At 37.6% G+C, this 72,089-nt stretch overlaps 5 protein-coding genes, 2 long non-coding RNA genes and 1 pseudogene across 7 annotated transcripts; 5 read left to right on the top strand and 3 right to left on the bottom strand.

Annotated features, from left to right (window-relative positions):
• The first annotated feature begins 31,548 nt into the window (after positions 1–31,548).
• Positions 31,549–34,412, top strand: LOC142556471 (uncharacterized). Its single transcript, XR_012822628.1, has 4 exons — positions 31,549–31,767; positions 32,620–32,682; positions 32,861–32,931; positions 33,920–34,412. It is a non-coding gene; the product is annotated as an uncharacterized LOC142556471 (long non-coding RNA).
• Positions 34,413–34,826: 414 nt separating this feature from the next.
• LOC142504588 (protein NETWORKED 3A-like) lies at positions 34,827–37,277 on the top strand (annotated as a pseudogene).
• A 3,041-nt stretch (positions 37,278–40,318) lies between these two features.
• On the bottom strand, positions 40,319–41,575 carry LOC142556412 (U1 small nuclear ribonucleoprotein C-like). Its single transcript, XM_075667872.1, has 3 exons — positions 41,563–41,575; positions 41,271–41,495; positions 40,319–40,987 (listed from the first exon to the last, which is right to left on the bottom strand). The coding sequence occupies exons 1-3, from the start codon at positions 41,573–41,575 to the stop codon at positions 40,737–40,739; spliced, it is 489 nt and encodes a 162-aa protein (XP_075523987.1). The 3' UTR covers positions 40,319–40,736.
• Positions 41,576–47,186: 5,611 nt separating this feature from the next.
• On the top strand, positions 47,187–49,210 carry LOC142556574 (FCS-Like Zinc finger 8-like). Its single transcript, XM_075668037.1, has 3 exons — positions 47,187–47,645; positions 47,753–48,567; positions 48,939–49,210. The coding sequence occupies exon 2, from the start codon at positions 47,798–47,800 to the stop codon at positions 48,557–48,559; it is 762 nt and encodes a 253-aa protein (XP_075524152.1). The 5' UTR covers positions 47,187–47,645; positions 47,753–47,797; the 3' UTR covers positions 48,560–48,567; positions 48,939–49,210.
• A 173-nt stretch (positions 49,211–49,383) lies between these two features.
• On the bottom strand, positions 49,384–51,823 carry LOC142556575 (uncharacterized). The gene is made up of 3 exons (XR_012822653.1): positions 51,665–51,823; positions 49,698–51,558; positions 49,384–49,613 (listed from the first exon to the last, which is right to left on the bottom strand). It is a non-coding gene; the product is annotated as an uncharacterized LOC142556575 (long non-coding RNA).
• Positions 51,824–53,638: 1,815 nt separating this feature from the next.
• Positions 53,639–54,247, top strand: LOC142556411 (uncharacterized). Its single transcript, XM_075667871.1, has one exon. The coding sequence runs from the start codon at positions 53,639–53,641 to the stop codon at positions 54,245–54,247; it is 609 nt and encodes a 202-aa protein (XP_075523986.1).
• A 4,140-nt stretch (positions 54,248–58,387) lies between these two features.
• On the top strand, positions 58,388–59,279 carry LOC142556463 (uncharacterized). The gene has a single exon (XM_075667927.1). The coding sequence runs from the start codon at positions 58,616–58,618 to the stop codon at positions 59,105–59,107; it is 492 nt and encodes a 163-aa protein (XP_075524042.1). The 5' UTR covers positions 58,388–58,615; the 3' UTR covers positions 59,108–59,279.
• A 4,737-nt stretch (positions 59,280–64,016) lies between these two features.
• On the bottom strand, positions 64,017–65,712 carry LOC142504584 (small ribosomal subunit protein uS13z/uS13y/uS13x). Its single transcript, XM_075617448.1, has 4 exons — positions 65,581–65,712; positions 65,323–65,483; positions 64,439–64,627; positions 64,017–64,354 (listed from the first exon to the last, which is right to left on the bottom strand). Exons 1-4 carry the CDS (start codon positions 65,581–65,583, stop codon positions 64,249–64,251), a joined length of 459 nt encoding a protein of 152 aa, XP_075473563.1. The 5' UTR covers positions 65,584–65,712; the 3' UTR covers positions 64,017–64,248.
• Positions 65,713–72,089: the final 6,377 nt, after the last annotated feature.

Genomic DNA, 72,089 nt, shown 5'->3' with positions numbered 1-72,089 from the left:
AAATCGAATTTTAATTTATTAATTTATTATCTTATTATAGAATTTATTTGTGTGCTTAAATTATATTATATATTATTGTACCTAGATTATAGTGTGTGTAAAAAATTGGTTGTTATAATTGAATTTCGTATTCGAGATCTAATGTAAAATTTAAAATATTAATGTTAGATCAATCATTCGAGAGAGAGTTTTAAGATATAATAATCTGATACAAATGCAATACAAACATAAGAAAAAGCGTTAAGTCGAGGTTAGATATTATAATAAAATTTTATTATTATTTAATCCTATACTCCATCGAAGAAGGAAATTTGATTTCAATATCGATTTTTCTCAAGTATCAATCTTTGTATCAATTTAAAAAAAATATAGGAAAAGTTTCGAATTTATTTTATAAAATAAAAATACAAAAATATCATTAAAAAAAACAAGTGTAAAACACAGCTTGACCTGTATTGGCTTATTTTCATCTAACAAATAAGTATTTTTTTTCTTAATCATATATCTTATTTAATCTGAATGAAACAAACATAAATTAATATATTGTAACAATACAAATATTAGAAAAAATTTTGTGTTGTTTCAATTAATTAGAATTTAAAGAAGTCATTGTCACGTCTCGAGACCAGAGTTAGTCGACACCGACGTTGTTTAGCAATCACACAATCGAAAAAAACAAGCATCGTAGTACAGTGTAAACCAAAACCAGTTTATATCATAATTTCCAACGAAAAATCAATGTCTTTACAACGTAATAACCGAAAAAAACGAAAGAATTAATGCGGAAGCGTTACGACTTAAATTAAATTGAAACTTAAAATGAAAATCTCGAAAATCACCAGCCCCAAAACTGGTCTAACTCTTCTTCTTCGAGCTATTCCTCAGGCGTATTTGGGAAGAGATAGTAAAAAATTAGTGATATGGTCGTCACACAGCAAGTGGGGGCCGTTCGAGCACAACATAACAACATGCATAAATTTTGAAACACATATCATGCATAATATGACTCATATCACATGCATAACATTGACCAGGCACTGAGATTCCTCTATTTTCCATGATTTACTGATATCAGTCCCTAATTTTTACTCATCTAAGGGTACGAGGCCATATAACGGTTACAATCTCACCATGTAAGGGCCATAAACATATCATATTGGGATTATCACTCATATCTAATCGAATCCTCACAGTTCCAACACACAACCATACGATAATCCTATCAAGAATTGAATAGAAGAAGAATTTGCACTCAACAGAATTTTCGAAAATGAAAATATGCATAACCGAAAATTAAACTTTAAAACAAGTCCACTTACCTCAGTTTTTGAATGCTAAAAACGTGGTGCCCTGCTTCTTGGCTAGGATCATTTCTTACTCCTTGATCGAGTGGCACTTCGGCTCACTTTCTTGCTTAACTTTTGGACGATTTTTATGCAAAATTTTGCCTAGAGTATGATGCTGGAATTTCGAAATTTGCAGCTTATTTCGAATTGTAAGGTGTGAGGAAGACTAGGAATGATGGACTATTTATAGGCTAAAGGATGAGGCTAAATTGGGTGTCTAAATCATGTCCAAATAGGCCTCAAATCCCACGTTTTTGACTTCCTGAAATCCCATTCCATGATTGATTTATTTAGCTACCAAATTGTGGGGTTTATTCCCTAATCCCTTCCTTTTGATTGGTTCGAAAATATGGTGGCTAGGTCTAAGGATTTTTTTGTGCAAACTTTTGATGATTTGTTTCCATTCTTTAAACTTGATCCCATTATACATAATTATTTAGCTACTACTTAAATTTTATGAATATCCATGTATTAATTTATCTTAATTCCCATTCACCTTGTATGATAATCCAATCTTGCAAATCTTCTCCCCAAATTTTCGAAAATATGCAAGCTTATGCATATACTAATACCACTTTAATTCAGTATTGTATTTCCAAAGGTATTCCAACATATTTCCATCTAAAATATGTATACCAAAATAATAAGCATCCTAAGTTAGAGTTGCATAAGGGTTTTTTCACATTCATCCCTCCTTATTGGAAGTTTCGTCCTCGAAACTTGAGTCGGCTTGGTCTCCAAATAGGTAGGAATATTCCTTTCGCATCTTCTCTTCAACCTCCCAAGTTGCTTCTCGCTCTATGTTTCGAGGCGGCTTGGTCTCCAAATAGGTAGGGATATTCTTTTCGCATCTTCTCTTCAACCTCCCAAGTCGCTTCTCGCTCTGTGTGGTTGGACCACTGCATTTTGACGTAGGGAGTGGTACGTCTTCTCAGCACTTGGTCTTTGGTATCTACAACCATGATATGGATCTCTTCATATCTCAATTCTTCTCACAGGTACCCTCGATCATCAGGGGCTCTACTTCCAATACATGGCTTGGGTCAGGAATATAACTCCTTAGTTGGGACACGTGAAATACGTTGTAGATCCATGACATTGATGACAATGCTAGTCTGTAAGCCAGCGTGCCGACTCTTTCCAGAATCTCTAAGGGTCCTATGTACTGTGGATTTATTTTTTCGGCTCTTCTAAATCAGACGACTCCTTTCATCGACGAGACCCTTAAATAATCCTTCTCACCCACTGTGAATTCCACCGGTCTTCTTTTAAGTCGGCCCGGCTCTTTTCCGGTCTTGTGCAGCCTTGAGCCTTTCTCTGATGATGACCACTTTGTCTACTGTTGCTTGGACTAGTTCGGGTCCAGTTATAGTTTTCTCCCCGACTTCGTCCCAGTATAGTGGTGATCGACATTTCCTTCCATACAGAGCTTCATATGGAGCCATTCCAATGCTACTGTGATAGCTGTTATTATTAGCAAACTCTACCAGGGGTAAGTGTTCACTCCATTTGCTACTGAAGTCTAGGGCACAGGCCCTCGGCATATCTTTTAGGGTTTGGATTGTTCTCTCTGTTTGACCATAATTTTGAGGATGGTAAGTCATACTGAGAGATTTTCGTTCCATGGCTCCTTGGAAGCTCCTCCAGAAACGTGCTACGAATCTCGGGTCTCTGTCGGACAAAATGTTGGTTAGAACTCAGTGTAGTCGTACAATGTTGTCCATTTATAGGGTAGTCAGCTTGTCCAGGTTATAACTCATGCAGACGGGTAGGAAGTGTGTAGATTTCGTGAGTGTATCTACGATCACCCATATTCCGCCATGACCTTATCTTGTCTTTGGTAATCCTACCACAAAGTCCATGGATATATGCTCTCATTTCCACTCTGGGATTTCTAAAGGTTGCAGTAATCCTCCAGGTTGCTGGTGCTCAGCCTTGACCTGCTGACATATTTGACATTTGAGACAAATTTAGCTAGATACATTTTCATTCCATTCCACCGAAAATTATTCTTGAGATCTATGTACATTTTCGTAATGCCTGGATGAACTGAGAATCTTGACTTGTGCGCTTCTGTCATTACTTTCTGGTGAAGGTTATCGCTGTCGGGTACTCATAGTCGTCCTTTCATCCAAAGGATTCCTTTGTCGTCGATCTGGAGATCTTGAGACTTCCTTTCAATGAGTTGATCTTTAAGTTTGGTCAGCACTGGGTCTCGATCTTGATTTAACTTGACAGTATCCTTTAGACATGGCTGGACCGAGAGGGAAGTTAGGGTCACCATACTCGTGCCCTTCCGACTTAACGCGTCAATCACTTTGTTTGCTTTACCCGGATGATAGCATATGGTCAAGTCATAATCTTTCAGAATTTCGATCCATCGCCTTTGCCTCATATTAAGTTCCCTTTGGGTGAACAAATACTTGAGGCTCTGATGGTCTGTGAAGATTTCACACTTGGCGCCATAGAGGTAGTGCCTCCAAATTTTTAAACCGAAGACAACCGCTGCTAACTCCAGATCATGAGTAGGGTAGTTCTGCTCGTGCAGTTTCAACTGTCTTGATGCATAGGCGATCACCCTCCCTTCTTGCATGAGTACGCATCCAGACCTTCCTTAGATGTATCACTGTAGATGGTGAAATCCTTATTCTTCGCGGGTAAGATCAACACTGGCATTGATGCGAACTTCTCATTCAATGTCTAGAATCTCTTCGCACAACTTTCACTCCAATTGAACTTGGAATTTTTCTGTGTGAGCATATTGTCAGTGGTATGGCTATCGAGGATAACCCCTCGACAAAATTTTGATAGTAACTTTCAATCCTGAAAAACTTCTGATGTCTGTGGCGTTCTTAGGTCTCGGCCAATCTGTAATTGCTTCCAATTTCCTTGGATCCACTGACACTCCTGCTTTTGAGATCACATGTCCTAAAAAGGACACACTCTTCAGCCAAAATTCATACTTGCTGAACTTAGCTTAGAGCTCATTCTCTCTTAAGGTTTGTAGAGCAAGGTGGAGGTGTTATTCTTGACTTTCCTTGTTGGGGGAATAAACGAGGATGTCGTCGATGAATACTTCTATGAATTGATCTAGGAATAGCTTGAACACTATTTCATGAGGTCAATGAATGTTGCCAGCGCGTTCGTCAGGCCAGAAGGCATCACTGTGAATTCATAATGCTCATACATTGTTCGAAAGGCTATTTTGGGGATATCTTCAGCCCTGACCTTCAACTAGTGGTATCATGTCCTCATATCCAGTTTAGAAAAGACAGCGGCTCCCTTAAGCTGATCAAACAGGTCGTCTATCCGTGGTAGAGGGTACTTGTTCTTGATTGTGATTTTGTTCAGTTCTCTATAGTAGATTCACATTCTCATACTTCCATCTTTCTTCTCCATGAAAAGTACTGGAGCTCCCCATGGAGACACACTCGGTCGAATTTGTCTTTTATCTAACAACTCTTGGAGTTGTTTTTTTAGCTCCTTGAGTTTGGCTGGTGTCATTCTGTAAGGTGCCTTAGAAATTGGTGCTGCACCGGGAACCAAATTGATTTTGAACTCAACTTCGCGGTCCATGATTGTCCCAGAGAATTCTTCTGGAAAAACATCTGGGAACTCTCGCACTATCGGGATGTCTTCCCGCTTCAGTTCGACTTCCCCCTTCACTTCGCTGACCATTGCTAGATAGATATCTTCTCTGGATTTCATGGTTTTCCATGCTTGGGAAGCAGAAAGTATTGACTTTCGCTCCTTGGATTTACCAAAATACACGACCTCCTCCCAATTTGGGGTTCGGAGTTTAACTTTATTTCCCTTATAGTCTACTATAGCATTTGAAGGACCGTTTGCTGGGCACCTTGAGGTGATTCAAACAAAATATTTTCCAAGAGCTGCAATAGTTCGTGTTCTAAGAAAATATACACCGATGAATTAGATCGAGTTTGGTATTAAACCAAGCGAAAAAACACTCGAAATAATCTTTCGTTAAGAAACACTGATATATTTTGTATCTTTTGTAACTGAATGACTGGAAATAACTAGGGATCGGTTCTGGCTTATATTAGTTCAGTTATGGACAGAACTGAACTGATATCAGCTGAACTGATCAAATCAGTTAAGAACAAAAACAAGCAGTTAAACAGAAATAACACAAGATATGTTTATGGATGTTTGGAGACTTCAACTGCTCATACGTCACCCCTTCTACCACCTCGGGTAGGATCGACTAGAAAACTTTGATTTATACAACTACTTGTACAAACCCACCCAGCTTAGGACTTACCCACTGCCTAACTGAACTCCTAGACTAGACTGAAGGCGGCACCTTCCAGTCAACACTTGTTTAACATCTGTGTGTCAAAGACTACATACACAAGTTTATTGTCTTTGTGCAAGACTGTATTTGAGTGATGGTGTATGTGCGTGTGATCATTGATCACTGAAAACTACCAGAAATTGTTCTCACACACTGAGAGAAATATGGTTTTAATCTAAGCTGATAACACGATAAAGTGTTTCCTCTGGGCTGATTGCTTCTTGTAAAGCTGATATGCAACATGTGTGTCCTTTTTGAGTATCTTCACACACTTGTTGTTTTTCTCATTCTACTGATGATGGTCTTGAGCTTTGTATATATAGAAGCATTGAGACCGTACTCCAATACTCGTCACATGTGATCGTTGCAGCTTGAATGCGTTCATTGGTGCATGTGTCTTGACTTTTCTGACATGCCTTCAGGAATCTCTCGGTTTTAATCTTTGCTGCAACGTCCATTATTGTATCTTTAATTGTATAGATGCTTTTGTATCTTTGTGCGTAGCTGGAATCCACTTAGATAAGCTTGTATTGATCTGCAACTGATTGATTTCTAACTGATGTTCCTAACTGGTCATCTGAACTGATCTTCAGTTGGGCTGGTGAAATCAGTTGACTCGTCAGTTGAACTGATTTCACTCTTTCAGTTGAATTGATCAGTTGTGTTCTTCATCAGTTGAACTCTTCATCAGCTGGCCGGGCTTTTGAAGGTCTTCTGATGAACCACCTATCAGCTGGACAATCAGTTGAACCTCACTACAAGAAAAATGATTTTCCGCAGCACGTCATCAACAGCGTGCATTAAAAGCACGCTACGAATATTACTTTTAACGGCGTGCACCCATATGTGCGCTGTTAATATTGTTGCACTTGAAAGAAAAAACGGCGTGTATTAAAGGCACGTTGCAGATAGTAATATATCCGCAGCATGCATTTATGTGTGTTGTTAATAAATTATATAAATGACAGCGTGCAGTTATATATGAGTTGTTAATAACCTATGCACTTTTCGCAGCGCAAAATAAAGGCACGACGTTAATAGTATTATTAACAGCGTGCATGTTTATGTGCGCTGTTAAAAGTAAATTATTTAAAAAAAATCATGTCTAGACATTAACGGCGTACATTAATCGCACGCCATCAATATTATTATTCAAGGCATGCATATTAGCACGCTGTGGTTTTAAATTAGCGACGATTTTTGTTAAACTGTCGCTGATTTAAAAGTTGTGACGGTTTAAAACGTCGCTAAATTTGCGATGGTTTAAAACAAACCGTCGCTAATTTTAAATCGACGATGGTTTAATAATAGCAACGGTTCTAAATCAACCGTCGCTAATAGCCGTATTAACAATTGTCGCTAATTTTAAATCAGCGACGGTTTTTATTAACTATGTAATGTCTGAAGTAAATATCACAAGTTATGGATTTAGTAGTGTGAGATTACTAAATAATTAATGATTTTTAACGATAGAAATATGCGATATCTTGGTCATATGAAGTCCAAATGATTTGAAATTTGGATATAACGTAGAACACTAAAAGATATAGAAGTACCATGTTTTGAGTTTTGAAAAATTTGGTCGTTTGACTGGTTCAAAGGGATGTACCGATGTTAAAATGTTAAATATTATATATTATATTATATTATATTAATAAAATATAATATAATATTTAAAAATATATATAAAAAGTTGGTAACAGAGACGTGAGGTAGGGGAGAAAGAAAGAAAAATACAGTTTTTAATTTTCTTTTCGATCGTGCGATTTATCGGTTTATCCAATCGACGAACTGACTTCAGTTCTGGGATCGTTGAGACGAGGTCTTCGATTTGAGATATAAATTTTATAGTTTTGGTGAAATTTGAAATTCGTCGATTTCTGGAATAAATATGTTAAATTGTTAAATCATACTGAAATTGAAGATTGTTGAATAGTGTATGATTTTAACGAAGTAGAGAAGATTATAGTGGTGTTATTTTGAATTATTCCTAATTTATTATAATTAGGGATTTTTAATCGTTGGATTGAAATTAAAGAATTGTTTGTCAGTTGTTATTAATTCTGATTATATATTCGGAGTCTACGAAGTATGGGCTACACGTTGATATAAAGTTTTCGTAATTTGACGGATGTTGTAAAATAGCCTATTATTTTAAGTTAATTAATTAAGGTGTATTTGATGGTAGTATTGTGAATTAAAAACACCAGATTATTAAATTCTTGAACAATACGAATTTATAATCGAGTTTTATATTTTGTTGAATTAATTGTTGTTGGGCTATTTGATGTTATATGTTGAGGCTTTTATTATTGTGTTGATACGGTGACAATGATTTGATATTGTTGTTGAATTATTTAGATACATCACAAGCCTCGGGATCAAAGAAATAGCCAGATTTTATATATACTCGATTATCAGGTACGTGTTGACGTACGAGCATATGTTGTTATTGTTTAGTATTGATGAATACTATTGTGTTGAACGATGGTAAATCACTGGATATGAGTGATTTGATATTATATTTGTTGTTGTTTATTATTGTTGATGTTGTTGGCTGTCGTTGTTGGGAGACGTCACGTTGATGTTGTTCGTTCAATGATATTGCTGTCGCCGGAGTTGGGGTGCGACGTATCGTTGATGTTATTCATTCGACGATATTGCTCTTGCCGGTGTTGGGGTGCGACGTATCGTTGATGTTGTTGTTCGTTCAACGATATTGCTGTCGCCGAAGTTGGGATGCGACGTATCGTCGATGTTATTGTTGCATTGTGATGTTGTTGAGGTTGTTGATGGCTTGATTGTCCAGAGACAGCAAAGGGGGTATTTCTGTTATTATTCCAGTTATATTTTATATTGTTGATAATATAACTGTTATGTATTTTGATAATGATTGTTGTGTATGCTCACCCTTTGAGAGCTGTTTCTGTTGGGCAGGTTATAGGACTATGCGTGAGACAGGATAGTGGTGAAGGACTAGGTGTGTCTAGTCAAACAGTCATGTAGTTAATAGTAAATAGAGAGTATGGTTCATTGTCTTATTTGAGTTGTATGTGTGTATGTATTATACTGTTTCTGCTACACTGACGTAGATAGTGTAGTGATTGCACTATTTTGTCGTATATGCATTATATTATTACGTCGAAAAGAAAATTTTTATGCATATGACGTCACATGTTGTATGATTACGTGGCGATGTTTGTGGCGCCACATTGGTGGTATCAGAGCTTATGTTAGATGTCTGGGATGATTAGGAATTGGGTTTGTGATGAGGGAGTTGGATGACGATATTATCTGCATGTGTCTATGCATTTGACTTGTTATTGATGATTTCTCGATATGATTGATTGTTCTTTAGTTGCGTGTGTGTTCGTGCGAGAGGTGTGATGATGATTACTGGATTGTAATTGTTAAATGTTATGATTAACAATTTGATTTTCAGTGATGGCAGCTAGAGAACAGGTACATCCACACGAGGAAACAGAAGAGGTTGACAATGGGTTTGGACAGATGAATCCATTGCCACCTCCTCCTATGGGACAGGCACCTACAGATCAGCCTTTATTGCCTGGTGAGTTGACTTTGGCACAGTTCAGCAGTTATCTTCTGCCGAGATTTGATAGTTCTGAAACTGGTGAGCGAGACGAGGAGTGGATTGAGAGGATAGAGCAGATATTTGTGACCACTCCGTGTGCTAGGTCTGTTTGGTTACGATTGGATACATTTCAACTTTCGAGGAATGTATTATTATGGTGGCAGACGACTGAGGCCGGATTGAGAGCTCAGGGCCGTACTGTTGATTGGGATGTGTTTCGGTCTCGTTTTCTTGATAAATATTTTTCTATAGCAGCCAGACAAAAGAAAGAGAAAGAATTTGAGGATTTGAGACAGGGTAGTATGTCTGTTGCTGAGTATGAGCCTCGATATTCTGCATTGCTGAAATATGTGCCATATATTGCTACGAATGTTCATGTTAAGATGAGGCATTTCTTGAAAGGGTTGAAGTTAGAGTTATTTGATCGTGTGCAATCGAACAACCCGGTATCATTTGAGGATGCAGTGACGAGGGCTGAGATGGCTGAGTTGGTTATGCAGGAGTATGGAGCTCAGGGAAGATTATCAGAGCCGACTAGAGAGTCATTACGACCACAGGGATAGTCTTTTACATATCAGAAGGGTTCATCTTCTTCTTCGGCATCATCTGGGAAGCGTCGATTTGATTCACGACGTGTTGAGAGTCGTGGGGGCAGTTCTCAGTCTGTTCAGGGGCAGAGAGGAGAGTCCAGAGCAGTGAGATGTTTTCGTTGTGGGGGACCTCATCTGATCAGACAGTGTGCACAGACCGAGATCACCTGTTTTGAGTGTGGCGGTGTGGGCCATATAGCGAGGCAGTGTCCTAGTCGTGAGGGACAACGAGAGCCCAGGAGTGATAGAGATAGATCCTCAGGGAGAGGAGGACGACAGCCTCAGCAGTTTACACCGCGACCTTCTAGAGGACAGCCACGTATGCAGGGAGCTGGTCCGCCTTAGGCACAGGTGTATGCTTTGACCCAAGAGCAGGCAGAGGAGGCACGAGAGGAGATGATAGCGGGTAAGTGTTATTTATGTTCTTATCCTGCTTATATTCTTATTGATACTGGTGCCTCGCATACATTTATATCGAAGAGGTTTGTGGTTGAGCATCATATGCGCTCGTCTCCATTGTCTATGCCTCTTTCTGTTTCGACACCTTCTGGAGTTGATATATCAGTTGTATCTATGATATCAGATGGTATTATTTTTTATGAGGGCTATGAGCTGAGATCTGATATGATTATTCTAGAGATGACTGATTTTGATTGTATTATGGGAATTAATGTGCTGAGGAGATATTGTGCGACTGTTGATTGTTATCAGCGAGTAGTATATTTTTATACAAATGAGAAAGAGCGTTGGACATTTTATGGGAAGGGTTCTCGTCCCCGTGTTTCATTGGTATCTGCTATCCGGATGTCTCGGTTATTGGAGCATGGACATGAGGGTTATCTTATTTATGCGGTAGATGTCACAGAGAAGAAGAAGAAGGTGAGAATAGAGGAGATACCTGTAGTTGCTGAGTTTGTCGATGTATTTCCTGATGAAATTCCAGGCTTCCCACCAGTTTGTGAGGTGGAGTTTGGGATTGAGTTGATGCCAGGTACTTCCCCTATTTCTCGTACTCCTTACAGAATGGCACCAGCAGAGTTGAGAAAGTTGAAAGCCCAGTTGCAGGACTTGTTGGACAAGGGATACATTCGCCCTAGTGTATCGCCTTGGGGTGCACCAGTCTTATTTGTGAGAAATAAAGATGGAACGATGCGGCTTTGTATTGACTATCGACAGCTGAATAAGGTAATGATTAAGAATAAATATCCCCTCCCTCGTATTGATGATTTGTTTGATCAGTTGCAGGGAACCTCAGTATATTCGAAGATTGATTTGAGGTCAGAATATCATCAGATACGAGTTAGAGAGGAGGATATTCAGAAGACAGCATTCATGACCAGATATAGGCATTATGAGTTTTTGGTTATGCCGTTTGGGTTGACAAATGCTCCAGCTGTGTTTATGAGTTTGGTGAATAGGGTATTTCAGCCTTATCTCGATTAGTTTGTTATTGTGTTTATTGATGATACATTGATATATTCCAGGAGTGAGGCTGAGCATGCAGGTCATTCGCGTTCAGTGTTACAGGTGTTGCGAGATAGACAGTTGTATTCCAAACTCAGTAAGTGTGAGTTTTGGTTGGATCGAGTGGTCTTCTTGGGTCATGTTATATCGAGAGATGGGGTTTCAGTTGATCCAACGAAGGTCGAAGCTGTGTTACAGTGGTCTGCACCTACATCTGTACCAGAGATCCGTAGTTTCTTGGGTTTAGCAGGTTATTATCGTCGATTTATCGAGGGATTTTCAAAGATTGCTTGCTAGGCCTTTGACACAGTTGACTCAGAAAGGTGTGCGATTTCAGTGGTCTGAAGCATGTGAGAGGAGTTTTCAGGAGTTGAAGCACCGACTGACGACTGCACCGGTGTTATCAATCCCTACAGAAAATGAGAGGTTTGTTGTTTATACTGATGCATCATTACATGGTTTGGGATGTGTTTTGATGCAGGATCGACATGTTGTGGCATATGCCTCGAGACAGCTGAAACCACATGAAACAAGGTACCCTGTGCATGATTTGGAGTTGGCAGCCATTATATTTGCCTTGAAGATATGGCGACACTATTTATATGGTACCTCGTTTACGATTTATACGGATCATAAGAGTTTGAGATTTTTGTTTACCCAGACAGAGTTGAATATGAGACAGAGACGATGGTTAGATTTGTTGAAAGATTATGATTGTGAAATTGAGTATCATCCTTGTCGAGCCAATCTTACAGCTGATGCACTGAGTCGTAAAGTGAGTTGTACGACAGAGGATGTGGGTCGCTTATCAGCTATGATGATGTCTGGTTGTTCCTTGGGATATGATTTTGATATCTCGACGACTCCTATCCAAGTATATACCTTATTAGCTGAACCTGATATATATGGTTGTATTCGTGCTGCACAAATGACAGATGAGAGAGTTCAGCGGTGGAAGGAGTTGGTTTCTCGGAAATAAGATACTTGTTTTAGAGTGGCTGATGATGGCAGTTTGAGGATGAAGGATAGATGGGTAGTTCCTGATGCATCTGAATTGCGCCAGGGTCTGTTGCGGCGTGCACATTGTAGTCGATATTCTATCCACCCTGGTGGCAAGAAGATGTATAAGGATCTACGTTCTCAGTTTTGGTGGAAGGGAATGAAACGTGATGTGATTGATTTTGTACGTCGATATCTTAATTGTCAACAGATCAAAGCTGAGAGGAGAAGGTCGGGAGGTGAATTGAGGAGTTTAGAAGTACCGACTTGGAAATGGGAGACATATCGATGGATTTTGTGACTCATTTGCCAAGAAGCACTGGAACTATTGATGCTATTTGGGTGATTGTTGATCGATTAACGAAAGTTGCACATTTTATACCCTATAGCATGAGTAGTACGTACTTGACAATGGCACAGTTGTATATACGAGAGATTGTACGGTTGCATGGGATTCCAGTGTCTATTATATCTGATAAAGATCCTCGATTTACTTCTCATTTTTGGGAAGGATTGCAGACTGCGATGGAGACAGAGTTGAGATTGAGTACAGCTTATCATCTTCAGACAGATGGTCAGACTGAGCGTACTATTCAGACGCTGGTGGATATGTTGCGTGCTTATGTTATGGATTATAAATCTGTTTGGCAGTCATCTGTTCCATTGGTGGAGTTTGCGTATAACAATAGTTATCAGAGTACTATTCAGATGGCTCCATTTGAGGCATTGTATGGGAGACGTTGTAGATCTCCGTTATACTGGGATGATGTTGATCGAGCTGCAGTTACCGGTCCTGATATCATTCATGAGATGGAACAGAAAGTAAAGTTGATACAGCAACGATTGAAAGCAGCTCAAGATAGACAGGCCGCATATGCCAATAAAAGACGAAGACCCTTAGAATTTCAGCAGGGCGATCGAGTATTTTTGAAAGTTTCTCCTTTTCGTGGCACAGTGCGATTTGTTATGAAAGGAAAGTTGGCACCGAGGGTCCGTATGAGATATTGCAGCGGATAGGCACTTTGGCTTACCGATTGGCTCTACCTCCATCTTTATCTGGTATTCATGATGTGTTTCTTGTGTCGATGTTGCGGAAGTATGAGCCGGATCCTTCACATGTGTTGGAAATTTCTGAGGTTCAGTTAGATCATGATGTCTCTTATGTTGAGAGACCAGTTTGTATTTTGGATCGATCTGAACGGAAGCTTCGTAGTAAGCTTATACCGATGGTGAAGGTTCAGTGGGAGCACAGAGGTGTCGAAGAGGCCACTTGGGAGACAGAGCGGCATATGAGAGAGCTATATCCCTACTTATTCTGATGATATGATGTATCTGTTATTTATGCATTTTATTACTATTGTTGATTAATTTCGGGGTCGAAATTCATTTAAGGGGGATAGAAATGTAATGCTGAAGCAAATATCACAAGTTATGGATTTAGTAATGTGAGATTACTAAATAATTAATGATTTTTAACGATAGAAATATGCGATATCTTGGTCATATGAGGTCCAAATGATTTGAAATTTGGATATAACGTAGAACACTGAAAGATATAGAAGTTCCACGTTTTGAGTTTTGAAAAATTTGGTCGTTTGACTGGTCCAAAGGGATGTACCGATGTTAAAATGTTAAATATTATATATATATATTATATTATATTAATAAAATATAATATAATATTTAAAAAAAAATTGAAGCGGTGGAATTGAAATTCAATTCCACTGCACGAATATAAAAAGTGGGTAACAGAGACGTGAGGTAGGGGAGAAAGAAAGAAAAATACAGTTTTTAATTTTCTTTTCGATCGTGCGATTTATCGGTTTATCCAATCGACGAACTAACTTCAATTCTGGGATCGTTGACACGAGGTCTTCGATTTGAGATATAAATTTTATAGTTTTGGTGATATTTGAAATTTGTCGATTTCTGGAATAAATCTGTTAAATTGTTAAATCATACTGAAATTGAAGATTTTTGAATAGTGTATGATTTTAACGAAGTAGAGAAGATTATAGTGGTGTTATTTTGAATTATTCGTAATTTATTATAATTATGGATTTTTAATTGTTGGATTGAGATTGGAGAGTTGTTTGTCAGTTGTTATTAATTTTGATTATATATTCGGAGTCTATGAAATATAGGCTACACGTTGATATTAAGTTTTCGTAATTTGACGAATGTTGTAAAATAGCCTATTATTTGAAATTAATTAATTAGGGTGTATTTGATGGTAGTATTGTGAATTAAAAACACCAGAATATTAAATTATTGAACAATACGAATTTATAATCGAGTTTTATATTTTGTTGAATTAATTGTTGTTGGGCTATTTGATGTTATATGTTGAGGCTGTTATTATTGTGTTGATACGGTGACAATGATCTGATATTGTCGTTGAATTATTTAGATACATCACAAGCCTCGGGATCAAAGAAATAGCCAGATTTTATATATACTCGATTATCAGGTACGTGTTGACGTACGAGCATATGTTGTTATTGTTTAGTATTGATGAATACTATTGTGTTGAACGATGGTAAATCGCTGGATATGGGTGATTGGATATTATATTTATTGTTGCTTATTATTGTTGATGTTGTTGGTTGTCGTTGTTGGGAGACGTCACGTTGATGTTGTTCGTTCAATGATATTGTTGTTGCCGGAGTTGGGGTGCGACGTATCGTTGATGTTATTCGTTCGACGATATTGCCGTCGCCGGTGTTGGGGTGCGACGTATCGTCGATGTTGTTGTTCGTTCGACGATCTTGCTGTCGCCGGAGTTGGGGTGCGACGTATCGTCGATGTTATTGTTGCATTGTGATGTTGTTGGGGTTGTTGATGGCTTGATTGTCCAGAGACAGCAAAGGGGGTATTTTTGTTATCATTCCAGTTATATTTTATATTGTTGAAAATATAACTGTTATGTATTTTGATAATGATTGTGGTGTATGCTCACCCTTTGAGGGCTGTTTCTGTTGGGCAGGTTACAGGACTATGCGTGAGACAGGATAGTGGTGAAGGACTAGGTGTGTCTAGTCAAACAGTCATGTAGTTAATAGTAAATAGAGAGTATGGTTCATTGTTTTATTTGAGTTGTATGTGTGTATTTATTATACTGTTTCTGCTACACTGACGTAGATAGTGTGGTGATTGCACTATTTTGTCGTATATGCATTATATTATACGTCGTCGAAAAGAAAATTTTTATGCATATGACGTCACATATTGTATAATTACGTGGCGAGGTTTGGGGTGCCACAAACTAATAGCGACAGTTTTTGACAACCGTCGCTAATAACGACGGTTGTACCAAAAACTGTCGTAAATTGTCTATAAATAGCCGTATTTTTTATTCATTTTTCTGCACACCACTTCACAACATTTAAAATTTTTCCCTCTTAGACGATTTTAGTTTCGATTTAGGGTACGGTTTTTCGTTTCAATTTTTTTAATTTTTAATTGTTAGTTAAGATAATGAGTATTGTTATTATAGTCATATTATAAGTTTTTTTAAAAAAATTATTAAATTATAAAAGTAACTTTTTATTTATTTTAACTAAAAAATTAGCGACGGTTTTTAAACTGTCGCTAATTAGCGACGGCTTTGTCAAAAACCTTCGCTACTTTTATATGTTTTAAGAATATTAATGGCGTACATTGCACGATGTGAATAATTATATTAACGGCGTGCATATGCACGCCGCGGATAATTGTATTAACGGCGTGCACATGTACGCTGCGGATAATCTTTAACTTTCAACAGCTTACAGTTGTGCAGCGTGCAATGTGCACCGCGGAAAGAGAATTGCGATTTTTGTTGTAGTGTTTAAGATATCGGTTGAGCTTATTCAGTTTGGTCGATCAGTTGATGTTTTCAGTTGCATCTTGATAGCTTCAGTTTTGCATCGTTTAACTTATCAGTTCGAAGCCTTATCAGTTCCAGCTTCCTGCGCACTTAGGTAAATTATTAGAAACAAAATAACAAGTTTTTTTAACAACAAAATCAAGATTGCGAACATGAAATGTTCCAATAGCATTGTTTCTCACTAACCAATCCATCCCTAGAATGATGTCGAAATCGACCATGACCAATTGTATCAAGTTGGCACTCTGATTACCGATACTGATTTTACAATCTATGTGAATTTCATGAGTTCTGTTGGCCCTATTTGTAGGTGTGGCAATTTGTTAGGTGCAATAATTGTTCAAGCTTGGTAGAACGATCGAATTGTGGTGCTTGAGCTGCTGTACGGTTTAAAAAATTTGAGTGTACCTTATCACCAACTATAGCTTTATGTAAAGCGGTAACCATTTGATCCTACAATTGGTATTAGAGCGGGTTTCAATCTTGTTTATGAATACTTTTAACCATACGTCTGTTCACTATGTCGTCTTTCAATAAAATCCCCATGTTCTCAAGAGAAGAGTTCGACGACTGGAAAATCAGAATGCAGATTCACTTAGCTGCACAAAATGATAATATGCGGTACGTCATAACTGAGGGACCAATGAGAATATTAAAAGCAAATGCAGCTGTTGCAATAACTGGTGGAGCATTGAAAAGCCTAGAGAAGAATGGACAGCTGAAAATAAGAGGAAAGCAAACTTGGACAACATAGGAAAGGACGTTCTGTACAAAATGTTGGACAAGATTACCTTCAGTAAGATCAAGATGTGCAAAACAACAAAAGAAATTTTGGAAAATTGATTCAACTATGCGAAGGAAATGAGCAAACAAAAGAGAACAAATTCTCGGTATGTAAATTACCGTACTTTTAAATGATTTTAAAATTTGCAGAAAAATAAAGATTTTCTTAGCTATGAAATAAACATTCAAGTTTCGATTAAAATAAACTGTTCATCCAAAATATTTGCAATAAAAATATCAAAATAAAGTTTGCTAAAAATACTTGTTCAAACAACGTGAAGAAATCTCGTAAAAGTCAGAGTATTAAAATCGTCATGCATAAAATCTTAAAAACATTGGCGGTCCTCGGGTTTAGCCTTCTGCGTAGTCCAAGCCGGCTCATTGGTCCTCACCCCTCGTCTCCTCATACTCGTCCTCACCTGCATCGATCAAGTCTAGTGAGTCTAAAGACTCAACATGTATAAACTGGAGATAACAAGTAATACATAATAAAACCAGATGCAACTTAAAAGTAGAACGTACATACATAAACTTGAACGTAATAACATAAACATAGACATGCCATCATATCGTAAAATTTTTCATAAACATACTTGAATCATACATACTTGAACATGCATAACTTCATCATTTTGCGTAGAGATATCTTTCAAAGTAAGTGACTCATACATAAATGTGCCTGATCAGACTAAACCACAGTACTGAGTTGGCAGGAAAAGTCCACTACCACATACAAGAGATCCCTGGTCATGCTTTATCGGGTGGATTGGTCCCTAGTCATGCTTTACCGCTTTCCAATCCCGATCTAAATCCGGTCATGCTTTACCGGGGTGGAGAGGTCCTCGGCTACGTTCACCGACTCCCAAACCCGTTCATAATTGGTCACAAGACATTTAGCATACCTCAAAAATAAAAAATTTTCCCTTGCACGTCGAACATACTTACTTGGCGTTGAGGGATTCGTTGGACCTCACTTGGGGTCACTGCTGCACATACTAACATGAGTTCAAGCACTTATCTTTCATAACTTAGACGTATTAATCATGCTCACACCCAAAAATGACAAATTTCTTATGACGTTCTAAATCTCTCGAGACTCGACCTCGTTTAATCATCGTACTAAACCATGACATCGAACCCTCAAACAATCCCTATATTTTCCCGAACATGGAAGACACGGACCCCGTGTACACATCCGGTTCTGGGTCCGTGTGGCCTCGGCAAACTCAACCTACGGAATTAACAAAGGCACGGACCCCGTGTCAGGGTCCGGCTCCGGGTCCGTGTAGACTATGAAATTTCACACTTCGAAAGAAACAAGAGCACAGACCTCGTGCCAGGGTCCGGCTCCGGGTCCGTGTAGGCTCTAAAAATGGTAAACCAATGAAAATCACTACACTTGTGGCTTAATCCTCCTAACTCAATCATACGGACCGTGAAAAAACACATCGAAACTCATCCTAGGACGCTATGGCACTGACTCGACTCCATAAAAACATCCCAAACGTCCCCACAGACACGACGCACCACACGCCACCCAATAAAACTCATAAAATCAAATTTTTGGCACCAAATGCTTCTTAAGACTTCTAGTGCACCCAAGGACTATCAGCACAAAACGAAGCATCAAAACTCATCCCAACATCATATTCCATATACCTAGACGCAGCAGTGATCACCCTACGGTTCCCAACGAAGCCTGCAACAAATGAACTTCAAAAACACGTCAAGAACACATTTGCATAAAAATGCACTTTAAGCAGTCCCACGAAAACAATCATAACTCACTTGTTTCTTGTCCAAAAATTTTGAATTTACTGTCAAATCAAAGGTATCAAAAAGTACTACATTTTATATGTTGAAAGTTTTCCCAAAAAGTCGACCGAATTTTCGCAGAAATTGAAATGACAGCAGAATTCTGGTTTCCAGATCTAAAATCGTTTCAAAATCGATCCAACCAATTTTTGCTCAAACTTTGCACAACATACATGAATTTTTACACATAATAAACATAAGAACATGTACCATAACGAGATCGATGCATAAACAAAAGAATATACATGCTTTTGATATTTAAAGTTACCGAAACGACGATATCGAAGCGGGGATGATGCGAGAGTTGATCCGGGACGAACATGGTACAATTTTCTTGAAGAAAGTGGTCGAAAATTTTTGGATATATTGGAGAGGATAGGGGTGGCTGCTCTTGGTTCTTAGAACCCTGTGTTTTTCTCAACAAAATCTGAAATGAGTGTAGAGAAATGTGTGTGTGTGTCGTGTGTGAGGTGTGTGTAAATGTGTGTGTGCGTGAGTTTAGAGATTAGGGATAAGATTTTGCTTAATTAATAATTAACAACTAATTAAAATACTAATCTCTTCTAACTTTAAATAAAATCCCCTAAATTAAAATAAAATGTACAAGTGACAAATACTTAAAAGTTTAAAATCTTAAATCACTTAATAAAAATGCCTCAAAACTAACTTCAAATAAAATACCACATTTTAAAATCGAAGAAAAATCGTCGACGGTCTCTCTTCCTCGATCTCGCATCGAATAATCGCCTGAAACATGAAACTCGAGAAAACGTTTTAACGTGCATCACATAAACATAAATAATTTAAAATAGTGCATTTGAATAAATCATGCATCGCTAAAAATCAATTTAACTTAAATAAACAATTTAAATAAATGTATGAGTTTTACGTGTACTGAATTTGGACTCTACACGGTCGTCGTGCAAAAATTTGACAACATCAAGATGAAGACAGAAGAGTCAATGACTGAATATGATGAACGAGTCAGCGACATCATAAATGAATTGAATGCACTTGGGAAAGTGTATTCAAACAAAGAAATTGCGCTGAAAGTTGTTCGAGGTCTTCCGAAATAATGGGATGTTAAGACGATGGCTATGAGGGAATTGAAAGACCTAAACAAGGTATAACTGCACGACTTGTTTGCAGAACTTAAAGCCTATAAATAGTCGAGGAGTTTGGCTAAGAAAAAGTCTTCGCACACATTCATTACGAGAAAATTTTTGAGCTAAAGTTTTCAAATATCAGTTACGAAAAAAATCACACTTATCAGATACATTCATAGCTTTCAGTTACTCTTTTGTTGAGCTCAGCTGCTTGATTGGTGGTGTTAGGGCATTCTACTATTCGGTACCCCCGTTTCCCACATCTGAAGCACACGCCGCCGGCTCTTTGACACTCTCTGGTGTGTCTGAAATTGCATTGTGGGCATGGCTTGGGTTCTTTATAGTTCATGGCGGGATTTCCCAGTGGAAGGTCCACCTGACTGATTGGGCCTTTTGAAAGCTGATAAGAGGACGCTTACTTTTGTTTTCCCCCTTTCTCTGGCGGATGTCAGTTTCGGCTCTGATACCCATGCCCATCAGGTCTGAAAAATTGGCTGGCTGATAGACCACTAAAGCCGATTGAATTCGGATGTTCAATCTCTTCTTGAAGCGATGTAATTTCAGGACTTCATCTGCCATGATTGCCGGAGCATATGATCCAAGGTCATTGAACTGGGATATGTATTCCACTACTGACATATCTGGGGCTTGAGTGAAATTTTCAAATTCACTCGGCTTGTGCAACCTGACTTCTATGGGATAATATTGCTTTAGGAAAGCATCTCGAAAGTTCTGCCATGTGATTTGTCGTCCCGCAGCTGTCATGGCTGGCGAGATCACTTCCCACTACTTGCCTGCCTTGACTTCTAAGAAAGACACTATCATGTCCACCTTAAGTGCCTCGGGGACTTCCAGCAGTCGCAGCTGGGTTTCCGCACTTTTCAGCCAGCTCTAGCTAAATTCAGGGTCGGCAGCTCCCTAAACAAATGTTTTGGCGATTTCAACCCCTACCTCACGAAAAAGTCGTGGAAATTGCTCGTTGGGCCGTTTCGGAGGGGATAGGATCGGCATCGATCAAAAATTCCACCGAATTTTTTTTTTGTAAAATTTTTCTTTTCCCCAACCGGTTTATGAACTTGGCAGCTCCGATACCACTTAAATGTCAAGCCCCAAGACCGGGGTTAGTCGACACCAGCGTTGTTTAGCAATCACACGATCGAAACAACAAGTCTCGTAGTACAGTGTAAGCCAAAACCAGTTTATATCATAATATCCAACGAAAAATCAATGTCTTTACCACGTAATAACCGAAAAAAACTATATAATTAATGTGGAAGAGTTACGACTTAAATTAAATTCAAACTTAAACTGAAAATCTCGAAAATGACCAGCCCCAAAACTGGTCTGACTCTTCTTCTTCGAGTTGTTCCTCATGCGTATCTGGGAAAGGATAGTAATGGGTGAGTGATATGGTCGCCATTCAGTAAGTGGAGGACGTTCGAGTACAACATAACAACATGCATAAATTTCGAAACACATACCATGTACACTATGACTCATATCACATGCATAACATTGACTAGACACTGAGATTCTTCTACTTTTCATGTTTTATTGATATTAGTCCCTAATTTTTACTCATCTAAGGGAACAAGGTCATATATAGTTACAATATCACTGTGTAAGTGCCATAAACATGTCATATTGGGATTCCTACCCATATCCAATCGAATCCTCACAATGCCAACACACAACCATACAATAATCGTATCAAGAATGGAGTAAAAGAAGAATTTGCATTCGACCAAATTTTCGAAAATGAAAATATGCATATCCGAATATTAAACTTTAAAACAAGCTCATTTACCTCATTTTTGAATATTAAAAACATGGGTGCATTGCTTCTTGGCTAGGATCACTTCTTGCTCCTTGCTCAACTGGCACTTCGGCTCACTTTCTTGTCTAACTTTATGACGATTTTTAAGCAAAATTTCGCCTAGAGTATGCTGCTGGAATTTCAAAATTTTCATCTCTATATTTCGAATATTAGGGTGTGAGGAAGACTAGGAATGATAGATTATTTATAGGTTAGGGGAGGAAGCTAAATTGGGTGCATAAATCATGTCCAAATTGGCCTCAAATCCCTTGTTTTTTACTTCCCATTCCATGATTGATTTATTTAGCAAGTGTCGGGTTTATTCCTTAATCCTTTCCCTTTGGTTGGTTCGAAAATAGGGTGGCTAGGTCTAAGGATTTTTTTGTGCAAACTTTTAATGATTTGTTTCCATTGTTTAATCTTGATCCCAATACGCATAATTATTTAGCTATTACTTAAATCTTAGGAATATCCATGTATTTATTTATCTTATTTCTCATGCACCTTGTATGATAATCCAATCTTGCAAATTTTCTTCCCAAATTTTCGAAAATATGCATGATTTATGCATGTACTAATATCATTTTAATTCAATATTGTATTTCCAAAAATATTCTAACATATTTCCATCTAAAATATGTATACCAAAATAATAAGAATCATATATTAGAGTTGCATAAGGGGGTTTTCACAGCCATCGTCATGTATAATTCTAAAAGATTTTTGTATATGAATAAATTTTTTAAATAATCAAATTTTCAATTGAACGTGGAAAGAGATTAAATTAATTATCATGACTAGTGTATCGATACATGCAATGCGTGTGCTTTTTTATTTTATAAAATTTCAATTTTGTTAAAATATTAATAATTACATTAATTTGGATAAAAATAAAATATTAGAAAATTCAAAAATCTGGATGACTTTAATCAAAGAAATGGTATCATATAAACCATGATGGATAAGTAACAGGATATTTTTGGAGATTAGTGGGGTTTTTTTTATAAATAATTTAAAAATAAAAAATTATTTCAAAATAATTCAAAATACATTTTTTGTAAAATTACTTTAATCTGTGCTTATGAAGCACGGACCACGTGAGCATTAGCCGTGCTTTGTAAGCACAGATGCTCCATTGTGCTGACCTCACATCTCCACCCACCTCCCACCTTATCTCTTTTACTCATCTCCTTTTCCTCATTCCATAGTCTTTCAATCTTTATTTCTCTCTCACATTCAAAAATTCTCACTTCCTCACCGGACAACCGTGAACCATCTTGAGCTCGTTTCTTGTCTTACAACGAAGTTTAGAGACTTTGTTAAAGTAAATTATGTATAACTAACTTTGACAACTTATTTCAGAATGACAGATAATCGAGGTCCAAAAGATATCAGTGTCTTCTATTTACAAGCGACACATATGTCATCTACAGTTTCTTCCGTAACCGTTGATGATATTGTCAAAGTCAAGAGGTCAGACAATTTGATTTGGAAGTTATACACTGATAATTACATACATAATCGTGTACTTGCATACTTGAATCATATGGCTTTTTATGGAGTTTTAGAATGTGGCTCTCAAGTTTTTGATAATCATTTGATTACTGCTCTTGTTGAACGTTGGAGACGCAAGATACACACGTTTCATTTTACATGTGGTGAAGAAACTGTCACTTTACAAGATGTTTCAATCATTTGGGGTCTAACAATTGATGGTGGAGCAGTCACTGGAATAGATGTGTCACATACAGTTGAGGAATGGCAACACATATATTTGGATTTGTTGGGATCTGTGCATCATCAAAACATTTGAAAAGTGGTCATTTGTCTATGACTGCACTACACAATCATTGCATATCTAACCTTGTTAATGATAATAGTTCAGAAGTAGATATTGTGAAACATACCCGTTGTGTAGCGTTAATGATTATTGGAGGAATATTGTTCCCTGACTATCAAGTAGAGTCTGCTAGACTCGTTTTTTTGCAACTGCTATGTGATATTGATAATGTAAAGTTTTATAGTTGGGGTAGTGCAGTTTTAGCATTTCTATACCGTGAGCTGTGTAACCCAACACGTATAGAAAAGACTACCTACAATGGCTGGACTTTTATATATCCTGCATGTATAAATAATGTATTGTGATTATTTAACACAATTTTTTTGTTACTTTTGTTTAACTATTTTATTATTATAAGCAGATATGGGCATGGAACATGATTAAATTTGTTAACTCCGACCGATATGGGTTAGCATTAGTTGTACCTCCCATTGATCCAGATGTTATTATTCCAGTTTCTCCATATGGTGTACGGTAATATTTAAAATTTATTGTGGTAATATCATGCATATCTCTTATAATTTTTTGAAATGTAATTGTATTAGTTAAATTGTAGGTGAAAAATTAGATTTAGTTACACACATTTTCCCACGTATGTTGTAAGAATTATAAGGAATTCTCTAGATCGTATGAATAATAATAAGGTATTATTGAATGTTTATTATTTTATTCTGATTAAATGAATTTTTAAATTTATTATGATTAAATGAATATTAAATTTTAACCTTTATATTTTTTACAGTTTAATTGGATCGTTTACAAGAAGAATGACATAGATGTAAAGACAATTATTGATTCATACGACAACAAAATATGGCGATGTGTTTGTCCTCTTATTTGCTTTGACGTCGTGGAGATGCATCGTTCTAATCAGGTGATGCGACAATTCAAAAGACGACAATCTATTCCAGGGTTTGCTCTCGACAACGATGATCTTCATGATATCACGAGAACAGGTCATCGAAACACAAATTAGAGAGAATATCATAAAAATTCAATTCAGATGTGGAATAGTAGGTTGAGATATGTTGCTAAAGGGGGACGACAAGAGAACGATGCAAACTAATGAAGATTATTTTCAATGGTATAATCGAATAACTGTACGAACAATATCACCTACAGTTAATATTGTTGGTTTTCAACCATATCCATACAATACTTTTGTCGGGCAATTTAATGTCCAACAAAATTTCAGTTCGCCTTCTCCTTTTTCGCATCAGTAATCATTCGGGTAGGGAAGTGACATGGTTAGGCAACCAAGTGGGTTTGCCACTACAGTTCCATCAACTGATTTGAATATTGCAGGACCCTCTACTACTTAACTTGGTTTTTTCAGTGATTCGGGGATTGCTGACTTACATTCGTTTGGTCACCAAGAATATCAAACTCCATTTTGGTCAAACATACAAATTTTCACAAATATGCTTAATGTTGGTCCTCAGCATCTTGTCCATGATATGCGACCAGAGAGGAATGTTATTTCACCTATCACTTTTCCAGGTTACTCAAATGAGGAAAATCCTGAAGATGTTGGATTGCGTGGAGGGACGAGAAGACGCAATCCACGCGGTTGTGGAACCGGGAGTCATTTGTATCATTGTAATTTTGATGATGATTCTTCTACTTGATTGGAATTATATCATGTGTATTGTTGTACCATTTGCATTGTTGCATCATTTATATTGTATTATTTCTACAAGTTGTTTTCATAGATTGAGATAAAGTTCAATTGTATTTTTGATAAGTACAACTTGTTCTCGCCGCCATTAGCGTTGCGGCGCTGCAGGCGCCCGATCCTCGAAGGTGTGGCATCACGGCGCTGCTCTAGGCGCTTATTTCTCGTGTGTTTTGGTGCTGCGGCGCCTCTCGGCAACACCTAGGCGCAAATAGCTCGGCATATTAGGCGCCTGATCTTCGTAATGCTAGCGTTGTAGCGCTATTCCTTGGTGCTGCAGTGCCATCTTTTCAATAGATCAACATCCAAAAATGTCCCTAATTGTGATAAATCATCAAATAGTGATTTAGTTCAACTAACACTTCATTAAAATACACATTCACTTACACATATCACAAAGGACTTTATCGGTGATTATTTGGCTCATAAGATTTTCATTCCATATACATGCTTACATGCAAAAGATTTAAGTCCACACCGTGAGTATCAGGACTAGCTTTCCTCGTTAGACAGCTCAACATCCTCATCAACATCATCCTCGATGGGTCGGGGTGAAAATGTCGGCAGGGGTGGAAATGGAAGGCGCTAGTCGCAGGGAAGCGCTGCGCAAGCACACGAGTAAAATCAACCATGTAATCCATGTGCTCACGTGTGATCTTCCACTGTCTCCTCATCATGCGCTCTAAGTCATCGAGATGCTCGTATGCGGTCTGTCCCCTCCCTGCACGTGCCTGTCGTGCGTGTGGTGCCTGTGGGGTGGATTGTGGCTGTGCTCCACTCGCTGAAGTCTCACGCGGACCACTCTCAATCTGCCTCTGTCTTTTATCCTCGGAAGCTTCCCAACGAGTAAGATATCGTCTTTTTGTGCAACACTGGCTCACTATCATCCCATGTAACCCCAACTAGGCGGCAGAGCTCCATGATGGTCGAAGAATGGGGCATGCTAACTGTGTATGTGCCCCATGTAGCCTGCAAAATCGAAGTCATGATCACTCGGCCTGCTTCCACTGTCTTGCCGGTGATGATGCAATAAACCAATGCTGCTTTCTTTTTTGTCACATCAGAAACATGCCCAGATGGCATCAAACGCGAGGAGACAAAATGATACCAGTTATATGCCTCCCTAATCATGGATGTCGCTGAAAATGTGATCGGAGCTCGCTGATTATTGAGCTTCCAAAATGTGCCCGGCTCACAAAGTGCGGTGATGATCATCTCATAGGGATAGGCCTCTCTCATAAATCTCATGTACTCGTCGGTGTCATAGTCAGGCATCGAGTACAACGAGTTAATAGTCCTACCGTCGAAAGGAACCATCCGCCCCCTGATTTTCATTTGATAGTCATCATGCCTAACCTTTAAGTTAGCATAGAATTCCCGCACAAGTGACATCACAGCATCTGTCGGTGGCTTCACAAACTCAGTCTAATGCAAATACTGAGCCAGAACTAATGTCTCACAACCCAGAAACGCTCTGATCCATCCCTCTTTCCCGCTGCATGTTTTTCTCCTGAATTTTTGTATAATTTTCAGCAGCGACTACATCCCAAAACCGTCGTCTATCGAAACCAGCATCAGACCCATCCCCATACTGAACTTGCTTATTTTTCTTCCCCGGAGACATGCTTCAACTCAAATAATAGTTCTCACTCGATAGCACTTGTCCCCAACAACAACGAATCAAACAATAACAATTCCAACAATATAGCGCCCACAATATCAACACAATCAATCAAACACTAGCTCCCCTATAACATACAATGCTCCAATCCAACAATTCTCAACAACCACCTCACGCAAGCAATATATCGAACACGTTATATGCACAAACTCAAGAACTTTATTCATTCAAATTTGAACATAGAATTGAAGATTCATAACACCAAGAACGATTACCTTGTGATAGGAACGAAATTTTATTGCACTTCGTCCGGGGTCGACTTGTTGAAGAACTTTCGTTGAAATCTTGAGCAAAGGGTGGCTAGGAAGTGAGATGTGAAGGTGAGTTGCTTTGAGAATGATTTTTGTGGTGGATTGTGGTGTTTTGAAGAAGATTGTTCTGGAAGTGGGACGATTTTTGGTGGTGGAGAGTGAGGGAGTTGCGGCGCTGGTTTTTGTTTAGGGTTGAATGAGTTTTTCGAACTATTTTTTTCTTAAACATGATCTAGCACCGCGGCGCTTTCTTCTCGGCAGGCTAGCACCGCAGGGCTTGTTGGGTAGCGTCGTGGCGCTTAATCCTCAGTGCTTGGCACTGTGGCGCTTAAAATATAGCGCCGCGGCGCTAGTCTTGCGCAAAGCTGGCACTGCGGCGCCCACTGCATGGCGCCTATGCGCTGAGTCAGCTAAAATTTTTGTCCATTTAAGTTCCTTTCCACACCCGGAACAAGCATTGATATATTTTTAGTTATACACAAAGTTTTCATCTGCACAAAACTAACAAAACTTATAAATATTAAGAACAAAAACTTGGGTTTCCTCCCAAAAGCGCAATTTTTTTTACGTCATTATGATCTACATTCATTCTTTCTTGTTGCTCATGGTGATTTACGTACACCTTGTTCTTTGTTGTCTCTCTCTAACTACCGGTCTATCCATATCATTGCTCGATCGAGTTGTTCTGTCCCTACCAACTCTTCTTCTTTCAAGTCTAACCGGGTTGTGGTGCAACTCGAACGTTGGAGGATCCCAATATCGCTCATCTGCAAGAGGATAAAATCTACCCTCGTACGTTGCTAAGTACTCAGATATGTTATATCATGGTTGCACAAGTGTCATGGGATCTAATGAGTGCCACTTAGCGGTGCAAATAGCATTGGAACATGGCATGCCAAAAATCGTCCATTTACAACATGAACAATCACTCGTTAATAACTTGACCACCTGCATATGTTGGTCACGACTTGGTCTTCCTACAGTTGCAACCAAAGCAGTTTGCTCACGTACGTCATATTTGGCAACACGATGTTCACTAGATTTTCTCGCCCATTTCTCATCCTTCCGACATGCATAATCTGACCACAGCTGATTTTTCTGAACCATATGATCACCTATTGTCACACGTTCAATGAAATATTGCACGCACATCAGAAGTGTCAAGTGTACTGTCGCAGATATTGGAAGTCTACGAGCATCCTTTAACACACTATTTAAACACTCCGACATATCGGTTGTCATCATCCCACGACGCCAACCACCGTCATGAACCAAACTTCATTTTTATTTCTCAATTCCCGCCAAATATATGTGCGCCAAAATGTTTTTTTTCTTGATTGCCTCCATTGTTGCTTCAAACTTACAAATTTGATTTTGTGTGTCTGCCTCCCAGCATAAATCTTTCAAATGCACGTCTTTGAAGTTAGCATTAAAATTTGAACACATATGTCTAAAAAAAACGATGCACACCATAAACAGGTTGAAAATATGGTAAATCTTCAGTTGCTCGCACAATTCCCTTATGCCTATCAGAAATTAGGCACGCACAATTTTCACCACAAATGATTTGTCGTTCAAGATTCTCCAAGAACCATTTTCTAGAATATGATTTTTCTTCATCCATAATAGTAAATGTTAGCGGTAGAATCTGATTGTTCTCATTCAGAGTGACAGCGACCAACATTTTATCGACACTAATTATTTTTCGACAATGCCGAAACCCATTAATACACGTCCTGAATGCCCATAAAACATAGTTCAGTGTCTTAATCATTTCAGTGTTGGATCTGAGATGCTTCCACTCCACAGCTGTTCCCGGATTATATTTGGACAGAGCACGCATATATTTTAGAAGTAATTGAACGGAGCTCTCCCATGTACCATAAGCAATTTCCATAGCACGTTTCAAACTTCTCTGTGCCTTCGTATACGAAATTTGATATCCATATTTATCTTTCACATTTTCAATGATATACTTAATCTCGTACAAAGGATCACAACGAACAACTACCAACAGCGTATGTGCCACCATATCACTCTTCAAGTTGTGATGGTCTATACCAACATTGGTAGATATACATGTGTGAGGCCCGTCATATTTTGTTGTTTTCCAATAACCAGTTTTGGCCTTCAAAGAAGCGTGTAGTCCCCATCAACAAATGACCGTAGAAGAATGATTTCTGCAACGTAATTTCCACAAATTGTGTGTGCTATCCACGACACGATACTCACGCATGACAACTCTAACGGAATAATCCTTCATAGATGAATGAGAAAATTCTTATCTTTAAATAACATATTAACACATAATCACCTCTCCCCGGATTATAATAAATTGTTTGCATTCCAGAAGTACACCGACAGAATCAGGAGGCTCTTTCCCAAAAACTTTATTGAAAAATGATGGCATTTCAGAAGTGTTAGAAAGAAATGGTACGGTTTGCCTCTGTAACGTCTCACGAGGTGGTTGCCGAGATGATGTCCCCTCATCAGAATTTGAATATGTATTCACATCTTCATCATCATTCACTTCTTCTTCTTCTTCTTCTTCTTCTTCTTCTTCTTCAGGCTCGCTATATGACAAATCGGGTTCATTATCACTCCTAGAAATATCATCATTAATGGCCAGATCCGGACAACGAGCCTTCATATCTAATGTTGTATTTGGCCAATATGGAGCATGATTTTGTTCCGACGCGACATTGATATATTGATCAAACGGCCCACTTACATTATCAAAATTTATATTGCTGAGTCCTTCAGTAACCTGTGGAACATAAGATTCTAGATCCTGGAAACCACCATATGTAGAAGTATCAGATTGGTTATTGAACCCTGAATCAGATGTATGTGGAACGTAGGATTCAGGATCATCAAATCCAACATGATGCTTAATTGAATTTGCTTCCACGTATAAATGCAACAAATGCATATTGTCACATTGCATTATAAACTCTAAAGCATTATCATCACCGAGATTGACTTGAATTTCATGCCAAGATGATGTCTCCATGAATGAATATTTGGTTGACAACTTCAGAGTAAAATTCATTGGATCGATTCCTAACATTTTATGCACAACTTCAATCAACTCCAACAAATTAATAGATCGTAATACTCGTATCGGTCTAATACATGGAATACTATATTCAACTGATCCATTATCGATAATTACATGATCACCAAAATATAAGAGTACATCCATATTAGACATTTTGCCGAGGAAATTTGAGATAAAATTTAAGCAGAATGCTCGAACAAGATATCTCTTAGGATATTGAAAATTTTAAGCAGAATGCTCGAGAAAATTTACAACCCATTGAAATATCATCGAAGTTCACAATATTATATAGATTATAATACACGTCAATAAAATTAAAAATAAATTGTATAATTTTCATTGATTGATCCGACATATTTCAGAAATCACATAAAAAATTTGAAAAAAATTCAATTATTGAAGGAAAAATACAAAATAAAGGTACTTGTATATCGAATCTTGTATAATTATTGAACGCAAAAAAAAATTTTAATTGAGTTGTATAATTATTGAAGGCAAAAGAATAAAAAATTAATCGAGTAGTATTGAGTATTCGTGCTTACGAAGCACGGATTTGGTGAGGTGGACGAGTATCCGTGCTTCGTAAGCACGGATTTTGTGTGTTGGTACCCGAGGTGGAGCATCTGTGCTTACGAAGCACGGATGCTAATGATGAGGTGAAGCGTGTGTGCTTCGTAAGCACAGACGCTAGTGTATGAGGTGGAGCATCTGTGCTTACGAAGCACATATTAAAGTATTTGTGCAAAATTATTATTTTTTGAATTATTTTTAAATTAATTTTTTATTTTTAAATTAATAAAAAAATCCGTGATTAGTGTTAGTATGAGTTAAAAGAAAATGAGAATTTGATATGTAAAATTAATTAATATGTTACCAAATTGATTGTAGTAATGGTAGATTTTTAATTTCATATATAGCAAGATATTGTCACATAGATGAGATAAGATATATAGATATCATTTTAATACAATTTATCTGACTAACGTGATTTGTACATGATGCATTAGTCCCAGATTTATCAGGTATGCACCGAATAGTAACACACATCATAAATATATATATAAATTATTAATTTCACTACACAAATAACAAATTATTTATATATTTCATACTTATATATCTCATTTTATATATTTAATCAAATGATTAAAAACAAAATGCTCAGTAAAATATAATGTAATCAATCCAAAAAAAAGAAGTTTCGGTCCAATTTTCGACCGTTACATCTCTACTTCTCTACTATTATATCTTTACTATTATATAATAGTTGAGCCCCTAATAAAAATCGCTGCATGAGGACACCAACTTTTTTTCCGATTTTACCCATTTGATTTTGTATATTATATTTTTTCTTAACCAATAATATTGTATTCACCGTCGCAAGGAAACTGCTCACGTTTTCTTTCTTTTCTGCTCAACCCACGATTTCTTTTCCTAATTTCCACCACGCTCAGAGCAGATAAGTTTGTGATGCTCACGTTTTTCCTCTTTTCTACTCAACTCACAATTTCTTCTCCAAATTTCAACCACGCTTGGATATTGAAACAGGTTAGTTTGTGAATGTTTTCCTCAATCTTTCCCGTTGTTGTCGATTTTGATTTAGGAATTATTTTACAGACCAGATCGAGAAATAGGTGGTTGTAAATTTTTGTTTCTCTTCTTCTTCTTGGAACCAAATTGAATTCGAAAGAACACAAATTGAGTTTTTGATAAGTCGAATTTGCTTTTGTAATTTTTTTGTCAAAAAATCATCTATATCGTTCACGGACGTTCATCTTTTAATTTAGAAACGGGAAACATTTGTTAGATATTTTGTGCACAGTTCTTTTTTTTTTTCTCCTGATTTACTTACTTAAATTTATTTTACTTGTGATTTTGATATGAATGTCGAGATAAATTTTGCATCGAGAAGTTGTTCGTTTCCTTTTTTCTGTCAACCAAAAACATGGCTTGATAAAGGTCCTGGATATTGACTCAATTTCCCTCAAACTGTTTTAAATAATGTCTCATTGAAAATCATTTGGAGAATGGTTGTTATAAATTATATTTTTACCAAAGGCCGCTCCAAGATCTGACATTTTCCTTACCGTTGTTTGTCGTAACTTCTACATTTCTCCGTGTTCAACTTTTAGGGAGCTTCGAAATTTTCAAAAACAGTAGTTGCGACATTTGAATATTGATTAGAGTCTAATGTTTGGAGTTTGTTGATTAATCTATGAAAAGAATATAATTTACACTTTGTCGTATGCTGCACTTAGAAATATCAGGACCATTACTTCCTGATTGTATGCTAAAAATTGGACCAATTCCTGGCTTCCGTTCTTTATTGTGATTGACGCGTCAGTCTCATTGGTGTTATTTTCGGTTTTGTGAGTTTACTGACCACTCAAAAATTTGCACGTTTGGGGTGGAAGTCTTGGAAGAAGAGATGGTTTATTCGTACACGCACCTCTCTGGTTTTCTTCAAGAATGACCCTGTTAGTACATGAACATCTCTGTTTCCCTTCTCTTTAATGTGCCTGTAAAATCGATTTAGTAAACTCATTGTTTTATCTGCACAATGACTTTGCTGGAGCAGTTTCATAAATTTAAAGTTCGTTACTCTGTCATATGATATTGAAATGACTGAATATGACCAACTTCTCCTCCATTTAGAGTGCACTTCCACAACGTGGTGGTGAAGTGAATTTGACTTTGGGTGGCATCAATGTCAATAATTCAGAAAGGTAAATGGTCTCTCTTTTCATGATGTTATGTCTATTTTTCTCTTGCAGCTTTCTAATTTCCCGATTTCTTGAGTTTGTATCATAAATCTATTAGCGTCAATCTCACTGAAACTCTACATTCTAGTTGAAATCTGGTATTTCTCGAATTCATCTAGGGAATTGAAACGTGGATTCTGAGACGATTATGCGTTTAATCCATTCGAAGTAATTTATCACTTTGATTATATTATCAGTTGAAATACTAATCTTTTAATGTGTGATTGTGTATTGGGATTGTTTTTCTTGAAATTATGGTTTTCGTGAGAAATATGGTTGCAAACTTGCACTTCAGGTGTTTGTATTATGTTCTTAAGACTTGCACTACAGGTGTTTGTATTATGTTCTTAAGTCAATTTAGTTGTCAAGAATTCTCTGCCTTATCGATTGAATGGACAAACAATCTCTTCCTTCTCTTCTGTAAATGTATTCCTCATCCCTGATTCTTTAATTTTCGTAGTTTGACGCTCTCTAAATGGGGTCTCATTTTATTTTTGAACCGGAACATATCATTAAATTACAAGACTTCATCATTATGCAGTGAGAACTCTTAAAGTTCAATGGACATAACCAAATTATTCCGGTTAGAAAAACCAGCAACACCCATTTAGCATACACAAACCAAATCCAAATAAAACGGATCCGAGTCCATGCAATTTTACCCGACCCATTGTAGTCCCTGCTCCATAGTCTGTCTTGAACTTAGTTTGAGATTGATGACTTCTTTCATCTTTGAGTTCTTGAGCAAGAAGACTTGGTGAAGCAACCTTAGTTTAATTTGCTAGAACAAACAATGAGAAGGATTGACAACACTATGTGGTATTGCTAATTTTAAACTGATTTTATCAAATTTTGATTTGGATCTAGAGTATAATGTTGTCATTATGTATTTTTTATTTAAGTTTACATTTTGTTCTATCATTACATATTGTTCTGTCATTGCATATTTTAGAAATTTTGTTCTGTTTCTGGACCCTTACCACCTAGTCAACCTCCCCAAATGGAGTGGTCTGTTGCCCAAGCCAGAACTTACAGGTACTCCAAGATCTTATTCATGAATTTGAAAGAAACCAGCAAACGAATATGCAATGCATCAAATATTTATCAAGAACTACACTTGAAACGGTGTTCACAAGTGGAACCTGACATCAAATGCAGCTTGGCCAAACCCTTCGGCTTCTTTCCATTACGGGAAAATAAACGTTTCTAAAATGTTTATTTATTTACCATATATTTAGCGAAATATTTTTAGTAGTTTACATTTTGTTCTGTCATATCGATTTTTTATAGCACGCTTTAATAGATTGTTTTATTTATTTTGTATGTTTAGGTTGAACTATAGTATGATTCGATAAAATGAATATTTTCTTATTACGCTTGACCATAAAGGGTTTAGCTTATGCATAAAATTCTTAAGAATATCTACAACTTGAATATTTTTTTCAATTTATTAGGTGAATGTAGAAGATAAATTTTAGGTTTTTATATTCAATAAATTTTAGTTTAATGATATTCTCATATTTTTTAGACAATTTTTTGACTATTTTTTTATTTCTTTTACATTGAAATTTATCATTAATTTACATGATATGATATTACCGCTTCAAAATAATATTATTTTTTAAAATCAACACATATATTATGTGATGTAACAAATTGAGTTTTGTATATTTATTTAAGCTTTGTAATCCCTTGCTTTTCATGGATCAAGTACAAAATTTTTACAGTCATGGTGTTAATAAAATCACGAAAATTTAATATATTAGCCTCGTATATTCATGACAAGCGTTCGATGGCTAGTTACCTTTTTTATGTTTGGGTCATACACGCTCCCCTTGCGCTGGACTATGTAAGATCACAACTATTTCTTGTCTGGTCTGGATGGATTTCAAATCAAATTAAAAATCGAAAATTTGAAATTCCCATGTTCTGTTTTTACTGGAGGATCCGAGGTAGAAGTTTAAAAATCTCGAGCAACGAGGGGGCACGTGGCAGGGGGGGGGTCGAAGCCGTTTGTGTTCCGGCGTCGTTTTGCAGTCTGAGGTGAGACCCGTATGTTTTTCTTCGTCTTCTTCCCTTCGTTTGATTCTTGTGGATGTGAGTAGCAGTTGACTCCTCAAATATTCAAACTTTTGGGGGCAAAATAAAAGATTAAGTGAGATGGGAGACATACTTTGTTTGCTTGTGCATGTTGTTCTACCGTGTCACCCGTGTGTGTGTGTATACACTTAATGTATCTCTCTGCCTGACCCTGGCACGCAGTGAATGTGTAAATGCGTGGAAGAAATGGATTCGGCAGCTCATGGTGATACATACAGGAATTTTTTGAAGATGTGACACAAATTCGTAGTATTAATTTTGCTAGTTATGGAATTCACTGTATGTCGTATTAAATTAATGTTTCAAGTGGTTTCATATATGCTAATGTGACAAGTAGTCTATGAATAGAAGAAAATTTATTTGAATCTGGGTTTTTTTTCCCTTTCTTTTTATGCTGAAAAATCTTATTTTGGGGTGTGAAGTTTGGGTTTTTCCTCGCAAGGTAGGCAAAATGGTGGAGTTGAAGAACAATGGATCGTCGCACTGGTGGTGGTTTGACAATCACAACAAGACTAATCTGAATCGGTCCCCATGGCTTCAGTCCACTCTTTCGAGTAAAAACATACTCCTTAGTTTCCTTTTTGTATTCGTTCCATTTTATTTTTAGATGAAGTTAGTAGTACTGTTGATTTATTCATCTTTAAAGTTGAGGCTTTTTTAAATACTTGAACTTGGTCATGGTAGAATCTTGAAGTGAAATGGGCACTTTGAACTTCTTGATTGTGCTTTATCATAGTTACTCTCTAAGAGATTTCATCAATGAGCAGAAAAGGGAGCTTTCTTTTGGATGTAAACGCAAGTTTGGTTTGTTCTGGTGTGATGAAATCTGACTGTTGTAGAATGGCTTGTCGCCCGGAATAAAATTCATGGCGGTACAAGTAGAATTGATGTGTTCTCCTCGAATCATCTTTTACCATCTTTCTTTGTTGTTTGATCAATTCAGGGCTGTTGAAGATTAAAAAGTAGGACGTTAAGTATACGAGTGCCGCCTGCTATTGTAATTAAGTGTTTCTCGTTGAACATGCCTTGGTTCATGTATATGAGTGTCTGCATGCATGTGTCTTTCCTCGTCTCATAAGCTGTGCAACCAGGGAATTTAGAATGCATGTTGCCTCAATTGTGAATTGCGTGCTTAGGTCATGGAATGCGCTATTACTGCAGACAGATGATGTGAGATCCACTACCAGCTCGTAATTCTTCACACAGAGTGAAAAAACTCAGAGCACTTCCAGAAATCCATTTTCAAGCCCATACATACTTTATAGTGTCACCTTTCACTTGATAATTATCTAGACCCTTGCTACTTTTCCTGACATGTCACATTTTCGAAGCATTTTCTGTAACATGATGTTATTTCTAAACGTGCAGAGCTCGATGAGAAAACTAAAAAAATGCTAAAGCTGCCCAACGTGCAGATATGTACTACAAGAAAAGACCTGAACTCATCGGCATGGTAGACGACTTTTATTGAAACCATCGTTCCCTGGCTGAGCGATATGATTCCGTTAAATCTGAATATGGAAATCGTGTCCAATCTCCATGGTCATCTCCGTTATGTTTCAACAAATATCGTCTAGAAAAATCATTGACCCTAACTGACAAAGCATATGATAGCTATTCTGAGGTGTATGGACCTGAAGAAACCGACGAATCTTAGGTTGAAGATCCAGAATACGAAGAAGAAATGGTGCAAGAAAATATTGAATCAGATACAGAAGAAGTTTCAAGTGTTGCTGTGGACGTGGAACTGATGAGGTTGCGGGCAGAAATGGAGAAACTTAGAGAAGAGAAGCAGTTGAACACCAAGCAACTAACTCAGAAGGATGAAGAGAAAAGGGAGGTTATCAGGCAGCTAAGTCTAGCAATAGATTTGCTGAGGGAGGAGAATTTGAAGTTGAGGAAGATTGTTGCTGCTAAAACCACCCCCAAGAAAGAATGCCCCGTCGAGTTCAAGAATCCGAAAGGCAATTTCCTTGGAAGATTGTTCAATGGAATGGCAAAAACACCAGATAATATAGTTGCTCTTTAGTGTCCAAGAACTGCCATCGACCAAGAACTGCTATGCCTTGTGTATTCTTTTGTGTGAACTTCATTTACATTCTATTCGTGTTTTTGCATTTAGTGAGGCATCTCTTCGAATTTCTTGATAGGTTGTAGTTCTTATATACTGATTCCGTTGATCTTATCAAAAGTCTCTAACCTTCAAATCACACTCAAGTTAAGTCGGTTCGACACTCTTCAAGCTCCAGCTGACATATGGTGGCATTCAAAGATGATGTGAAAATTGTGTCCTCCCGTCTAAGGATTTCAGGTATGCCCTACTATAAAAGTGAATTGTACATAAACTTTGTAAAATTGGACAAATATTTAAAAATATATCGAACATTGCAGATATCTGTTCATACTTTCCAAATCAATGAAAAGGGGAACATCTCATGCCCCATTTCTACTACCAAACTATATAACAACTACTAAACAAAAAGCAACAAATTGAATCAAAATATACACAATTAAGTAAATATATAGAAAAGGATTTTAAAAAAATAATAAAGAACTTCACGGCTCACCACCAAGAAATATTAGCCATGAATCCAAAGGCCACCAAACATAAAACCACCATTGAATTCAAGAAACCTTGCACACTCAGCTGAACTGTTGAAGAATTTGGCAAAGTATCCGTCGTCCCGAATGCCACTCCGGGGCCGGAAGCCTCCATTGCATCAGGATTTGGTGGGCTTGGGCTTGAGGTTATGATAGGGAGTGAAGAGTCACTTGGAGAAAGCGCAGAGCCACCAGGTGAAGGAAAGAGAGGAGTAATATCAGGAGATAATGCTGGTGGCGCAGATACTGGAGAGATGGGATCAGGCAACAATGCCGGTGCTGCAGAAATAGTAGAGACTGGCAGTTGTTTCTGTACTGCAAATGATGATGAAAATACCATGAAAATGGGAGCAAGAATTATCAAGAACTGTGTAATTGAGTAAGTCATTTAAGTAATGATTAGGCAATCCAGTGTTACTTTGGCTCAAAGATCAAATCTTTTTGCGAGATTGATGAAATAAATGCAGTTGTGTTTTATCAAGAAAATGTAATGAATGGATGAATGATTTGTGGGGTGGAACCATGTCACACAGAGAGGTCAAAAGAGTTGGTACATAATTGGGTCCAAGGTGACAGATGGCGGGATGTGATTGGGGGAGACGAGTGAGGGAGCAGCTAGACATGTGGGAGAAATGGACAAGAGTAGATAAAATGCATTTCTTTTGTGGGAACACATGCAGAGTGAATTGGTTGGTCCTTCCTGTCTTTTTCCCAAATGGCTGTTTGCTGACATTCACAAGTCCGTGAAATTCATGGCCAGCCGAAGCAATTTCTAGATGGAATTTTTTGTAGAACTTTTGGCCTTCTTGGTGGTGTTCATTTTTTATTTGAAGAATTTTTTGGCTTATTTGCTACTAAAATATTTAGCTTGGAGAATTCTTTTGGCTTTCTTGGCCTTAAAAACAAACTCCAATCACACGGTCTCTGTCAAACGAAGTGTCTAAAACTATGATTATTTGGTATTATATCAGCAAAAAACATTGGAAAAAAGACCACAATTCTGCAAAATTTGTTGGACCTTTAGTTGTTATATGAGAGAAGGGCTTTCAAATTTTTCAATTAAGAATCTAAAAGGTACACATTATTCAACCAAGTTGAATTTAAAGGTTCAGGAATAGGACAGAAACAAAACAACTATGTTGAAATTTACCATGAGTTTGGTGGGGAGGAAAAATAAATTAATAGCAGAATCTATTCCATTTTTGTTTGGAATTTATTGCCTCCTAGGCATTAGGTTGGTTGCTTTATATCTCGAGGGAAATTGTTTGGGCCACTTCGAATGATTGGCGTATGATAACACAATGGCTGGTTTTCTCAGACTCTGTCAGGAACTCAATTGTGATGGCACTTTTGACTACATAAAACTTAGTGATATACCACAAATCCTAATGCTTCTAAAATCTAAATTGACATGAGGTGATGCTATCATGGATGATAAAGTCTTGAAGAAAGCGTGAGATCCATTAAAGTTGTCGTAATGACTTATAATGAGAGGACGTAGCAAGAAATTTAAGAATGTGTTTCAAGGACTCGTAGTGAGCTACCAAAAAGAGCCTACAAATATGACGTCAAGATTAGAGTGTTTTGGGGAACATGGAAATAATGTTGAAGGTCATTGCAACGTCATTCAAGTGCTAAATGATCAAGAAGGCAGTAGTATTTGGGCACAGGCGCCAAATCTCACTCACCCACGCGAGCAACATAGAAAAGTGGCACATGGACAGAACCAGCCACGCACCAGCGCCGAGTCACGCGCACCAGCATCGGAACTCGCACTCTCACGCGCCCCTTGCTCCCTGAAGTGAAGAATTACAGTAGCCCACGCACACCTGCAGGAACAAGGGCACACCCGATGCGTCGTGATGCACGTAAAAGAGATTTGTTTCATAGTTTAGAGTTCAAATTAATTAAAGAAGTTTATTATCGATATCTTTCTTTTAAAACATATATGGATAAATTTTGGACATTAACAAAACACATTATTAAGTTTATACAAAAGTTTTTTGCGAGTTTTCTCTCAAAAATTTCAAAGCGTTGTTTTGTTCAAACAAAATCAAACTTATCAAAGGTTTAATCTTTATGGCATTTGTCGATTGTTTTCACACGGATTGTCAAAGACAAGTTCTTTAAAGATTCATTTAAATCTAAATTGTCTCAGTCATTATTTTTACTAAACTTTCATAGTTTAAGAGTGAATATCACAAACCGTTACTTGTTTCAAAAAATTGAGACAACACTACGTTTTTTATTTTATCGAATCCAGGACGTGACTTCGTTTTTGAGTGCATTTGCTTTTCATGTTTGAAGAATCGTATCATGAGTTCATGTGTACAATCTTTCACAAGGGCTATTAAAAAGCCAAATACATCCGGACCATTTCATCCCAGGACATGAAGCATATTTTTAGCATTTGTTTAGTAATACTCGTCGATTAAGTTCAAATCAAATGAATCAAACTCTATTTGAACTAGGTCTCAAATAGAACATGTGCCTATCATAACCGGTCTCTGAACTTTAAGATGAATAAAAATTATCGAGTTCAAACTCTTATACGAAAAACAGAATTATAAAACTCAATTCGATCCATTTGCTTCAACTAACGGCGGCTAATAATGTGGCGACATCCCTTCAAATTAATATGCTGGTGATATATGCAGATGAAAATTTCCCTTGATTCTGATACAATCCAAAAAAATGAGTGTGATTTATGCGCCAAGTCTACCGTAGTACAGTACCATACATGTAGCTTTCAGTTTCATCTTTCTTAATAAATTTCTTATGTAGAAAAATTGTAGTGGCTGCTCTAATTGAACTTTTCTTTTCCTTTTTTTGGCAAAGATCCAGAAGCACAAATTTAAAGGGAAGGGCATCCAGTAAATAATCCCCTCTACCAAGCAATTTGCTTCTTAGCTTCAAGAGAGCATAAGCAATCTTTCTGGACAAGAAACTTCCATGCCTAAAAAATTGCTCACAGAAATACTACCACAACCCTCTCAATAAAAAAAAAAAGAAGCAAGAAATACTCCCTCGGCCCAGAAAATGTAACAAATAGTACAGGACTGATTGCGCTAATGATTGACCTCAGATGTTTGACCGTTCATATTAGAACCCTCGTTGCCTCCTGTGGTCGGCAATGGAGCATTCCCTTGGTACAACGGGGGCGGAAACATTGGTGGGGCACCAGTCGTAGGGATCCCAGAACTTCCCGGAATCAATGGGGGAGGAGCAGTCAAGGGCCTTTGGAGACCATCCACTTGACCAGGAAAAGAAGCACCAGAGGAAAGCAACACCTGTGGCATGGGAGGACCATGCATATAACCTGGAACAATAGAAACAGTTATTATCCAAGTCTAAGATTAAGCATGCATTAGATTAATATAAATGAGAAAATGAATAGCTTTTCTTAGCTAGTAAAGCATCTCATACAATGCAAAATCTTATTAGTGCTACAATATAGGACCTCACCCACTGACCGAAAAGCTAGAACTCATTAAAGACCTGATCCAAGGAACAGTGCCCCAAACATATAAGACATGCATGCAAGTAAGAAACAAACTCTGGCAAGAAAAAAAATATTGACTGGTATGGTAGGTGTAAAATACCTGGAGGACCGGGCATTGGTCTTGGCAAAACAGGAGGCCTCATTCCTGGTAATAACAGGGCACCTGGTGGCAACATTCCGCCTGGAAGTGGAGCTGGTAGAATTGGCAGGCCAGGCCTCAGTGGAGCATAAGGAGCAACAGGAGGCCTAAACGCTCCAAGATGTTCCTTTACTTTTTGATCTATTAAACTTTGATTAAGTTGTGCCTCATATTGTTGATAATAACCTGAACGTTTTGTTAAGCTTCATAAGTTACCATACGTCTCACTAAGTAACTCACTTTATGTTTCTACCTTGATGGGTCATCCAGTATTGTCTAAGCTCCTAGTATTAGGTTGTTATATAGACTTTGAGGGTAACGAGTTGACTGCGAATTTGATGGTCTCGTCAATGGAAGATTTCGATTTTATTCTAGGTATTGAAGAAAATTGTTCAGTTTCGTCGGGCTAAGGGTGAGAGTTGGTTTTTCTATGGTGAGGAAGTGGGACCTCTTATGTCGTTGGTGTCGGCTCTGAAAGCCTGTCGTGCTTTAGAGTTGGGTGGGGAAGGCTACCTCATCTATGATATTGACACATACACGTGTAGTGTTGGTATTGACGATCTTCCAGTAGTTAATGAATTCCTTGACGTATTTTCTGATGAAATTCTTGGTTTCTCTCATGTTCCAGTTGTTAATGAATTCTAGATATGTCATTCAGTCTAACAAATGCATTAACGATATTCATGGACTTTATGGATCGTGTTTTTAGATATTATCCGGATAAATTAGTTGTGGTGTTCATTGATGATATTTTGTTTTACTATCACAATGTGGATGAGCACGCCCAACTCTTAAGGATTTTATTACAGACCCCGCGTGAGAAGCAGTTGTACGCCAAATTAAGTAAGTGCGATTTTTTTAGAATGACCGAGTAGTATTCCTTGTTCATATTATATCTAAATCAGTAGATGCTAGCAAGATTGAAGAAATGTTGAACGGGTCACATTAGACGGCAGTGGCCGAGACCCTTAGCTTTCTAGGTCTCGCAGGGTTATTACCGTCGCTTCATAATGAACTTTTCTCAGCTAGCTCGACCCTTGATGAATCTTACTTGGAAAGATGTGTCGTTTGAGTAGTCATCTGAGTGTGAAGAAAGCTTTAGGAAGCTGTGAAGAAAGCTTTAGGGAGCTTCGTAGACGTCAGATTATAGCACTGGTGTTGGCACTATAGTCTGGATTTTGAGGATTTAGTTTATATTGATGCCTCTCGACAGGGTTTATATTCTGACTCAGAATGAGCAGGTGATTGTCTATTCCTCAAGATAGTTGAAATTTTACGAAGGGAAATACCCAGTTCATGATCTCAAATGAGTCGTCATTGTCTTTGCTCTAAAAATTTGGTGTCATTATTTATACGGAGATGGATTTGAGATCTATACCGACCACAAGTGTTTGAAGTATTTGTTCACTCATGCTGAGTTTAAAACATGAGACAATGTCGCTGAATGGATCTGCTAAAGGATTATGATTGTGAAATAAAATATCATTCAGGATTCGCAAATCTCATCCCTGATACCCTGAATCTTAAAGTGAGATTTTATGTGCTTCAGACATGTGTTGTGTGTAGCATCATAGAGAATTATTGTTCTTCAGGGTTTACGTTTAGACACAAGAAAGGGATGGAGAGTATTCGTGTTGCATCGATTCTGAGCCGGCCCTATATACTCATATTGTTTATGCACAATTGTTTGACCTCATGACACGGCGATTGGCTTGGTTAGCCAATGGGGACAACACATCTGGATTCCAATATCAGTCTAATGATTTTCTATGTTTACCTGGTCGTATTTTGGTACCTAAGGACTATACTTTGAGATAGTAGATTCCATCCCAAGCCCATCGTAGCTAGTTGAGTGTTCACCTAAGAAGTAACAAGACGTACAGAGATTTGAAGACTCATTTCTGGTGGAAATGGATGAAGCGCAGTGTTTATCATTATATATCCAAGTTTTTGGTTTGCCAACAGGTCGAGGTGAAACACCGATTTCCTAGAGGGTTATCACATACTACAACAATTATCATCATAGCATGGTTTGACACTGTTTGAGGCATTGTATGGAAGACGATGTTGTACTCTGTTGCTCCGGGAGGAAGTCGGAGAGCGATTGGTACGAGGACCAGAGTTAGTCCAGCAAGCTATCGGCAAGGTTGGGGTGGTCAAGATACGAATTAAAATGTCAATAGATAACATGCTAGTTATGTGAATACCAAACGAATAGTTCCAACCAGGAGAAAATGTATTCTTGAAAGTATCGTCGTTTTGCAAGATTATGAAATTTGGACTCAAAGGTAAGTTATCTCTGAGGTTTAATGTATCCTTGTCGAGACAGTATGTGGTTGATGAGTCCCACATCCTGCATCCCTCAGAAGTTCAATTGGACTCTGATTTGACCAGTGTGGAGAGATCGGTTTGCATATTAGGTCGGAATGATAAAATGTTGCGGAATAAGACCATTCATCTTGTCCTCATCCAGTGGCCGCACAGAGGTACTGAAGAGGCCACTTGGGAGCTGGAAAGCCACATGCGTACAGAACATCCAGAGTTAGTCTGAGTTGTATGTTTATTTTATTTTTGGATGTACTTGTATTTCAGCTGTATTCCCGAGATGTAAACTTGAACATCAGTCAAGATGTCATAAATGTTGTTATTAAGTTTCAGTTACGCTCTAGAACTAATTTCAAGGGCGCAATCTTTTAAAAGAGGGGAGAATATGGTACGCGAACACCATTTCACACGCTTGCTTAAATGTTAAAACAAGATTAAGGGATCATTACTTGAGCAAATTAAATTATTAAACTGTTCGAAACCAAATGGTGATAGTTCGGATTGATTGAAGAGTTCGAAACCACCGAAGATGAGTTCGAAAGCACCGAACGAGATCGGATGTTCCGAACTAAGATCAGACCCTTCCGTTTGTTGCATGGCCAGTTGGATATATCAATGAGGTGTCAAATGTGCATAGACACGTAGCCGGTTCGGACGATCCGAACTAGGTATCAGACCTTCTGAACTTGGGTGCCCACTGAGCTGTCAGGAAGTTTTTGACACGTCATTGCATGCAGAGTTTGGATCGTGCTATCGGATCTTTCGATCTCGGTCTACAAATAAGCCTCGACATTTCTCATTTTAGTGGGTGTTTTGAGGTGTTTCCTCTCGTTTTATCTAGCCATATTATCGGGGGTCGGGCATTGGCAGGTGCTACTGGAGCTGGAGCAGAGCTGTGCTCGAGTACTGGCTATTGGGTGTAGCTATAATCATAGTTAAGGATTTTAAACAAGTAATAGCGATGCGTTCACTTGATCTGTAGGATTGGATCCTAGATCAGTGCCTCTAGGGCTACTTTCATAAAGGTACAAAAGAAGTATCCGAGAAATCCTAGTTAAGCATGCATACTCTGTGTGTTGAATTTAGCATGCATTTTCTTGTTGAGCCTATGTACTTGAGATAACATGTCGGTGAGTTATGCTCAACTCTCTTCCTTTTGTGGAAGGTTGGACCCCATTAGTCGCCTCGACGACTACGTTGGTCATGTCACCATTGTCACAGATTATGGTGTGGGAACCACCTCCTGGTGCGATGGCACAAAGTGCTATATACCATGGCGCTACTTGACTCAGCAGAGTTTGACTTATCTTGATCCTTAGTGTCCCGTACACTTGTATACATGCACAACGCAGAATCGTATACTCATATTGTCGATATTGCGTTTTATCGCTCATTTTCTTGGTTTTATTTGAACAGCTCATTCCAGGGGCAGAACATAGTCCGATGGACCCTGTCGGAAGCGGACGTTGAGCTAGTAAGTAGGAGTTGCTATGCCCGGAGTGACTTTCTTTGCTCATGTTGCATCTAGGCTTTCGATATGGTTATACAACATTTGGTATTTACATGCATGCATTATTCGATGGGGTTGTATAATAATTAAGTTTACAAGTTCCGATGTTAACTCTGTATGTTTTAATCAAGTTAATTGCATGCTATTAAATTATGACCAGTAGGTGATTCGGGGCGAGTCGCTACACACATAATATCGAACGAAAATCCAATCAAGATTATGGTAAACCCGAGAATAACATAAAGGCTCGGAGGAGATCGAAATCAAAATTACAATCTTATTGAATGCATTATCATCTTCAATTTAAAGGTTATAGTAACTGCTTATCAACTTCTTTTCATCTCATATATATATTTCTTTCTTTCTTACTCAATTTTTTACTCCTATAGTTTTAATTTATTGTGTTACACATTCATCACGTATGTCACGATCGTTAGTTTAATTTAAAAATCTATACCCTTTAAAAAACTTTCTACACACAAAAAAAAAAAAAAATTCGATGGTTCACTCTTGTTATGCTAGAATAATTTTTTTTCAAAAAAATTTCAATCTTTTATTTATTTATTGTATGGCCACTCAGAATTTGAGTAAAAAATGAGCGTAGAGAAACTTTATCAGATTGTATAAATATTTTTCTATGTGGAATTTGCAAAATACAAACATAATTTTCGATTAAAAACTATTCGAAAGCCTTGATGAGAATAAATTTGTAAACCGATCTTTTCTATTAAATAATGTACGTATTATATTCATATAAATTCTTGTGAAAAGCCATTGATCGGAACTTTAATGAATTGAGATCCTCAAATGTCAAACATCTTACTAAGCCATCCAATATTATATATTTAATTAATATTATGTAACGTCCAAATTACATAAAGGGCTCCGTTGAAAGTGTAAGGATATAATATATAATATCACGTATGATTGATTGAAGATTAAAAAATAAAAATAAAAATAATGCAAATACAATCCTATAAAAAAACAAAAACAAAAACTCGGGTGAAACGGTTTTACGGGTCGTATTTTGTGAGACGGATCTCTTATTTGGGTTATACATGAAAAAGTATTACTTTTTGTGCTAAGAATATTACTTTTTATTGTGAATATCTGTAGGGTTGATCAATCTCACAGATAAAGATTCGTGAGACCGTCTCACAAGAGACCTGTTAAAAAAAAAAAAAAAACTTATGCGTGCATTAAATAATCGACTACCCCATTAATCTAATTTTTCAAGTTATGTTTTATTTATTGTTTTAATGTATCAGAAACTGTTACTAATATTTATATATATATATATATATATATGTGTGTGTGCGCGCGTGTGTGTGTGATGATTGGCGCGTGGTTTTAGGTAAGCATCATTTTCTAGTCGTACATCACAAGAATTCATTCGCAATTAACCTTCAATACCTTTACATGGACGTTTATCTGCAAATAATTGATTTGTCATAATTGAAAATATCAGTCTTTGACTTAGCCTATGTTTTCATTTAGTATTGCACATACATTTTCGAATCATGTCTAATCTTAAAATTTGTTTCATCATTTAAAAAAGAAAATCCATTAAAAAAAAAGGCTTATTTAATGAATATATTATTAATTAATTATGTTTGGATTACTTAAAGCAGTACCGGTGACTATAATTCTATGAAAAAAAGTGTTGTAATATTAGAAAACAACCAATGAATTATAATGGTTTGATCAATTATTCACTGATAATCTTAATTGAGAGATTAAAGTTGCACATATATAATTATTCATATGCATGTGAATCAAGAAAATGACTTGCAAAATACTATTTTTTTTATTATTATTATTCTCAACAAAACAAATAATAGCCACTTGAAATAATTCTCCACATCCACTCAAAAAAAAAAACAGATTTTATATTATACCAAGGTAATTTGCAGATTGGATGGTTTAGATTAATTTAATTGATATGACGAAATTATTTGTTTATTAGACTAAAAAACTTTGATTTTGAATATTTTCATATTCTATATAAGATCCAAAAAAAAATTAATCTTGTAATATTTGGCAGTATAAGCCTTTAAAATGTTTCCATAAAAAATCCGTATTGGCTTCTTTTTCTCTCTTGTTGTTTTTGTTTTCAGATTGCTGAAACTCAGTAACAACAATGAACCTTAAAATCCTAAAATAGCATCTGTGTGCTGAATCTGATTGATCACCAAACCAAAGCAGAGCCGCTTGAATTTGTTCTCTCTTTCAATGATCTTATGACGAAGAATAAGTTAAGGTTATGTCAATCCAACCACATAATAGAGAAAAGGGAAACAGGATTGGCCCTTTCTTCCATTCATCTGTCACTGTTCTAAAAATGGAAGCTCATGAGATTTTAGCAAAGTTTGCTCGGCTTTTTGACAGATTTAATAATTAAGATATCCCAACTTCTTACAGAGAAAAAGTTGAAGTCTCTTCCATTTTTCATGTGCTTCTTCAGGAATCAGTGATGAAATGAATAAAGTCACAGATTCCAGGTTTGCTGCTGATCTTTATCTGTAAAAAAGTTAATTTTTTTCCTTTAATTTTTTATCCAGTATTGGTGATTCGTGAACTATATTATATATCTTGGAATATTTTACAGTTAAATTACGGAATCTTGGGGTTGATTGGTTGATTGATTTTGCTCATGCTGAGGAACAGATCAAGAATTGTGACATCCAAACAAGCTTTGATGGCTGAGCAAAACTCACTCCCTTCTACTGATACCAAAAAACAAACACCATCTTACTTGGGTTCTCCTAGATTTTTCAATGGGCTTTTGTCAAAAATCATTTCGGATTCAGAAAATATTGTAGACAGTCCAAGATCGGTTCTTGACCCCCAGAAGTCACCCGATTTTGTTCGTACAATTTTGTCAGAAAAAAACTTGTCAAGTACCCTATCCTCGTTACCTGAAATCATCAGCAATGGTTCAGGGATTATACTAGAGCCAAAAGCCTTTGGACTTGCCTTGATTGACTCGATAAACGAACAAAAAACTGATGAAAAAATCTCCAAACCAGTAACCAGAATGGTTTTATTAGCAAAGCCTGATGTTGAAATTCCCAGCACAAAGTCCCCGCCCGAATCACCTGATTCTCTCGGTGATTTCGGAATCAAGACTCGTGAGCCTATGGTGTTTAGCCCGTCTTCCAGCACCTCCGTGAGGAAATTTTCGAGGCAGCTTTCTTTGAAAGAAATGGAGATGTGTGAAGATTATACTCGTGTGATATCTCATGGACCTAACCCAAAAACAACTCATATATTCGATGATTGCATTGTGGAGAGCTGCTGTGGTAATGATCCTGAATTGTTTGATATCAAGAAAATGGAAAATGACTTCCAAAGCAGTGTTTTGGAATCTGAATCCCTGGATTTCTTGTCTGCTGAACAAGGCAAAGCTGATTGAACTAACAGGTTGGTGCCACCAAAAATTTATTGAATACTTGATTGCAGACGTGAGGAATAGCGGCCAAAGGTGAAATTGCTCAAATCATATGGAATTTATTTATAATTTTTTTGAAATTTCAAATTGATATTTCGGAATAGTTGATGACACGGGACAAGACACGTTCTTCAAATGATATGTTGCTACAATCCTTGCATCTCGGGAATGCTGTTTTTCATGCTTGCTCCTTGTGCTTGCAAGGATACGTGTTGCGTTAAAAGTTTTAGCGCGCTGAATTTTATGAAAAATTTGGTTTCCATCCCCGAACATCAGTTTCTTCGCTTCAATATTTGAGACATTGAGATAGCTGTTCACTAACGGAGAAAATAAATTTCATCAGGGGAGAGGAAGCTTTTGTAGCCGTGAAAGCAGTTGTCAAGAAGGAATGAAGAATCCACATGTTTCATAAATATAAAGCTTCGACATTTTCTATGCTTCTCTTTGTTTCTTCACGAGACACTGAGCATCTTCAAAAGGAATCGATATCTACACAAAGAACTTCATCCAATGGCTCCACAAATGATTGATCAATGCCACTATCACTTTGCAGCAAAGATAAATCTTGTATCTAGCATACATTTTGCTTCTGGAAATGCATAATCTGGTTCCATACGTACGAGAGCTACAATGCACCAATGTGAACTCATTTCTCGATTTTTAGCTGTTTTAGTGAAAGTTTGGTTGTTTCTTTACGATATGTGGTATAAAGAAACAGATAATAATAGGCGAGATGATGCATCTACAGTCATAAACCGTAGCTGTAGTATCAAATTGGACAAGAAAAATAAAAGCTGGGAAATGAAGGTTCGATTTTGAAACATGCGTTATAAAAATTGTAATCCAATACGGACATAATCAAACTGCATATCTAGATAATAGATAGATATCATCTTCAGATACAAAGACTGGATACAAGACACAACTGAAAAACCAGAACACATAAATATGGCCACAAAGATAAGTAATAGGATAGCTACTGGCACAGTTCTTCAGCCCATTCTCTGATCAGAATAAACTGGCAAAAACAAGGAAACAAGGTGTTAGCCCATACATGTAACACATGGAGAAAAAAATATTGTAAAATTGTTGAAACAATTACCTGTGCACCACTGAGTATGATCAACATTTCTCGATGACGTATGGAATCAGGATGAAAAAGATCTGATGTACCTCATTCTCAACAAATATAAATACGCGAACACGTTTGGGAATTTGGATCAAGACTTAGCTAATGCTACAAGCACAAATATTAACTTGTCCTACTTTCCTCACCTTTTTTCTTTAAAAAAACCAGAAAAGATAGTGAGGGGGAGAAGACATCCTTGCATAACAAAGATACAGAGCTACACAAGGTAAGGATCTAATCTCACAGAAAACAGAAACAGAAGAGAAGGATATAGAAACAAGACAGAAAACCTATTGACCCCAGAATTTGGATGAAGGTAAACATCAAAAGATACTTATGTGAGATGAAACTAAAAAACAGGGCCTAGGTTACAGGTAAGAAGGCCTTAAATGAAATCATGGTTATACACTATATGCAAGCAGAAGGAAAGACATTAATGCGATCTAAAAAGAAGGGGAATAACCATGGACAATCCTGAGAGAAAGTCACACTGGATCTCAAAGTCACACTGGAAAGTTCAACTGTCGCCATCCAACAACATTCAGTCTCCTCCAACTTGTACATATACTCGGTTGAAAAGAAAATATGCAACTGAGTTCATTATATCCATCACATTCACTGTTCTACCCCAGCTTGTCAAATATCTAAAATCCTGCCCTCAACTTAAAAGATATTGTCTCTCCCATATCAATGTCTGACCAACCAAACCACATTTGATGTCAAACCAACATCAACCTCCAGAGATTTCTAGAACCAGCTGACCAACCCCAACCATCACTTGCTCTTGCATAGCCACAACCATCACTAAGTAGAAATCTCAAAACGCCAGAACTAACAAGTTAATCTTGTCTACGGGCTTTATTTTTAAAACATAAACACTAAAAGGAGGAAAATTTATTTATTTACAAAAGCACAGACTGTCCCAGATACTTCTTCATTCATCAGAGATATCAAGATTAAGCATGCGACGAAGTGTCGATGTCGCAGAATCCGAAGGTTCACACAGATCGCTTGGGGAGGGTCTTCGCTCCCTTGTCGGGGAAGCAGGTGCAGATTTTGCTATAGGGCGAAAATCAATCTTAGAGGCTGAGGAAGGTAAGTCAAGGGAAACTGTTCTTTTGGGGCGTATGGAAAACTTAGGCATGGGTAAAGAACTTGGGGGAGGTGAATTGGAATATGCAGGCCCAGCCCAACGCTCGGAGAAACATAATTGATCTCCAAATGACCGGTCCTCATTTTCAAACTCAATCTTGATTGGAATTGGAATCGGAATCGAGCTGCTTTTTGCATGACTTTTGGAGTTGTTTTTTTGCTTATGAACAGATGAAGGTAGGGTTCTGGGCGAAAAAGAAGAAGAAAATGCCCTATTGATAACTGGAATCATTGAGAAAGATTCCAATGGCGTAGGACGTGACTTAGTTTCTGAATGGAATGTCCGGCAATTGATGCCACGAAAACCAGTACAAGGCGGAGATCCAAAGGACCCAAAGTTAGAAGCAGTATGACTACGGTCTCTACCATAATCCCGATGCTGATTTCTTTGATGAGAAACTACGAGAGTTTCCATTGAATTCAACTGTACACTGAATTTACTCTCCTGTCAAGTAATCTTAATAATAACTAAATCAAACTCACGGATCTAAACAAATCAGCAGCTCAGAACAATAAAACTTAGAACACATCAAGCAACCAGAATTTCAGATCATCTCCATAACCGCCAGAATTCAAGCAAATCAACACCTGTTTCATTAAACCCCACACATACGTCGAACATAAATGAATCCGAATTCACCACAACAACCGCAGCCCAACTATTTACTGTCTTCAGATCTAGCTACACAAACCGAAACAAAAAAAATTATTAAAAAAATAAAAAACACATCTCAACAACGCAAGGAAAAACAAAACACACAGTAGACAAAAGTATGAATGAATCTTACACAGATAAAATGGAAGAACTCGCCCGACTCCTCGACTGAATCGGAAAAATGGAGCCTATGGTTAGGTGAAAATTGAAATGAGCAGTGAGATATTTTCTCCCTCTAAGTATGTGCTTTGTTGGTACAAGTGAACGCGTAGGTTAAATGTGTACTTATTCTCGGGAAGCACATAAATCTCCGGATCTCAAATGCTTTCTCGGGTGTGTTTAATTTTCCTTTCGGGTACGGGCTCCACGTTAGCAAATTTTTTTATTTTATATCTCATTCGTTACGTTTCGATGCGCTATGTGCATTCCGTATCGAGTAATCTCCGAATTTATATTAATAATGTTATTTATAATATAATATAGTGTAAAATATGTTTTTTTGTCATTTATCTTTTATTTTGTGATTTTGATCTGATATATTGTTAAAATTAATTGAAAATAAAATTTATGTGAGATGGTCTCATTGGTCGTAGTTTGTGAGACGGATATCTTATTTGGGTCATTCATGAAAAAATATTACTTTTTATTATGAACATTGGTAGGGTTGACACATCTCACAGGTAAAGATTCGTGAGATCGTCTCACAAGATACCTACTCCAATTAATTTTAATAATGTGTTTATCATTTTATGACAATATTGGTATTTTTTTCAAGAAATACTTGTGTTATGCTGGACACGTAATTATCATATTTGCATCAAGTCAAAAAATATAAAACTTATAATAAAAAACCACAAAAATAGTGGATTAAATCAGAAATTTACAATATCAAATTATAAGAAAAATAGATATAAACTAATAAAATTTAATAATACAATTTATGATTGGAAGTGACAATTCAATCTGGATTGTCCTCCATTGACCCAAAAGCTAAAGAAAAGAGGATATTTTTGGAGAGAATTTCATAATAAAAATAAAATAATTTTGTTTTTGAATTAACTGATTTGATTTCTGAAGCATTCCTCTCGAGATTTCATTGAGATGGAATTGCGGGAGAGTCAGCTAAGGTAGATCCATCTAGAGATCAAAAAAAAGAGAGAATTTCGATGCACACTGCCTGACAGCCAGAGATGACGCTGCAGTGATAATCCATCTAGAGATAAATGATATGTGCATCTCCATGATTGTACTAAGTTAAGAGACGTGTCGGAAATTTGAATCAAATTTAGAGTTTGAATAAAAATTATATCTCATGAAGGTGGGAGTGTCTTTTGGCTCTCCACATTCTTGAGTTGGTTGTGGCTCATTATTGTGAAAGTGTCTTTTGACTTTCCACATTCCTGAGTTAATTGAAAATTTTAGCTCTTCATATTCTTGAGTTAATGTGAAGATTAATTGAGTTAATTAATCTTGCATGACTCTTGGTGTGCATTTTCGGGCTTATAAATAATGTGTTCATTTCCTCATTTCAAATATATGAAAATCTTATCTCTTTCAAGTATTTTCTTGCATTTCATATTGTTAGCTTTTCATTTGGCATCCGTTAAATTTCGGTGAAAAAGTAAAGGTACGTTTCAGTTCGTCGTAGTAGTGTCTCGTGCTAATTCCCTGCTAGTTGTTCCATTGTATCATGGGAAACAGATGTCCAAGACGATCCTCAAAGCACATACAGGAAGGGACGAATCTGTTTTAAGGACATTGTACTTCGTACAGGCCTCAGTTTGGTTTACTTTAAGCTTTGCTCTACTGTGTTTTTTTTACCATTTAGTTTATTTGGTTTTTACAAAAGTTACTGTACTTTATCATTCGATATATCACGCAACAAACTTAAAACAGATTACTCATTACGTGGTTTGTTTCAGATATGGCTATTGAAACAAACGTGTTGAGTGAAACTGGTTCTGTTGTCCCTCATGCCACTGTGATGCCTCAATTTGCCCCACGTGCTGTTGTTGTTGCTGTGTCGGCTACTCACGGCGAAAAACCTGAGAAGTTCACTGGTGTTGACTTCAAAAGGTAGCAGCAGAAGATGTTGTTATACTTGACGATGCTGAACCTGGCCAAATTTCTGTTTGAGGATGCACCTAAACTTATAGAGGGTGAGGGAGATGTTGAATCTGTTAGTTCGGTGGAGGTATGGAACCATTCTGATTTCTTATGTCAAAACTATGTACTAAAGGGATTGGTCGATTCGCTCAACAACGTGTTTTGCGAAAAGAAAACGGCTAAAGAGTTATGGGAATCTCTTGATAGAAAGTACAAAACTGAGGATGCTGGGGCCAAGAAGTTTCTTGTTGGCCACTTTCTGGACTTTAAAATGGTGGATTCAAAGTCGGTTATTAACCAAGTTCAAGAACTCCAAATGATTCTTCACGAGATTCACGGTGAGGGGATGACTTTGAGCGAATCATTCCAAGTGACTGCTATTGTTGAGAAGCTACCACCAGCTTGGAAAGATTTCAAAAATTATTTGAAGCACAAGCGCAAGGAGATGAATATTGAAGAGCTCATTTTTCGACTTCGCATCGAGGAAGACATCAAGAGTTCGGAAAGAAGATTGTTTTATCTTGTTGCAACTAAAACAAATGTTGTCGAGCATGGTCAAAGCTCGAAAAAGAGAACATTTTCCACCTCCAACAAAAAGTTGAACATGTGACCCAAGGGAGGCATTTCGAAGAAAAAGTTTTCTGGAAAATGCTACAATTGTGATGGTATGGGTCACAAGGTCTCTGAATGTAAGAAGCCGAAGAGAAACCGAGAGGCAAATGTGGTAGAGAACATTTATCAGGAGGTTTCGAACATTAATCTCTGTGATGTAATATCAGGAGTTAATCTGGTGGGTTCAAACCCAAGGGAGCTGTTGATCGACACTGGTGCCACTCGCCATGTTTGCTCGGACAAGGAGATGTTTGCTACTCTTGAAGAATTTGAGAATGGAGAAAAGCTATTCATGAGAAATTCCGCTACTTCTGAAATCAAGGGTCAGTGGAAAGTTGTTCTAAAGTTGACATCTGGAAAAGAACTGACTCTGAACAATGTGTTGTATGTACCTCACATCCGCAAGAACTTGGTGTCCGGATCGCTTCTTAACAAGCATGGTTTCCGCATTGTCTTTGAGTTAGATAAGGTTGTTTTGTCGAAAAGTGAAATGTTTGTTGGCAAAGTTTATGTTTGTAATGGTTTATTCAAACTCAAATTAATGGCTATTAAACATGTGATTAATAAAGTTAATGGTTTTGCTTATTTGCTTGAGTCTTCTTGTTTGTGGCATAGTAGAATTGGACACGTTAATTATGATACAATTTGTAGAATAATTAAATTTTAAAATGAATCAGCTTCTCCCGGGCATCATTTTCAATTAGGGGCACAAAGTGACACCCCCTCTCGAACTTTCTGAAAAAATCTGCGACGCTACTGTCTCCCTGTCGCAGCGCCATGAACTCCCTAGTCAGTCTGGATCGTACTTCCTCAGTGAAGTACTTGGAGTAGAAAACTTCTTAAAACCATCCCAAGTCAGTGTTTTCAAGTTCACTTACACTGATGCACTCTTCCACCAAAGTCTGGCGTCTCCTGTCAGAAGAAAAGTGGCACACCTGACCCTATCTGACTTTTTCAGCTCCATAAAAGCAAAGATTACCTCGATGTACTTAATCCATCCTTCTGCTATCATCGGGTCTGTAGTCCCCGAGAACTCCTTCGGATCCATCCTCTTAAACCTCTCGTAGACTGCCTCTGGTCTGGGCCTCGTCCCTGTGTCTACTGCAGTCTGGTTCTCCGCAAACTGTACGAAGAACTGAGTCAGTCATGCAAGCATATGAGCCTGCATATCTGGGGTGGACGATGATGAGTGACCCTCTCCCCATCCTGAGCTTCTCTGTCCTCCTCCCTTGCTCCACGGACAACGATACGTCTAAGAGGCATACTATTACAAAATTTCCCCAAATGTAAACTCAATATGCATGAACATCATATCAATATCATAAGATGCATGTAATTTGGACTTAAAACATGTACTCGCTGAAATAATGACTTGATGCATATTATATGAAATAATTTAAAACCTTAAAACTTACAGACTTGAGGTGTGACTTCGTGAGCTTCTCGCAACTGACAGTAGGCATAACCTTTTACAAGAACATCGCTCTGATACCAACTATAACGTACCGTACTTTTAAACTATTTTAAAATTTACGAAAAATAAAATTTTCTTAAAGAAGTAGTAATCATTCAAATTGCAATAAAAATTATCTGTTCGTCTAAAATATTTGCAATAAAACAACCACAACCAAAGTTTGCAAAAGCACTTGTTTAAACATCGTAAACCATATCATGAAATCAGAGCATTTGAAACAAGCATAAAGTTCTTAAAAACATAGGTGGTCCTCGGGTTTAGCCTCCTGCGCAGATCGAGCCGGCTCATTGGTCCCCATCCCTCGTCTCCTCATACTCGTCCTCACCTGCATCGATCAACTCCAGTGAGTCTAAAGACTCAACATGTATAAACTGGAGATAAAAAATAATACGTAATAAAACCACATACAAATAAAATTAGAACGTACATACATAAACTTGAACGTACTAACATAACATAGACGTGCCATCATCACAAAACTTTTCATAAACATACTTGCATCATACATACTTGAACATGCATAACATCATCATTTTGCGTAGAGATATATTTCAAAGCAAGTGACCCATACATAAATACGCCTGATCAGACTAAACAACAGTACTGGGCTGGCAGGAAAAATCCACTACCACAAACATGAGATCCTCGGTCATGCTTTACCAGGTGGATTGGTCCCTGATCATGCTTTACCGCTTCCCAGTCTTGATCTAAACCCTGTCATGCTTTACCGGGGTGGAGAGGTCCTCGGCCACGTTCACCGACTTCCAAACCCGTTCATAATTGGTCACAAGACATTTAGGATATCTCAAAAATAAAATATTTTCTCATTTTGCACGTCGAACATACTTACATGGCGTTGAGGGATTTGTTAGATCTCGCTTGGGGCCACTGATGCACATACTAACATGAGTTCAAGCACTTATCTTTCATACCTAGACGTATTAATCATGCTCACACCCAAAAATGACAAATTTCTTATGACGTTCTAAATCTCTTGGGACTCGACCCCGTTTAATCATCGTACTAAACCATGACATCGAACCCCAAAATAATCCCTATATTTTCCCAAACATGGAAGACACGTACCCCATGTACACATCCGGTTCTGGGTCCGTGTAGCCTCGGCAAACTTAACCTACGGAATTAACAAAGGCACGGACCTCGTGTCAGGGTCCGGCTCCGGATCCATGTAGACTCTGGAATTTCACACTCTGAAAGAAACAAGGGCACGGACCCCGTGACAAGGTCCGGCTCCGGGTCCGTGTAGACTCTGAAAATGGTAAATCAACGAAAATCACTACACTTGTGGCTTAATCCTCCTAACTCAATTATATGGACCATGAAACAACACATCGAGACTCATTCTAGGACACTATGGCACTGACTCGACTCCATAAAAACGTCCCAAACACCCCCCACAGAAACGACGCACCACTGAATAAAACTCATAAACTCAAATTTTTGACACCAAATGCTTCTTACGACTTCTAGTGCACCCAAGGACTATCGACACGAAACGAAGCATCAAAACTCATCCCAACATCATACCCCATATACTAACTCCCTACTCACCTCTAATAAAATCCCTTAATTTAAAATAAAATGCACACTTGCTAAACTTTAAAAGTTTTAAAATCCTGAAATCACTAAATAAATAATTTAGGCTTTAAAATGCTAATGACTAAATAAATCATTTAAAATGCCCCAATCTTAATTACTACATTTTAAAATCGCCACAAATCGTCGCCGGTCTCTTTTTCTTGATCCCGTATCGAATAAACGCCTGAAACATGAAACTTGAGAAAACTTTTTAACGTGCATCATATAAACATAAATAATTTAAAATAATGAAAATAAATAAATCATGCATCGCTAAAAATCGTTTTAACATTAATTAAATAATTTAACAAATAAATAAATGCATGAGTTTTATGTGTACTGATTTTGGGCTCTACACTTTTTATATAATAGTGGTGACTCGGAACCGCTTTTAGCGGTTGGTAAGCCAATGATATTATATATTGAATATATACAAATAAAAATAAATAAATAGTAAAATAGATATTATTATTTTTGAAATTATTACCTTTTTCTTGTGTTTTGAAACTTGAAAAAATACGGAGAACTTTATAGTTTCGTGCTGATAACGTTTTAAAAATAAAAATTTACGATAAAATAAAATTTCAAACTCACAAAATATATTAAACTACACATTTTATAAAAATTTCTTCATTCAATTATATATCTTCTTCACAAATTGAGAGACCAATTTATATAATCTCTTTGAAAATAATCCAAAAATAATTACATCATTACATATATTATCACACACTAATTTTCAATATTTTTAATTCTTATTTTCAAGATTTATATATAATTTGATATGATAATATATTATGAAAATTATAAAAGCGAGGCCCGTCACTTTCATATCTACAAATTGGCATCAATAAACGGATAATAATTGCTCATTAAAAAAATATAATCCATATGGTTAAACAATAAACAAATATAATAATAATATATTATTATTATAAGTTAAGATCATCGTGAATTTAAATATTTAAAAATTCATATAAATACGAAGATTTGAATTTAGAACAAATTTTTTATATATAAAGTAAATATATATTATTTTTTTAATAATAACAACACTAAAAATTGCGCATGCATCAATCAACGAAATCCACCAGATAATCACTCTGTTCTTCCCCTTCTCGTAAAAATTCCATCTTTGCATTTAATTTTTAATGGGTTTCCATTATCCAGTTCAGATTTTGATCGGCCTATTATAAAAACTTAATCTTTGATTCAAAATTTCGATTGCGCTTCCATTTTCAATTCATTGCTGTCCGGGCATCCGGTTTCTCAATTAATTTGGAATTTTTAAGGATGAAGGTTCACCCAGTTCCTCGGCAGCGGAACGTCACTCTCCGTTATGACGTCGCTTCCTTGCTTGCTCAGGCGAACATCCGCCGGCAGAAGAAGCTGTGGCGTTTGCCTCACATCTTCGAGAAGGTTCTGGAGCTCCCCTTCCACGCAGACGCCGATGTTTCAATCGAAGAAACCCCCGAATCCCTCAGATTCTCCGCCGTGACCGACGATATCTCCGGCCACGTGAGGGCGGATGCTATCGAGATCTATCCTGGGGTCACAAAGGTTCTTATCAGGGGAAACGGCGCTGTGGACTTTCCGGGCACGGAGTTCGAGCTCGATTTGTGGAGGTTTCGGCTGCCGGAGTCGACGAGACCAGAGCTCGCTTCCGCCGGATACCACGACGGAGAGCTGGTGGTTACGGTGCCGAAAGGGGCGGCAGCGGAGGAGAAAGATGGTGGGGATATTGGAGTTGGAAGGCTGGTTCTTGAACAGTATATTCGATATTAACTTCGGTAGGATTTGAGACCGGGCTTGTAGTTCAATGGTCTCGTCTTGTCGGATTAGTCGGTTTCTCGTGTTCGATCTCCTCTCCTCGCGTGAGTTGTAATAAAAAAAAATTCCGTAGGATTTAATCTGCTTGATTGTGCAGAACTACAAAATCATATGATTTGTGTCTGAATTGTTATGATGATCCATTGTTTCTTTCACAGATTTTGAATTAATTATTGAAGCTTCTTAGTAGAATTATATTAATCGATTCAAAGAGTCAACATTTGAGACAAGTGGTTTAAATTTCTCGGTGAGAGAACAACATGGTTCCGCTGTCAAAAACATTTGTTGGGTAATAGGATTGTTACAATTGTATCGTGAACATGAAGGATTGTCCCAAACTTAAGGCTTCGTCACTATTGTATTCATTCAGAAGTATGAGCACATCGATCTTTACGTATTGTTTTTATTTATATTTTCGTATATCGATCTTTACGTATTATGTTTATGTGTATGTCCTTCGAATCTAGTTCAGTATTATGTTAATATTTCTAACAATTGTTATCAGAACGGTTTTGTCTCCGCCTTGATATTTTTGAGATTTTTAAATTAGACAAAAATATAAAATTATATGGATGTAATTTATATTTGTATCAGGAATTTTTACATGATTTTAAAAAGTAATAATAAGCCTCATATTAAGATCTATTCGAAAATCAACAAAATTGGACAAAAAATCCTAGCTGCGAATTTTTCAAATTGGCCACCATGGATCTCAACTCCGACAATTGAGGAAACTGTCCAAAAGCCTCGACCATTGGCTAAACAAGTGCTGAATACCACTGAAATATAGATTGAATACTTAAAATAAACAGAACTGATAACTGAAATAAACATGAGAATTTTTCTGGATGTTCGTAGACTTCAAATGCTTCTACGTCACCCTTTCTATTACGATGATATGATTTCACTAAAAAACTTTGATATATTACAACAAATTGTAATAACCCACTTCAGTTGGTTTTACACATTGTCAAACTGAAACTCTTAGTATAACACTTCTTACACAGTTTGTAAAACTGAAATATGCTCTAATTCGTAGCATGAATGCTACTGATAAATACAATGAGTGTAGATCTTGAATATGCGATAGGAAATCTTGAGAATATGCTCGTAAAGTGTATCGCAATTGATTGGTCTGATTGCTTCGTATATTTGTTTGTTTTTCTTCGCCAACCTTTTGTAACTGATTCGATCAGCTATATATAGTCTTCGAACTCCACGGTTATATTGAATGCATTTAATGTCCATTTAATGATAAATATCCGTTGATTCGTAATGTAGTAGCTTTATCTGACAATAGTACGAAGTTTTTCATACTGTTCTGTTCTGAAACAACTGTTTTGCTTTGGTACGATCTGTCAGACTGTTCTGCTGATGTTTTAACTGATGTCGAGGGCAATTAATTAGAAGTCAATTGATATTGATCAGCCAATCAGTTCAGCTAGACATTATCAGTTGTAACTGATCTCCTATCAGTTACGACAATTTCAGTTGATAAGGTTTTTCAGTTCATCTTAAGCGAAGTCTTCGGTTGCATCTATTCAATCAGTTAAATTCTTCAGTTCCTTTATGATTAATTTGTCAAACTCTGAAACATATAGTATTCCAACAATTTTTTCTTTTTCGGTGTTTGACATAACTTAGATTTCTTGAACTCATGATAGAAAAACTGATTGTAGATAAAATAATGTACAAATTCGTACATCTTTAGCAATGACAATTTTTATTGATTTGAAAGAGGTAAGTACAGATTCGTACAAACATTTAAAATAAAAATTAAGCCTCCAGACTAATAAACTGATTTAGGGCACTCAGAAATTATTTTTTGACTTCTTCTCAGCTAGTCTTTTATCAGTTGATTTGTCTGGTTCAGTTCTCTTTTTGCTGCTTGTTCCTGGTGTCTTCTGTTCTTCTCTTTTTTTGTCAACACCCACCACTCTTGTGAAGAGGAGGAATGCTGAACTCACTTGAGCAAACACTTAAGCTAGATGTTTTTTTTATTGTGTCAATCTTCGTAAATAGACTATTATAAACAAAATCAATGCGATTGCTGAGTTGGTCTTGTGAAGAAAACAGAATAGGGATTATAACCAATTCTCTTTTAAAGTTTTCAACCGAATAAAAAAGAACCGTCCCATCCTCGATCAATTTCTTCAAGTCCTTCATGTATGTTCCTTTAAGGATTCCAGAATTAAGGAATGCAGTAGCTGAGTAGATTTTATTTGATTGATACTTGAACCAAGATTGTTCAGGTCTGAAACTATGGTCTCCAACATTATATCAGTGTCGAGTGGTCTTTCAGGGGAAAATTCTTCAATAGGAACTTTTCTTTCCCCTTTTCCTTATGAAAATATTCCACAACCGCAAGCTTTCTGGAGCAATATCTTGGTCAATAACAACGGCAAATTCTTCTACTATCGTTTCTTGAGGTGACTGACTGGGAGGGTGATCCCGATGATCAGTTGAAGAGTTGGATGCCTTGGCAGTCTTTTGAGCAGCAAATAACTGAACGGTGGCTTCTGTCATGAAGAAAGTCTCAGGAAGCAACTGATCGATGGATAGCATAGTAGTGACAACTGTTGGTTCCTGGACTGAGAGAGAGATTATTTGATCAGTTGGTAACTGAACAATTTCAGTTTGTTCTTCTGCTTCTGTTGTTGATATCATAACTTGATCTTCAATAGGTTCAACAACGTCATCACCAACAGAGTCATCTTTGAACCATTTGCCAGTGTCATAACTCGGTAACTGACTGCTGGTTCTAAGATTGGGAGGATAATCAATGCAATAGATGAGGAGGGTTGGTCGTCGATGGAGAGTGGAGGAAGGACTTCGGAAACTGGCTCAACTTATTGAACCTCAACTGACACTACTTCAGCTGGAGCCATCGGTTGCTCCGCTATAATTTCAGTTGGAAAGTCATCCTCAGCTGATGGTGAACCACTGGTACTTATTGAAACATGCCATTGCTGTCTCATCTCCCAATTATTTACTCTCATCTAAAGGGAGATGAGATCAGAGTCCAGTTGTTGAAAAAATGCCATGTCTTTATGAGCAGTAGGACTAGCTGGATCATAATTGGATTTCAATTCAGTTGTCACCACAACCAGCCTTTGGATTCTCATAAGATCGAAGAGGTATGGTCGTCTCTCCATGGTCTGGGCGACTGTAGTGGCTTTAACAGCTTTCATGACAGCTAATTCTAAGGAGATGAAGTTCTTCAAAACCTTATTCTTCCTTAGCTTCTTGGCAAGGGTGACTTTTCGAAAGTTCACCCATTCGTTGAAGAGCTCCAACTTCTGTTCAGCAAGCTTATTGATATCTTGCCCAATAAGATCCATTTTGCGTTTGAATGGCATTGTTGGGTCTCGATTCTTCAGTCAACTTTGCCTTGCCCTTTGGATCAGTTAAAGCACGAGGCAAATCCAGTGCCGAATTAGTTGTGTCAACAGTTTCTCTGATAATTACGCCTTTTGAGCGCGCTGGAGGTAGAGTTCTGGGACAAACAACTGTTGTGAGAGGAGCTGGGACTGCTGTCAGTGTCAGCTTTTCTCCAAAATCAGTTATGATAGTGGAGGGATGAACAACGACAGTCTTATGCTTTGGTGGGGCAGCTGGCTGAACCGGTTGAATAAGAACATCGATAATCGGTTGTTGAGCTTCGGAAGGCAACAATATGAGCTCAGGAAGAGCTCCAGGAGTAGCAGTTGGTTTGGTCTTCTGAGACCTTGGTTTCTTCAACAAAACAGGTCTTCTCCGAATCACTGGTAGAAAGTACCAGTTTTCTCTTAGACTTGAGGACAATAGTTGGATTTGTCTTGTCAGTTTTCTTAACATTTGCTACTGATTTGGAAACCCTAGTCTTCTTCAGATGCACTTTGGAGACTGTGAAAATTAAGGGTGTCAAAATCAAACCCAACCCGACACGGTTCAGCCCGAAAAAAAATCAGGTTTGGGTTAGAGATTTTCGAGTTCGGGTCAGATCGGGTTGAAGCTTAGCTGGTAGAGTTGCATTATAAATTGTTGGATTATATCTTGCATGTATTTCAATATCCAGTCAAGGACTCATCTTTTGTCAACGATTTAATTGTTATGCTACTCAAAACTAACTTAGAATCCTACCTTTTGCCTTGAAGAAGATCAAGTATATAGTTAGCTTGCAATTATTGAGTTTATTTTCTTATGGTACAAATTTATGGTTTCTTTGGCTCAGTGACACTTTTGGCAAAAATTGAATCCATCAATGTCCTTGTACATACATATATCTCATTTGAAACGTTCACAAGTCCATGTATGTCAAATTACATTCCTTCCACCGTAATTTTCTCATCATGCAAATAACAAAGAATCCCTTCATTCGATGTATTAAATTCACTGGCTAAAATGACGAGCATATAATATTTTCAGAGTTGACAAGGTCCAAAGGTGCGATTGTCAGTGACCTATCTTCGCAAAACATGACGAGACAGAACATTGAAGGAGTTCACTACGAAATCCATGAAATGAAAGGATCCCAACTTTTTGTATTGAGTATTGCGGATCATTAGGTAACCCTACAATTTTTCTTTCTTCAACTCGAATGCCAAGTCTTAATTTCCTCCTTTCTTTTCATTACGATGAGAACACGAGGCGTACCTTATCCTTTTCTTATCAGATGGGCGGCCTTGCACTAATGTTCTCTTATCCTTTTCTTATTAGATGGGTGGCCTTGCACTAATGAAAAGTAATTCGAAGTGCTCTTTATTACCCATCTTAATTTTCGTTTCAACCTCGTTACACCTTGTTGTCTTCCAGCTAGGCTTGACTTGAGAATTTGGCAGACAATTTGATTCAATTGACAGAAAATTTCTCTAGACAACCAAAATGTTGACGGAATTTCGAAAGTGTCTATTTTGCCACAGGTATAGAGGGTTTTAAAAAACCAAGTCTCTCCAATGTAATACTGAATCACATGGAAAACATATGACTGAAAGCAACCAGGGGTACAAAATCCATCAAAACTAAAAATGATTAAACTTCGTACATGTAAGATCTCCAGGAATGCCAAAAATCAAGCCAAATTTTTTCTTAAATATGAAGTAAAGAAGAGAGGAGGCTTATCGCTTCTTTGAGACACCAACAGTCTTTCCCCTACGCCCTGTAGTCTTGGTGTGCTGTCCACGCACTCGAAGGCCCCAGTAGTGACGAAGCCCACGGTGGTTCCTGAAAAATCAACTCAAGCAGATTCAATAACACTTCGCAAAAGCAAAGGTCAAAATATATCATGAGAGATGTGATGTGTGTGACCTGATCTTTTTCAATCGCTCGAGATCATCCCTGAGTTTCATGTCAAGAGCATTTGAAGTGACTTGAGAAAACTTTCCGTCCTTGTAATCCTTCTTCCTGTTCAAGAACCAGTCTGGAATCTTGAATTGGCGAGGGTTTGCAACAATTACCATCAAGTTGTCAATCTCAGCAGCAGAAAGTTCACCAGCCCTGGTTAAGATTAGACAACATCATCAAAATATTTCCATCAAGAACTAAAACTGGCTGGTAAAGACACGGGTTCCAAAACTTGAAGCCAAGTGAAGAGGATCACAAATTTTTCCCCAAAACGAATACCATCAGGTGGGAATATTGAACAGGTACATCATAACCATATTTAGGGTCAAACAACAAGTTTAATATTCAATACAAATTTCAGAAGTCACGCTTTCAAGCAGGATAAAAAAAGGTTTACAAAAAGAATGAATCTACTAGTGGCTTTCGTAAAAGCAGTTGACACATAAAATGGGCCGAGCCAAGAGCTATATCTTTATAGCAAAAATTCCCCTAGGCATTCACAGCCAAGAATGACAGTTTAAACATGATATAGTTACACAAAGTCACTAGTGTTCCAAACATGAACAAAACTTTCCATGATAACCGAACCTTAAAATCAAGGTAGTGAAATCCAGCTCCACAAAAGTAATAACACCGAAAATTAATAATTTATAGTACGATGGTAAAGCATTGATATACAAAAAAAAAAAAAAATGGATCGAAAAAGTTCATGTCAGCACCCAGCGTTAATGAGAAAACAGTAAAACGCAAATTGAGATAGAAATTAGGACACTGAATCAGAATATTAATCGTGCTTTAATGTTACGGGTTCTTTGTTAAAATAAGTTAACAAAGTAAAGGGAAAGGACCTCTTGTTCATATCGACATCTGCTTTCTTGCAAACAATATTAGCGAAGCGGCGACCGATACCCTTGATGGATGTCAAAGCGAACATAATCTTCTGCTTCCCATCAACGTTAGTGTTCTGCACACGCAGAATGTGCTGGAACTCCTCATTTGACACGAGCGACTGCAATACCCAAAAATGATGTCTTTAATTCTAATAAAAATCACAATAAAAGGCATTTTATCAAAATTATCCAACAGAGAAAGAGTATCGATCAAACCATTGGTAGGGTTACGGATTGATCTCCGCAGATTTCAGATTTCTTCTCCGTTCTTCCCTAGAAGCGCGTGGACGAGAGAGAACCAGGGATTAAGTTAATATTGGAAAACCATAAAAACCGTAGCCAAAGCGGGCCTTCAACCCAAAATCTGATGGGCCTAATACGGACAATAGCTTACACGTTTGGGCTCAGGTCCAAGTACTAGTTAGGATTTAAAGCCCAAATAAATGTTTGGAGTGTATTCTTTTACTGAATCTGCCAAATCATGCCTACTATTTGTTTGAAAAATACTTCGAGCTTTAAAAATTATTGCGAATCGTTTAAAAATATAATATATGATATATATATATTTTTTTTGGAAATGTTAAGAGATATGAACTAAAATTAAGAGGATGTATCCTTTAAAAAAAATTAAGACGATTTCGAATATGGCGAAAATGAAAGAAAAAGTATTTGACTAGGTATGTTTTTTTATACATATATTAAGAAGTTTTTATACGAGTCTCGAAATCGAAATCGAGTCCAAATTAGGATTTTGACCGCGCGCGCCTTTCTGCTAGCTGGCCCATGTATGTGCGCGCGCGGCCGCGCGCAAGCTTCTGCCTTGGTTGCGTGCATGCGCGCGCGCGGCTGCCCGTGAAGTGGCGCGACCGCGCGCGCGCCTCTGGTCTTCGTTCTTCATTTGTGCGCGCGCGGCTGCGCGTGAAGTGGCGCGACCGCGCGCGCGCCTCTGACCGATGGCGTGCTCGTGGCTGTGCATTTCTTGGTCCACTTGGCTTCGTTTCCACTTTTTCTCCATACCTGAAATGACAATCAAAACAAGCCAAAAACGCATAATTCCGTTTGAAACTAACATAATTCAATATGAATTTTTATATAAATTAAGTACAAATCTTGCACTTATCAAATGTCCCAAACTTGAACTTTTGCTAGTCCCGAGCAAAATTAAATAAAAGCTAATAATTAAACAAAAATTACGCAAACTACTAAAGTCATGGATATGCGAAAAGTGATATTGACCTCCGACTTATCTAGATTCATGTGATTCACGATTTTTCAAGAGTCACGTGTGTGTGTGGTATATCAATGTTCGTTTACCCAGTCGAATGCTCAAATAGAGTTGCAATGCCCATTCGCCTTACAGAATCAAGAAATCAGCTGTCTGGACGCGTAGGCAATAACTCTGTCATGCTGCTTCAGAATTGCGCCGCCCTGATGGCATAGCTAGAACTGGTGTTGTAGTCAACTCCTGCTTCAGCCTGTCAAAACTCTTCTGGAATTCGAGTCCCCAAACAAACTTCACATTCTTCTTCGTCAAGGCGGTCAATGGCACCGCGATGGAAGAAAAACTTAGTATGAACCTCCAATAATACCCTGCTAAACCCAAGAAACTATGGATCTCTGTCAGACTCTTAGGCACTGGCCAATCCCGACTACCTCTACCTTGCGGGGATCGACCTCTACTCCGTTTCGGCTTACAATGTGGCCCAGGAATGCCACTCTGTCTAACTCGAACTCGCACTTACTGAACTTGGCATACAGCCATCTGTCCTATTAAGTCTGCAGTATGGTCCTCAGTTGCTGACTGTGCTCATATCTGCATCTCGAGTAGATCAGGATGTCGTCTATGAAAACTATGACGAACTGATCCAAATATGGTTGAAACACGCGATTCATTAGATCCATGAAGATCACTGGCGCGTTAGTCAGACCGAAGGTCATCACCAAAAACTCATAGTGCCCATAACACGTCCTGAATGTCGTCTTATAGACGTCAAACTCTCTTTGTTTCAGTTGATGGTATCCAGATCGGAGGTCTATCTTCGAGAAAACTGATACTCCCTGAAGCTGATCGATTAAATCGTCGATCATGGGCAGTGGATACTTGTTCTTGACTGTGAGACGGTTCATCTCTCTATAATTAATGCAGAGCCGCATGCTGCCATCTTTCTTCTTAACAAACAGTACCGGTGCGCCCCATGGAGAAAAGCTATGGCGGATGAAACCCTTATCTAGCAAATCTTGTACATGATCCTTCAGTTCTTTCATCTCTGTAGATGCTAGATAATAGGGTGCCTTAGATACAGGCACGATACCTAGCATGAAGAAAAGTCCACCTCTCTGTCCAATGGAATGCCTAAAACATCGTCAGGGAAAACACTGGGGAAATATCTGGCTACTACGACCTCCTCTAACCTCTGACTGACTGGCTCGGTCACTGACACAATACTGGCCAAGAATGTCTAGCAACCTCTCTTCACGAGCTTCATCGCACAGATGCAAGAAATGATGTGCGGCATCTGCTTATGTCTAGCTGTCTCAAATACAAATGGCTTACCGCTGGGCGGTCGGACAAATACTGACCTCCGTAAAAAATCTATGACAGCTCCGTTCGAGAAAAGCCGGTCCATACCCAAAATGATGTCGAACTCTAGCAATGGAAGCACGATCAACTCTGTCTGCACCGCATGCTTCTTTAACCGAAGCTCCAATCTCTTCACTATCTGTGAGGTAAACATATGATACCCGGATTGAATCGATACTCGATCTAAAACCCAAGTCCATCGCCTCTGGTATGATTCCTAGTCGCTTAACAAATGACTCGGATATAAACGAATGTGTAGCTTCGGAGTCTAGAAATTTATACGTGGCTACACCTGAAATATATATCAGTCCTGCGACAAAACATACCATCAAATCTGGTCACGTTGAAGCTTAAGAAATTTTCTACCAGCAGTTATCTCAAAATCGTCAAAAAAATTACTGATTTACTTCTAGTACCCAATCAAAAATCTCAAATTTTTATCTAAAAAACTTTGGAGTTTGCAATTTGGTAATTATAGTTTCGAATTCTTTACAATTTGGCCCTAAAATTCACGAAAATTGAATTTTCGTCCCCAACAGATTTCGAATTTAGCCTCAAATAATTCCATAAAATTCTCGAAATTTAATAATTGGATCCCCCAAAAATTTGAAAAATTCGACAACAACCCTTAAAATTACGATTTTTGCAAGTGAGTCCTTAAAATTCCTAACTCGTTTAATTTAATCCTTAAGTACAACTAGGTAGCGCATGCAACCTAATTTATTCAAGGTTCTCAATTCCAAAGTAATTCACACAATAATCAAATCACCCAATGCAATCAAGGCGGTAAATACATATAACTTAAGCGTAAAAGATACCAGTGATCAAAGTAGAGTCGGGCTCAACCTCTGCCTCCTCGACATGCATCACGTAGGCCCTGCCAGTAATGGGGCCCTGATTCCTCGGGCAATCAGCTGCTTTATCGCCCTCTTCTTTGCATATGAAGCACCTGAAAGTCTCCCACATACACTTGTCATAGTGAAGTTTGTTGCGCTGTTTGCACGGCGGTCCTCTCTCTGGCTTAGGAGCCCCTAGTGCCTGGGGTGGCCGCTTCTGTCCAGGCCTCTTGAGCTGACCCTGGGGCTTCTGCTACCTCTGCTGCCTCGGTGGCACTGAATACTGCTTCTTTTGCGGTTGTGTGCTAGCCTGAGTCTGATGTCATCGTGTCATCATTTTACTCACAACCAACTCTCATCCTTTAAACATGTCATCATATTCATCACTTAATAAAATCATGCATATACGTAAATTTTTTTAAAAATCAAGCAAGCAATGTATTTGTTTCAAAATTACATAAAAAGTCATATACATGATAACATAAATATTTAAAACATGAAACTCATGTTCAGGGCGCTACGAGGAGTACTAACTCAACACGAATATGACCACGCTTAAATCATAATTCAAAGATTCCTAATCAAGCTTCACATGACGTAATCTAACCCTCACTAAGATCGGTTATAACGACATATTAATACCCAACGAGGCAATAACACTTAAACTAAGAGCTCCTAAAACTCTGGACCAGTGCCTAGGCACTGACACTGTGGCGCTACGGCGCTTGATTAGCGCATAGCCACCACGGCATCAGCGCTACATGTTCGAACACCAAGCGTTGTGGCGCCTAAAGGGTAGCGCCGCGGCGCTAACCTTGCGACAGAAAAACATTCAAGCCCTTTTGTGCCATATTCTACCATACTCGCAACCAACCCGAGCAAGCCTCGTAGATCACACTAGGACCCTCCTGGACCGACCTAACCAAAGCTCACAGCCCCATGCAGGCTGTAAGACGCAAACACTTGCTAACCCTCAAACACGCATAACTGTGATACCCTCTTCTCTCGTCTCCCTAGTGCGGCCCTAAGGTCAATACCAGCGATACTCAAGCTCTTCCAGGCCATGACTCAGAGCCACCAGAGTCTGGTCCAAGGCCTAGAGTCGCTCTCGCACCGTTGGCTCCCCCTATCATGCGATCTACCCGACACCTTGAAGTAAGATCTCGATCCGGACGATTCCCTCGTAAGCTCGACAACTCGAGACTCCAGCACCTAACATATCTTGATCCTTGACATGAGCAGCCCCTTAAGGTCCTAATACTTGCAGCCCCTTGCAGCATAAAACGTGAGTTGAATGCATAAACATGTGGATTTCATGAACAAATCGAAAGCATCAACGTAAAACTGTGCAAGGGTCGAGCATTATACATATAAAGTACACATATCAGCCTAAATACATTATGAATGACGCAAAAATAAAGATACATGGCATGCCTTGATGATTATATGTTTGAAAGCTCGAAGAACTACGCGCGGGACGTGAACCGGAGAGGTGGGGAGAAATCTTTCTTCGAAAACTGAAGGGGCCGAGGGTTTACTGCGGTTTTGCTGCTGAAAAACTCAAGGGGAGGCTGCTGATGGAGGGGGAGGACGGCTGCTAGGGTATTATTAGGTTTAGGGTTATTTTAGGGTAGTGTTTAAATAAAATACCAAACATTAATGGACACTAAATTGAATTTTAAAAGGATTAAAAGGGTTTTGAGCCTATTAAGCATTAAAACAAACCCAACAAGCCTGATAACACTCCCGAAAAATGTTTCATTTTGGTACGTTTTTTAAAAATATTTCTTAAACCCTCAAAAAGTCCCCTGATTCGCTAAAATTTGTGTACATGTTAAAAATATAGCCCAACGAGTAAAAATACCCAACCAATATCCATTTTAAAAAATCATACTTAAAACCCCCCATATTAAATAATTAAATTTAATTATTTAATAAAATATTTTTCATGATTGTCCCAGGTCTCCGTTACCCATTCGAGCGCGAAATGCAACTTAAAACTCTAATGAATAAAACATTAAAATACATATACAACGACACCTAACCATGCAATATTCATGCATTAAATGCATATAAATCATTAAACACATATTTTATAAAACCCTAGATTGCATGGAGTCGGCTTACGTAGCTTGAATTTCCTATACCTTACAAAAATTATAGTAAAATTTTAAAGTAAAAAGTGAGGGAAGTTTCAGTGATTCATCACATAAAAGAGCAATGTGGCTTGTCTTCAAGTAAACAAGCAACGACAACTATCTACGAAGACAACGTGGCATGTTTTGCGCAGCTAAAGGATGAATACATAAAAGGTGATAGAACGAAGTATATATCCCCAAAATTTTTTTGCACTCATGATTTGCAGAAAAGAGGTGATATTAAAATTCATCAAATTCGTTGGAGTGATAATTTGGACGATCTTTTCACGATATCAATGCCACGTCAACTTTTGAGAAATTGATATACAAGATTGGGATGCGTTGGCTTAAAGATGTCAAATGATGTTTGCAACATGGGGAGTTAATCCAAATTGTACTGTTTTCCTTTGTCCATGATTTTTCCCACGTGGTTTTTCATGAGATTTTGAACGAGACAGTTAACCACCCACGAAGAATGTTTTTCTCTTTTTCCTTCACCAGGTTTTATCCCATTGGGTTTTTCTGGTAAGGTTTTAACGAGGCACATTCATCGAAGGACATCCAAGGGGAAGTGTTGCAATATTATGTATGTCAAGATAATAAAAAATTGGGTAATCATATATTTTGGAGTTGGTAAAGAATCGTAACCATATCAATTCATTTTGATATCATAATTACCTTATCGAATAATTTCTTGTACCTATATATATTTCGTTCATGTAACCCTTTTGACATATTGAATTTTCTTGTTTTACTTGATTTTGCTTTGGAATCTATCTGGTTAATATTTTGCATTTATTTATAACAATATTAAATTTATGGACATTGTACATGAGGTACGTGTTTAAGCCCAAATTAATACCCTTTAAAATTAGTTGGTGATCCAATTAAATAAATTAATGTTTTTACTCCACTATTAAACAAAGGGTAAATTGGTTTTAAATCCTCAAACCCAAACTTATCTTTATCCTAACTCCCTACACCCCAAAAACTTTGCCCAAACTCTCTAAATAGTTTAAAATTGACAAAAAAACCCTTACATATTTTCATGATCGATTTTCCTGGGAGAAATGGTATCAGAGCCTAGGAAAAATTTATTTCAAACACAAAATTTATTATTATTAAGCAACTAAATGTTTGAGGATGAGAATTTCGAAAAATTTTTGAATC

This window comes from Primulina tabacum, chromosome 9, assembly GCF_025594145.1.
Source record: "Primulina tabacum isolate GXHZ01 chromosome 9, ASM2559414v2, whole genome shotgun sequence".
NCBI classification, from domain to species: Eukaryota; Viridiplantae; Streptophyta; class Magnoliopsida; order Lamiales; family Gesneriaceae; genus Primulina; species Primulina tabacum.
The sequence above is the reverse complement of the archived record's forward strand: the minus strand, read 5'-3'. Positions and strand labels throughout refer to the sequence as shown.

Excerpts from the sequence above, each read along its gene's own strand:
- LOC142556463 (XM_075667927.1), top strand. The coding sequence starts at position 58,616 with ATGAAGGTTCACCCAGTTCCTCGGCAGCGGAACGTCACTCTCCGTTAT.
- LOC142556412 (XM_075667872.1), bottom strand. Across the intron at positions 40,988-41,270 it reads ACCAATGCCCGGTCCTCCAG|GTTATATGCATGGTCCTCCC; the intron begins GTATTTTACACC and ends CTATTGTTCCAG.
- LOC142556574 (XM_075668037.1), top strand. The coding sequence starts at position 47,798 with ATGCTGAGGAACAGATCAAGAATTGTGACATCCAAACAAGCTTTGATG.
- LOC142504584 (XM_075617448.1), bottom strand. Across the intron at positions 64,628-65,322 it reads GATGTCGATATGAACAAGAG|GGCTGGTGAACTTTCTGCTG; the intron begins GTCCTTTCCCTT and ends AATCTTAACCAG. Across the intron at positions 64,355-64,438 it reads GAGCGATTGAAAAAGATCAG|GAACCACCGTGGGCTTCGTC; the intron begins GTCACACACATC and ends TTGATTTTTCAG.
- LOC142556411 (XM_075667871.1), top strand. The coding sequence starts at position 53,639 with ATGCTGAACCTGGCCAAATTTCTGTTTGAGGATGCACCTAAACTTATA.